The sequence below is a fragment of the Chrysemys picta genome, chromosome 13 (assembly GCF_011386835.1).
Source record: "Chrysemys picta bellii isolate R12L10 chromosome 13, ASM1138683v2, whole genome shotgun sequence".
In the NCBI taxonomy this organism is placed as follows: Eukaryota; Metazoa; Chordata; order Testudines; family Emydidae; genus Chrysemys; species Chrysemys picta.
In genome coordinates this window covers 35,319,669-35,390,632 of record NC_088803.1, presented here as the reverse complement: position 1 = coordinate 35,390,632, position 70,964 = coordinate 35,319,669, and the positions used below count along the sequence as shown (strand labels likewise).

The 70,964-nt window shown below is 48.2% G+C and overlaps 2 protein-coding genes across 6 annotated transcripts; one reads left to right on the top strand and one right to left on the bottom strand.

Moving 5' to 3' along the window:
* Nucleotides 1-11,022: 11,022 nt before the first annotated feature.
* On the bottom strand, nt 11,023-42,169 carry MATN4 (matrilin 4). 5 transcript variants are annotated; one of them, XM_065565889.1, is made up of 11 exons: nt 41,707-42,148; nt 27,580-27,697; nt 23,570-24,139; nt 20,422-20,544; nt 19,441-19,563; nt 18,636-18,758; nt 17,876-17,998; nt 16,105-16,518; nt 15,413-15,565; nt 13,933-14,037; nt 11,023-13,176 (listed from the first exon to the last, which is right to left on the bottom strand). In XM_065565889.1, exons 2-11 carry the CDS (start codon nt 27,653-27,655, stop codon nt 13,118-13,120), a joined length of 1,869 nt encoding a protein of 622 aa, XP_065421961.1. In that variant the 5' UTR covers nt 27,656-27,697; nt 41,707-42,148; the 3' UTR covers nt 11,023-13,117. The 5 variants fall into 5 exon arrangements, with proteins under 5 accessions (XP_065421961.1, XP_065421963.1, XP_065421964.1 ...); XM_065565891.1 differs by having other exon boundaries at nt 42,033-42,096; XM_065565890.1 differs by having other exon boundaries at nt 12,972-13,178; nt 13,935-14,037; nt 42,147-42,169.
* RBPJL (recombination signal binding protein for immunoglobulin kappa J region like) lies at nt 32,634-70,043 on the top strand. The gene is made up of 12 exons (XM_065565895.1): nt 32,634-32,800; nt 41,675-41,789; nt 52,815-52,940; nt 55,473-55,543; nt 59,119-59,234; nt 62,497-62,671; nt 64,001-64,138; nt 65,613-65,722; nt 66,710-66,850; nt 67,561-67,716; nt 68,536-68,639; nt 69,513-70,043. The coding sequence occupies exons 1-12, from the start codon at nt 32,779-32,781 to the stop codon at nt 69,784-69,786; spliced, it is 1,548 nt and encodes a 515-aa protein (XP_065421967.1). The 5' UTR covers nt 32,634-32,778; the 3' UTR covers nt 69,787-70,043.
* Nucleotides 70,044-70,964: the final 921 nt, after the last annotated feature.

Sequence of the window (70,964 nt, the reverse complement as noted above, 5' to 3'; positions counted from 1 at the left end):
ATGGGTTAATCCAGCCCTGCCCTTTAGTCTCTCTGTGCCTCAGTTCCTCCTGGTGATATTAGTACTTCCCTACCTCTCAGGGTTGTTGTTGGATCAATACATTTGTGAAGTGGTCACTTACTATGGCAATGGGATTCTGCTGGACTCTGATTGAAACGGGGGGCAGTATGATACCAAGGGGTGTACATAGATGGGTGCATATGGCCTGATAATTGGTCACATGGTTGCCTTGTGGTATTCTGAATGCCTGAAGAGTTAGCTGCTACGGGACAGCAGAAGCTAACCCACCCCTTACTGGTGAGCTCAGCACTAGGAAGGAGGAGCTGTCTGGAGGGAGGGGTGCAGGGAGAGCAGCGCCTGAGGGCGCAGCGCACTTGGCCAGGGAGTAGTTGATGTGAACCAGCAGCAGCTTCCTCTGTGTAGCAATATTGCTCTCTAACCTTGGAGAAAAGTGGAGATTTGGAATAAGTGCCAGATGTAGTGAACCTCGGAGCCTGGGTCTACTGGAGGAGGTGAAGATTGTGGAAGTGAGAGTTTTAGTAGGGAGTCTCCTTCCCAGGGAGCTCTGAGGCAGGACCGGCTCTAGGCACCAGCAAAACAAGCAGGTGCTTGGGGCGGCACATTTCCAGGGGCGGCATTCCCGCCAACCTCTTCAAAAATTCTAACATCAAGCCCGAGTTCTCCTTGGGCAACAAAGTGCCCACCAACTGCCTGGATGTGGCGGGCAGCGGCCCTCTGGGCTACTGCTACAAAGTCTGACTGACCCCGGAGTCCGCCAAGAGTGACTTCATGTTCATAAAGCCCTACAGCCCGAGTCCCCCGAGGAACAATGAGAAAGCTGCCAAGAACTTACCAGGACCGGGAAGGAAGCCCCGAGCGGCCAATAACACGGTCAGTGCCGCCAGCCAGGTAACCCTGCGCTGCAGTACAACTGGTGGGGCTCAGTGGGACGCACCGGAAGGGAGTGCCAAGAAATACCCCTTCAAGGGTTAGCCCGGCTTTTCCCCCTTCTTCTCTCCCTCCCCCGCCCCCTTGGAAACGAATGTGAGCCGGGAGAAAGCCTTTCATTCAGGCACAACTTTTTAAAGATAATCACCCGACCCTTTAAGTGGCAGTGTCGGGATTAGCCCCCGTCGGACAGCAGGCAATTCTCCAGCGCGCTCCTTACCCATGTAGTTAATGATTTGGGGAACGTCAGGCTCATTTTAAATGAGCGAAAGTAGCAGAAAGTGCTCAGAAGCAGCAGCCCAGCTCCTAGTAAGACTGAAATACGGAGCGTGCCCAGGAAAGCCAAGGGCTGTCTCAAGAGATAACTGTCCCCTTTTGAGGGCTCTCGCTTAGCCTCCGATCGTGGCTGCACAACCCCGTAGCCTTCCTTCAAGAGACCCAGACGTAAGACCGGTAGGGTTACCATACGTCTGGATTTTCCCGGACATGTCCGGCTTTTTGGGCCTCAAATCCCCGTCCGGGAGGAAATCCCAAAAAGCCGGACATGTCCGGGAAAATAGGGAGGGAGGGGTCGTGGGTCTTGGGTCCGGGCCAGAGCCGCTGGGGCCGGCGGTGCTCGGCCGGGGGCCGGAGCTGCTGGGGCTGGCGGTGCTCGGCCAGGGGCTGGGGCCGCTGGGGCCACCAGGCCAGAGCCTCTTGGCCTGGGCCGGCCGGCCGCCAAAGGGAGCCGCTTGGCCGAGGGGGCCGGACTGGGCCACGCTGCGCCCCGCCCCGCCCCAGCCCCAGCCCCAGTTTACCTGCTGCCTCCCTGTTTCAGGCTTCCTGCGAACATTTGATTTGCAGGAAGCAGGGGAGGGGGAGGAGCAGGGGGGCGGAGCGTTCAGGGGAGGGGGCAGAGTTGGGGCAGGGACTTTGGGGAAGGGGCGGGGGTGGGGAAGGGGTGGAGTTGGGGCGGGGCGGGGAAGGGAAGGGGCGGAGTTGGGGCGGGGCCGGGGCCCCTTGGAGTGTCCTCCTTTTTTTAAATTAAAGTATGGTAACCCTAAACACCGGGGTGGCAAAGTATGCGGTGATTTAAGCCTCTTGAAATGTCACTCTCTAGTCTGTATTTCCCCTCCGCACATATTACAGGCGGCACGAGTTACTCAGGCACTCTAGTATCAGAGGGGTAGCCATGTTAGTCTGGATCTGTAAAAAGCAACAGAGGGTCCTGTGACATCTTTAAGACTAACAGATGTATTGGAGCATAAGCTTTCGTGGGTGAATGCCCACTTCTTCGGATGCATGTAATGGAAATTTTCAGAGGCAGGTATAAATATGCTGGCAAGAATCAGTCTGGAGATAATGAGGTTAGTTCAGTCATGGAGGGTGAGGTCCTCTGCTAGCAGTTGAAGGGTGAACACCAAGGGAGGAGAAACTGCTTTTGTAGTTGGCTAGCCATTCGCAGTCTTTGTTTAATCCTGATCTGATGGTGTCAAATTTGCAAATGAACTGAAGCTCAGCAGTTTCTCTTTGGAGTCTGGACCTGAAGTTTTTTTGCTGTAAGATGGCTACCTTTACATCTGCTATTGTGTGGCCAGGGAGGTTGAAGTGTTCTCCTACAGGTTTTTGTATATTGCCATTCCTGATATCTGACTTGTGTCCATTTATCCTCTTACGTAGTGATTGTCCAGTTTGGCCAATGTACATAGCAGAGGGGCATTGCTGGCACATGATGGCATATATAACATTGGTGGATGTGCAGGTGAATGAACCGGTGATGTTGTAGCTGATCTGGTTAGGTCCTGTGATGGTGTTGCTGGTGTAGATATGTGGGCAGAGTTGGCATCGAGGTTTGTTGCATGGATTGGTTCCTGAGTTGAAGTTGTTATGGTGCGGTGTGTGGTTGCTGGTGAGAATATGCTTAAGGTTGGCAGGTTGTCTGTGGGTGAGGACTGGCCTGCCTTCCAAGGTCTGTGAAAGCGAGGGATCATTGTCCAGGATGGGTTGTAGATCACTGATGATGCGTTGGAGAGGTTTAAGCTGAGGACTGTAGGTGATGGCCAGTGGAGTTCTGTTGGTTTCTTTCTTGGGCTTATCTTGTAGCAGGAGGCTTCTGGGTACACGTCTGGCTCTGTTGATTTGTTTCCTTATTTGCAAATTTGACACCATCAGATCAGGATTAAACAAAGACTGTGAATGGCTAGCCAACTACAAAAGCAGTTTCTTCTCCCTTGGTGTTCACACTTCAACTGCTAGCAGAGGACCTCACCCTCCCTGATTGAACTAACCTTGTTATCTCCAGACTGATTCTTGCCAGCATATTTATAACTGCCTCTGAAAATTTCCATTACATGCATCCGAAGAAGTGGGCATTCACCCATGAAAGCTTATGCTCCAATACATCTGTTAGTCTTAAAGGTGCCACAGGACTCTCTCAGGCACTCTAGTGGCCTATGGGGTTTTCAGCTCCTTTGTCTCAATAAGAAATTCAGGGAGATACACCCGGCTCAAGCAGATTCAGATGCAGTCATTGCCCAATGCTGCATCAGTATCGCACCCAGTCAAAAAAAACAAAACAACAACATTGCAAAGTGCAAACATGTGTAAAAGCCCCCCCAAAAAAGGGGGGGCCAAATTGTTTTGCTTGGGGCGGCAAAAAACTTAGAGCCAACCCTGCTCTGAGGGCGGTAGTATCTGTGCTGGCCTGAGGCCTGATTGGTGTGGAGTCTCTCCTCCGTGGCAGCAGTTTGTGAAGCTTAAATAAAACTTTTAAGTTGAGAGTTGGTTGGCATTGATTGATTTGGAGAGGAGCTCACCCTCTCCCCTTTGTATGGAGTTGCAATATCACAGAGATGATTGCTTAGTAGTGAACAAGCTGGAGTGAACTGGGAAGGAGCCCTTTCTCCCACTCTTCTGGGAATAGTGGGATGGTCCTAATTTGAAGGTTGAGAACCTTATTCCACCCTTCTCTCAGTTATGAGAGGTCCAAGTCTTTGACTTGGAGACTGTTTGCTCCTCCAAGCTCATTCTATGTATCCTCATCCACTGCAATCTGAACTGATTTCTTCTCCAAGAAGCACACTCCCCTAGTCACCACAAGGAATTTGGCACACACTAGTTCTTTTTTACCTGCTTCTTTGAAGTCTGAGGAAAGGAAACCCTTGGAAGTATCTTTATCCACTGAGGATCTTATAGATAAGGATCTTACAGATTTAGAATTTGTGAATAGTAGGACCAAAATCTACTAGTCTATATCATCAGACTTGGTGGATTATGATGCTCCTTCAATTAATGATTCTCAGTTCCCATTGGTTTTATCTTTGTTAAAACGTCTTATGGAGGATTTAGTGAATATTAAGAATTGTTTCTTTGAATTTAAAATTCTGTGGGGTGGATTATGGGATGAGTGGTTTCACTGGCAAGCTGGATTCCCTTATCCACCCCCCCCCCCCCCCCCCACACACACACAGATAAGTCTGATCTGGAAAAGAAAACACCTAAAGTTATAGATAATTTGACTCAGACTCAGGATAGGAATATACAGAGCTTTATTAATGTTCCAAAGGCTAACTGAAGAGAAATTGACTCTTCTTCTTGGTTTACCAGACACAGGATCTCTGAGGTTTCAGAAACCCTGTCTCTTGATTTAAATACTTCCAAGCATAATTCCCCCTTCCTTATACATCTTTGAAATAGCTGAGTCTCAGAAAATGCCAAAAGATTGGCCCTCTGGTTCTTGACATAAATGGGCCCCTGCGTTGATTTTTAGTTTTTCAAGGGGAATACATTCAGACAGACAGCCCCTTACAGGTATTGATGTAAATCAGTTATTGGTTGATAAGGTCCATTTTTATTTATCGTCTAACTCTGTTAAGATTAAAAGGCACCTTTATTCTCGAAATGTGCATGAGAGGTGGGAGGTGGAATCTTACTGGCACACAGTTCCTAGAACTTAGAATATGAGGAAACAGCTAAGGCTCCGAGGTGTCTTCTTCTCTAGAGTCAAAAACACTCTCATGAGATCCTTATTCTATGGGATATTCTCAAATAATATAAGGTATTATTCTTTAGGTCTATAAGAAGAGGCGGGTTCTTATTACTGGTCTTATCAGAATATATCTCAGACGTTTACATCAACTCTTCCTCAGGTGTACCTAAAACTTTTCGTACTATTGATTGAATTGGGTCTCCTGAGTTTGACCCTCTGGTCTCTTCTATTAGGCCCACCAGCTTTATCATTCCCCACCCCAAAATGGTGCTATTTTTATGGGGGCCTTGAGATAGAATTCCAAGAGGATCCCCCTGTCTCTCTCTCTCTCTCACACACACACACACACACACACACACACACGCACACACACTTTATGTTCACAATCTCCCATGCAGACAACTCATCAGAATAACATAGTATTTGGAGACTAATCAAATTCTTACCATGAGGCTATTGGGACCATTTCTTATATTTAACTAGATTTTTCGATTTCTTTTTCCCTAGCCAGGGAGAGTTTTTGCCAGAACAATTTTTGTATTTTATCCTGGAATTTATCTGCGAAGAAAAATAAGATGAATGATACGGAGCTTTTTTTTAAAAATTTTTTGGAAACTTTTGTTTTGATTTTTTGACAATATGGTTAGCTGAGTCTGAATTTATGGTCTTTCCTGGTTTTCAATCCTTTCTCCAAGGAGGAAGTCAATTGTCAAAAGGGGACGTATAGCAGGAGGATTTGCCACCTTGGTTTCCTTATGCCTGAAATCCTTTGGAATGAAAGTGGCAGGGTCTTTGACTATATTTTAATTTTTTTCTCTGAGCTCCACATTTTTGTATTAAATGTTTATTTCCCCTTCCGCCCCTCCATATCCTCCCCATTTTATTCTGAGTCATTGTGGCATTGGACAAGCAATTTGTTAGGGTAGGGCTTCAACTCCCAATGGCTCATCTAATTATTTTGGGAGATTTTAATGCTCAACTAAGTCCTCCAACATAGTCAGTAGCAGGGGAAGAAATCATTGAAGAGATTTATGAATTTTCTCTTCCAAACTCTAAAGACCAGGTGGTTAACATCTCTGGACAAAAATTAAAGGCTTTATTAAATAAATTTAACCTGATACCTGTAAATTGAAGAAGTGTGGGGGATAGAGAAGGCCATCTTACCTGTATTTCATCAACTGGTATAGTATTACTGATTATACAATTAACCCCAAAATTAATTGGCCCTTCTATAGGGATTTCTCTAGACTTTCTCACCCAGATAGTGACCACCAACTCTCTCTATGATTATGAATGATGTTTCCTTTTTAGAGAGAATTTTATTTCCAATGGGTGAGGATGCCTTAATTATCTCTTTGGAACATGGCTATAAAAGACTAGGGTTGCCAACACTCCAGGATTGTCCTGGAGTCACCAGGAATTAAAGAGTAGTCTTCAATTAAAGATTATGTCATGTGATGAAATCTCCAGGAATATGTCCAACCAAAACTGGCAACCCTATAAAAGACTAAAATGGACCTCAGCCATTTGTGACAAATTATTTAAGAGATTGGAAGACTCTGATGTTAGATGTCTCAGAGATGTAATTATTGAGACAGAGAATTCCTCTCAAATTTTTTAATCATATGAGTTGCTGATAAAGTCCTTACAACCACTTGTCTCCAAACAAATTGATTTTGGTTTTAATTATCCAAAAAATGCTTTCAAAGATAAATGCATTTGGCTTGATACAAGCCTCCTCTAGCATGTATAGCTAATAGGGTAAGATGCAATTCCTCTCCCAATTTACTTCAGAATTTAGTAGCTGCCAGAAGAAGATACAAAAGTTTATTATAGCATAAAAACCAAGAATACCTTACATCCTTGTAGAAGGATTTTGAAGCAGCAGCTAAAGCGAAAAATTATTCCATGGTTTAGAAGATGGTGGCTTTGGTAGATATACTCCAATTAGAAACCCCATATTAATGATGAAGCCCGGATAGCACATTTTGGCCAGGGCTTTAATGATTCTCCCCAACCAGTTTTTTTATCTAATGCTACCATAGCTTGCTGCAATGAAAAAGCATGTCTTTGATCTACCACTTTGGGCTTCAGCAAGGGACAGTAAAGTGTAGTCATTTATTTTAGCCCAACAATGGAAAATAGCTCCAGGGGAAGGTTTTCTCTCAGCTGAAGTTTTTCAGGAGAGTCTTGCTTGGTGGTGTCCAATTTTGGTTAAATTATTTACTGTCATTAATCATACTGGATGGATTCCATCTGACTGGAAGTCTAGTATCATAGTTCCCATTATTAAAAAAAAAAAAAAAAGAAGAGGGGGACAGTAAGTATCCTGTTTCGTATAGACCTATCAATGTGTTAGATGTGGCAGGGAAAATTTATTCCAGATTTTTACTATATAAACTTGAAATAAGGGCTTTAGAGGCCAATTTATTACATGAAGATCAGTCTGGCCTTAGGGCTGGTAGAGCTACAATTCATAATTGTTTTATTTTATCCTATATAATTTATAAATATACTATGGTTAAGGGTACTAGATTGTATGCTGCTTTCATAGCTCTAAAGATGACATTTGATTCTAGTAATTGAGACAAACTCTGGGCAAAATTAAGAAGGATGGGTGTCAATATAAGACTTTTGTATATTTCGGGTGCTCTAGAGCAGGGCAATATGGTTGGGTAAGAACTAAAGTCAATGGAGAATGTAGGACCATTTCCCCTACTTCTAGAGGTGTATGCCAGCCTAGTGCCTCTTCTTTTTAATGTATATATTAATGATGTGGTTGTGGTATTAAAGGAAGATAATTTTTCTCCACTGCAAATTAAGGGTAGCTCTCTGCCAATGTTATTGTATGCTAATGACATGGTTGTTTTATTGCAAACTCCAAGAGGCCTCTGCCAGTTACTATCACATTTTTCTTCTTCTTATAATTCTCAAGACCTGGGTCTCAATAAGGTCTTTTTTCTGAGAGCAGTAGAGCTTGTATTACTTTTCTTAAATGTTGGTCTATGTACTTTTCCAGATTGTAGATTGCCCCATCTTTGCCTTCAGGAAATGGAGGAACAATCTGTGTACGCCTTATTTCCATAGTATAAGACCCTCCAATTTATTATAGACTTTGGTAGCATTTGCTTCAGAGTATGCATATTTTGTAAGATTTCGCTTTGTCGCCTGCAAGGCGTCTTTGGTTTGGCTGATAGAATATCCGTGGTTTTCTTCTGAAAACCAAAGCCCTGTGGGGGTTTAAGCAGGGAACAGAATGGATGTGTCTCCTGAACTCAGAAACACTTAGTTATGGTGACAAGAGCCAGCTGCAGGAGTTCATGCTTCCCAGTTACATAGCAGATGACACAGGAGCTAGGGAAGGGGCAAGAGGACAGCGCAATATGCATTTGGCTGGATTCTGAGTTGGAGCACAGCCTAGTGGGTAAAGCAGATCCTTGTTCTATTCCTGACACCTCCAGTGACCCACTGCATGACATTGAGAAGTCGTTTCCGCTCTCTGTGCCTCCGTTTCCTCATCTGTAAAATGGGGTAATGATACTGACTGCCTAGACAGCAGGCTTGTGAGAACAGATTCAATATTGGCTGCAAAGTGCTTTGAGATCCTAGGATGCAGGTTCCCAGAGCGAGGCCCCATGTTCACGGCCAGCTGAGGTCATTGTGGCCGTTCCCTGCTGGGTTCCCTGGCAAGGCAGGTGTGTCTTTCTGACGGCTCACTTGCCCCAGCTTTCATCTTTACACCCAGGAATTGGCACCCACCAATGATAGTGGCTTCCAAACAGTAAGGGCAGCAGAAGGTCCAAGGGTAATTTGCCATGGGTCTGAATTTAATCTGTGCCTCCTCCCCTCCCCCCTTTGCAGTGTGAAGACAGAGCTGAACCAAGGAGTGATGTTAGCTTTCAAGGCAGCACAGAAGGGGGAGGGGGAGCAGTTACACTTTCGCTGCCAACGTGGCTACAACCATCGTACCAGGATAGGGAAAACCAGGCCCTCAGGGATTAGCTGGACAAGTAATGAGGCTTTCTGAGCTTCGATACCAATGAGAGTTCCAATGAACACAGGACCCATCCCCTTCTCTTTGTGTCTGTAACTCTGTAGTGGTTTCAGAGTAGCAGCCGTGTTAGTCTGTATCAGCAAAAACAACGAGGAGTCCTTGTGGCATCTTAGACACTAACAAATTTATTTGGGCATAAGCTTTTGTGGGCTAAAACCCACTTCATCAGATGCATGGAGTTGAAAATACAGAGGCGGGTATAAATACACAGCACATGAAAAGATATGTGCAGATAGCTGGCCCAGCAGACCTGGATAGAATTACCCAGAAAGCCTCGGTTCAGGGCGAAGGTGCTCAGCCAGGTTTATTGTCAATGAAGGATGGCTCCATCCACGAACACATGTCTGCTCGTTACAGTGGACTCAGCTCAGTCAGCCACGGGACTCTCTGCTGCCCCCTTGGCTGGACAAAGCTGCTGGTTAGTGACCGAGCCTACCCCTTGTACCTGCTGGTTCGAACAAAACACCTCCCTCCATCAGCCTGTCCTTCCATCCCTATCCTGACTCGGGGTCGATGTGTTCCTGTACCATCTCCCAGAAATGTGTTTACATGAACAGCCAGTACCTAGGAGTGCCTGTGGTTTACCAATGCTAGCTGTTTTCTGCCAAGTTCCTGTACCGGTCAGTGAACTTGTAAGCAAGCATCTGCTTTATGACAGGGCCTGACTTTGGTTCATAGCATGGCTCTTGCGGACTTTAGTTCAGGCCTTGCACGAGGCCCAGTGCTCCAGGCTCCCTCTCTACTACAGCTTTAATCTAGCATGGCTAAAAAGAGCGGGGAAGACATAGTGGCATAGACTTCAGCATAGGCTAGTAATGTAAGGCCACACTCAGGGTCCTAAGCGGGTTTGTGCGGCCTGTGCCAAAGCCCATGCCACCATGTTTTCACTGCTCTTTTTAACCACACTCATTAGATAAAAGCCAGCGCGGGTATGCCTGCCTATGGTGCAATCACCCCTCTGATGGCAGTGTATCTTACACTTCTTCTGGAGTAAGGTACTGCTCGGCGTGAGCATATCCGAATCAGGCCCTTTACCAGTTACAGTCCATCACTGCTGATGAGCGGCGGCTAGATGCTGCCAGTCTTGCTCACTCAGACTTACTCCACAAGTTGTCCCTTTGATCTCTCCGCAGTAAGGAGCCACTAACTCAGTCTGAGTCAGGGCGGCAGTGACACTCTCACCATTTATTTCTCCTGAGGAGCTCAAACTGCTGCAAGTAGCATTTATGGCCAAGGAAAGCTCCATCTTCCCCTGTGCCCATTGTGGTGAGTCGATCAGCAGTGTTGTTATAGCTGGGGGAGAGGAGCCCTGCAATGTACACGTGTGCTTAACCGGCATCACTGGTATTGCTGTGTCGAGTTCTCCCTCCCTGTTTGTTACTCCGCCGGGCCTGGCCTGGGTAAGATCTTCAGGGCAGGGTCTGTGTCCTTCAGCTTGTTCCATGAAGTCACTAGCACAGTGCTGGGTGCAGCAGAAACACTCCCCATGAGTGCAGAGCACTGGTTATTATTTTAATAATAAGTAAGGCGACTTTGCACAGCTACAGCCTTCCTTCTGAGGACTGGCTATCGTCTGCGCTAGTGACCCAGCTTTGATTCTTGTGTCCACTCATTCCAGCTGGGGGTCCCTGCAGGACTGGCTGGGAGGCAGGGCAGCATGTGGGCAGCTCACCCCATCACTGCCAGGGCTGTACCCTTCTGTGGGGAAACTCCCTGCCTGTTCGGCACATGAACTCCAGCCCCACGCAGTCCTTCCCCTGGAAGTGCATATACTGCTGTATCATGAACACGCCCTTCCCAAGCCCTTGTGAGTCAGCAGCACGGAGGGATGCTGACAGCACAGCAGAACCCTCTCTCACACGCACAGTGTCTGGAGCTGCTTACACATCAGGACAAAGTCTGACATCTGGGGAGAAAGCGGCTGAAGGTTGGCGTCGTGCTTTGTGCTGGGATTTGCACCCTGTGTTGCTCCACCTGTGCATTTAGTGTCAGGTCATGGGGCCGACACTTGTAATAAAACGATCATGAGACTAAGACAACAGTCAAAGCCAGATGGTGTCTGGAAAATGTCTCTTTATTGATGGGAATCAGTGCCAGGTAACAGTAGCCTCCGTAACAGATTCAGCTCCCCCGAGGAAGAGGAGGCTTTGATGCACAGCTTTGCACTCACTCTACAGAACAGATGACAGCACAGGTGCTCTGGGAGCATGAGTACCTTGGTATGTGGCGGTCATTTATAAAAGGCTCAATCGGGAATGGGAGGGTTCAGGCCCATTTTCATGCACGGCCCTCCACTGACAACACCCCACTGTTTGACTGGCAGCGCACACTCCCCACATTATAGGGAGACACCCCCCTTCCCCCCAGCAGTGCTGCTGTGCTGAAAGTGTGTGATGGGGCTAGGGTTTGGGAGATCAGGGTCACACCCCTTGTCACACATAAATGTGGCTTTCATTGCATCACAATGGACAGGGACTAATGAAGGACAGATTTTCCTCTCTGACCCCCATATAAAATGCAGCCTTCATTATAACACACTTCAAGTACAACAATCCCTGGCTGTCACAGCAGTTGGAAATGGAAAAGACCTATTAGATCACCCATCTCATCACAAGGAGCTACTACAGGACAGTCTAATAAGGAAGAATCTTTAATGCTGTTACATCTGTGGCGCATTCCTGCACACACTTCGTAGCACGACTTTTCCACTGGGTCAGCTTGCAAGGCTGCACCCCAATTATTATTCACTGGCCCCAGAGGTAAGAGCCCATGGATCAGGTTTCAGCTGGGGGTCAACTGGCATAGCTCCATAGACTTCGCTGATTTATACCAGCTGACTCTGGTGACATAGAACATGGGTGATGAGCTGTCCTTGAGGGCCTGGGTCCATTATGCAATATTAACGGACGGAGGAGTCCATTTCAAGGAGGGGACAGGCATCAAAAAGAAAGGAGTCGGGGATAATGGCACTGTCACAATCCCATAGTGATTTCCCATCAAATGGAGCTGCCATCACTTGAGGCACTTTCTGCAACACATCACGTGGTAACCTTTAAAGCAGAGAATTTACACCGGCCAGTTCTTTCTCCTGGGAGAGGAGTAATAATGGCCCAATGACTGGTTGGCTAGGAGCAGGTTGTCCTGGCTTTGTGAAAGCTGGAGTCACATGAATTGAATGTGACTTGATGCAGACTTTATTTTCCAAGGTTCCCAGTGAAGAGGAGAGAGAAATGTCATAAAAATCTTCAGCGTGTTTATTATCAAGATATATATATATATGTATAAAGGTGTTTAAAAATAGTACTATCCTGCTTTCAGAATTAAAGATATATACACATATATATTTATAGATTATTTTTTTTTTTTTGCTATTTGATAAAAAAAGGATAATGACAAATTCTGCAACAGTTCTGCCAAAATCAGGGTGAAAGGGGGTTTGATGAGGAATATCCCAGTTATGTTCGATCCTCTTTTCTGTCTGACGATTTGTTCTGGCCTTTTTTCCCCTCCCCTCTAATTGAAATCAAAGATTACATTTAAATTCCTGTGCAATTAAAGCAAAAAACTTCAGAGACAAAGAGGTTGCTGCAGGTGCTCTCATTTCACAGTCAGGATTAGCAGGGCAGCCGAGGGAGTTTCTCACATGGGGTACAGGGTAGAAAGTATATTGGAAGTTGCCAGAATTCCTTCCCCCACCTACACAGAGTCTAGTTACAGCTGAGCAAGAGCTGAGCTACTTGAAGCATTCAGGATGCTTTGCAAAGCATCTTGCTGCCTGATGGAAGCGCTCGGCTGTGCACTTGGGCTTCATTGGAGAAACCGGTGGCCAGCTACTGTCGATTAATGGCAGGTGGGTTAGAAGATGCTGATTGTCCCAGTGCCCATCTCCTTTCTTAAGGTCCAAACTGACCCCATTCGTCACACCTCAGCCCGACCCCGTTAGTCCGGAGGAATGGAATAGCCTCAAAGGCTGAATCCACTCATTTTCGGAACAGGGTTTTTTTACCCTCTGAGTCCCCGTCAAGATTTTGCAATATAAGAACAAACAACGACCCTTTACAATACTCTAGGAATAACAATGACGTGTAGCTACGGTACGTTTCCGCCCCCCCCACCGAGTCCAAGTGCCACCTGGCCATCTGCAGGGATCATTTCTTGTTGGCGATCTGGTTTTCCAAGTCTTCGAGTCGGGCCGTCATCTGAGCGAGTGGTTGTGTTAAGGAAGCTGACGCAGAAACGAGACAACGTGGCCTGCTGGTGAGAAGAGGGCTGGGGGGGCTTAACCTCAGGTTAAGAGGGCGTCAGCCCAACAACATACGGCTAATAAACTAATTGTGCGAACATTTCACCCACACTAAATGAAGAGAGTCCCCTTTGTGTCTGCTGGAGACACCGCTTTCCTGGGAGGCCTGCACCCTGACACAGAAAGCTGTGATAGTCTTCCCCAGAACAGCTTTTGGACAGCCACAAACATGAGCCTGCCCCCACTTTGCACTCTTTTCCCCCTTCCTGTAGGCACCAAACAGACCCAAAGATCCCCTTTACTCTTCCGCTCACCCCGTGTTGCAGTAACCTGTCCCTCCAGCAGGAGAAAGCTGGATACAGCTCTGGTAATCCCATTGACACAGACACAACTGCCATTTAGGGCAAGCATTTCACACTCATTACTATTCAATTGCTAAGGCACTTGGGAGCCCCTTGCTCTTCCAAAAGGGTACCAGGGAGCACAAGTGAACTGGAACTCAGCTCTGCCAGCCGTCACTGCCTGGTCAACATCATAAACGCCATGGGCCAACTCTTCCATGGCAGGCAGTGCAGCCCACGAAACCCCACTGGCTGTATTACGCAGAGGAAAAATCAAGGCAGACACCGTCCTTAGAGGAGCTGGAACAAACCCAGCTCCATTTGGATCCTGCACCGACTGTCGCTCAATCAGGCCCTTGCTGGTGACCCAAAAGGATATGTTTCTCTGTCAGGCTTTCCAGGATGGCCACGGTGTTTGACTGGAACTGCACAAGGGCCTCACACTCACACGGGCTCCGGATCTCAATCTCCCCTTTGCCCTCCTCTGAAAAACAAGAGTTTAAACAATATCAGGAACCCTCTGTCCTTCTATGGCACCTTCTGAAAGTCCTTGATGAGCATTACCCCCAGCTCTTCCAGGAGGTAGGCAGCTACTCTCCCCGTGTTATAGATGCGGGAGTTTGGAAGTGACTTGCCCAAAGATATGCATGCGCTCAGCTACAGGGCCAGGAATAGGAGAGAAAATGTAGCAGAACCCAGAAGTCCTGACTCTCAGCCCTATGCTTTACCCACTAAGCCAGCCTTCCGCTTTCCTCAGACCAATCAGTTTGGATGGAATATTCCATATCGGGAGAAAACACTAACCCCTGTGGGGGTGTTATTCTCGCTGATCTCCACGTATACCTCCCATGCACATTGATGGGGGCTACGCTGGCTCAGGGAAGGGAACAGGGCATGTTAACAAGAGCTACACATGTGCGGTGATGAGGGGATAGATCCCTTTGGTTTTGACATCGCAGTTCACTCTTCTTTTAAAATGACCAGCAGAGCCCCTCACTGCCCTTCTGCCCTGTGATTTTATCAGGTCACTCTCTTCAGTAAGCTCTCGAGCCAGGCATTTCTGACTCCCAGATTATTCTCCTAACACTGTATCTCTGATTATCTAATAAAAACCCGACATGCTTATCATAGGAAACACGTAACGCCAAACAGTTCTGTACAACACACTCCTATTTTCAGATTCCCCATATTTGCCAAGCAAGCTTCCGGGCAGAGCATCCGTAGCTGATTAACATAAAAACGCACCGGCCGGGGCACATTGCTCTGTTGCTAACTAGGGAAGGCTTGGATCCTGAATGTCACAGACGCCACCGTTCTGCCTCTGAATTCCTCCTGCAAGTGCTTTGCAAGAAGGAGAGACACCGTATGCTACAGGCACTTTCATGCAGCCTCCCTAACTCAATCAGCCGTATATTTTGTTGCTTGGCTACAGAAAGGTCTGTACAGAATGAACTGAGTTGTTTCTCTTTATCCAAACTAGACGTGGCAGAGGAGGAGTGTCTAAGCTCTTCTGCAATATAAATATTAAGTAATAATCAAGATCACATAGGAAATCAAGGCTGAAGGGCCTGGCCCAGCTAGAGTTGCCACCTGTCTGGTTTTCACCCAGACAATCCGGGTTTCAGCTTGTGCGTCCAGGTACCATTTGACAAGTCCTGATGTCCAGTTTTTTTGATCTGGGGGCGAAAAGGGAGAACAGGGGCGGGACCTTGGGGGAAGAGGCAAAGAAGGGGCTGGGTCTCGAGGGAAGAAGTGGAGAAGGGGCGGGGCCTCGGGGTTCCCATTACCAGCCATTAGAAAGGTGGCAACTCTAGGCCCAGCCTGGGTGAAGCCACCACACAGGCCCTGCCAGCACCTACCTGGGCAGATGTTAACTTTGAGGTTGTCGACTATATGAGTCATGGTGCTAAAATCCGCAGAGTACGAGAAATGCTGTTCCACCGGCTCAGAGGCAATTTCTCTCAGCTCCTCTTCAACAGCTTTTCCAACCCCAACCGCAAACATGGTGATCCCTGCACAATGGAGCGAAGGGTGGTTCTGTACAAGCTGAACCTGCTCGATGGGCATCCTGGACTCCATCGCCCCAGAACATGCCCACAAGGCGGGATCCTCCTAGAATGACATCAGCTGGGCCAATGCTGCCACAGTGCTAGTGACCATAGTGCCCTGGGTGCTTCTGGGAGCATCGTTTGAATGTGGCAGCCACATGGATAGGCCAGGTAGCTGGGGCTAAATGCAAGGGCTTGGTCAGGGTGGCCAGCCCCTCACTTTCTCTGCCTCAGTTATAAGCTAATATGTGTATTATCCTGTTGAGAGTCAGCAGCTACACGTACCAGGGACTGGGAGGGTCAGTGTGCCAGACACCGAGAGGCCATGAGCTTCTCCATGCTGCAGGCACCCAGGGACCACCAGCTGTGTGCAGCGAGGGGCAAGTGGAAAATTTGCCTGGCATGCTGGGTGCATGAAGAGCATGCCCTGAGTCCCACCCACTCAGAGCCCAATGAGCTGTGAAGCCGCTGGGGTTTGTCACCCTTTTCCCATTTCCCCTCACCTGATTCCTTTGCTTTCCTGGCCCATTCAGCGATATCATCCTGGGAGCGCCCATCAGTGAAGACCAGCCCAATTCTGGGAATGTTCTGGGAGAGGGGCCTAGCACCTTCGGCCTCTGAGAAGCTGTGCTCTAGCATGTGCTTGAGAGCCAGGCCGGTCATGGTGCCCTTCTCCATATACTCCACCTTCAACACTGCCTTCTTGATGTCTTCTGCCGTCTTATACTGGTTGAGTGGGAACTCGGTGCGCACACGACTGGAGTACTGGACCAGCCCCACCCGCGTGCCGTGGGGCGACACATCCAGGAAATCCACAATCTGGTTCACAAACTGCTTCACCAGCTCAAAGTTCTGAGGCCGGACACTCTTGGAGCCGTCAATCACCAGCACCAGGTCGACATGGCTGCTCTTGCACTCTGCACCAAAGGAAGAGGTGAAACGTTAGATGGCACCAGCCCTGCCTCCCGAGCAGGGCCGGCTCCAGGCACCAGCGAAGGAAGCAGGTGCTTGGGGCGGCCAATGGAAAGGGGTGGCACATCTGGGTCTTCAGCGGCAATTTGGCAGCGGGTCCCTCAATCGCGGCGCAATTGAGCTGCCGCTGAAGTGCCGCCAATCGGCTTTATCTTTTTTGTTTTTTTCACTTTGCAGCTTGGGGCGGCAAAAAAGCTGGAGCCGGCCCTGCTCCCGAGGGCACAAAGGGAGAGCTTAGAGCGAGCAGATACCAGGGGCGGGGGGAGCAGAGCCAATGGGCTCTGGCACTCAATAGGGATTCTTCCCCCTGGAGTCACTGCTGAGCTATATGCGCTGGCTGTAGCTGATGCAGGAAAACAGGACACAGCACAACTGGAAAAAATGTCAATGTCACGGCCCTGAGAAACCAGGTGGGTGAGGCGATATCTTTTACTGGACCACTTCTGTTGGTGAGAGAGACAATCTTCCGAGCTTAGAGAGAGCTCTCTTCAGGTCTGTGTAAGCTGGAAAGTTTGACTCTCTAACGAACAGAAAGTTGGCCCAGTAAAAGATATCGCCTCGCCCCCCCCTTGTCTCTCTAATATCCTGCGACAGCTACAACACTGCACACAGCCCTGAGAATTCCACTTCGACCCTCCGCTCTGACCCCAGAGATTCTTGGGCACCCTTCTCAAAGCCCTCCAAATTCCCACTCCCCCAAGAACTCCTTCTGAGGGCCCTGTGCTTCCCTTGCCAGTCTCACACACACACACCTTGCACTGTTGCTTCCGTCCCTCTGGCCAAGGAGGACCAAATGGTACCTTAACACTTCCATTCAGAGCGGGTCATCACCTCTCCTTAATCAGCCAGAGGCCACTCAACCGAGTGCAGCAGGACTGCCTTCTCTCCTTCCAGAGGTCCGTGTCAGCTTCCCCAGAACATTCACGCCCTTGTGCCTCACATCCCCCAGTCCTCTCCTGGTCCATGACCAATCCTGCCAGCCACAGGGCTGTATTGTTACACAGCAGTTTACTTAGTGGTGAGCCTCTTACTGTATTTTCTAACCAGAGAACCCCCTGGAATTCCTGTCTCTGTTTGGGTTTTGGCTGTGGCAGTAGCCGAGATGGGTCTGGAGCAAAATCCCAAGATCAAACACTCCTGAACCTTAGGGTGGTTTGAAATTCCCACCTAGATCCAGATTCAATTTCACATCTCAAGCTGCCCAGCTCTCACTGGGAGCACCTTGAATCTACGTGCCAGTTGCTACAGACCGAAGGCCATACGTTAAGGACACTGCCCGCAGGCTGTGTCCCAGATACTCACTATTGCATGTCTTTCCATCAGCATGGAGCTGCTGTCCCTCTGGGCAAATGCAGTGGTAAGAGCCAGGGGTGCTGACACATTTAAACTCACAGCCGTGATCTATCCCATTGCAAATGTCACTGGCTAAAACACAAACCAAAGGGACAAACACACCATGTTACAGGACATGTCATTTCCTTTGTGATTACCAAGGAAGTGCCAGGCACAGAACATCTCTTTCTCAGATGGGAACTCAGTGGAGCTGTAGGGATGAGGCTGATACACCCACATGCGCCAATGGGAGATGCACGAGCAATCGCTAACTTGCCGTGAGGTCTGTCCCTCTGCAGATCCTGGGCTGTTCAGCTGAATGGTCTGCACTGACAGCACTCGTTCATCCCAGTGGAACTCGGGTTCGTGCACCCCACACCTTGGGGTGTTCTGAAGTGGGACCCAAGTTTGCAGGAATTAATTCTTCTTAGGGCTGTAAAGGAATCAGAAGTGCCACCAGCAACACATCTATACCTCCTGGTGTGACCTCAGGGCACACCCTGGTAAACTCTCCCCAATTTTCCCTGTGCGCTCTCTAATGTGCTGGCAGGGCATTCTGGGTCCTGACATGCAAATGAGCACATCAACCAAAAGGACATCATTATGGTGAGACTTGCTTGGATTCGAAGGCTAGCAGCCAAACCCAGAGGCTGTATAGTATACGGTGGCCTGCCTGTGCTCTCTGGAGTGATGGCGCCCTCTGCAGCAGAGAGGCTGACGCAGCACTCACCCTGGCACGCCTTGCCGTCGGCCTGCAAAGTGAAGCCGTCGTTACAGCGGCAATAGTATCCGTTCGGGATGCTCACGCACTTGTGCTGGCAGCTGTGGTTTCCAAAGTTGCAGTAATTAATCACTGGAAAGAGAAGGAGACACACAGGCGTGAGGGACATCAGCCATTCACAGCTCACCCATGACCCTTGCCAAGAGCTCGAGGGCTAATTGACCAGCTGGGCCTGTTCCCGAGATGAGCTGCACTGGTCTTTTATCAGCTCTTTGCTGCCACTTGTCCTCAGGCCCTACAAGGCTCTGGAAATACAGGGCTCCCACATATGGCTCGATGCCAAGGCCCTGCCTCAGGATGGTGAATTAGCTCAGAGCACAGTTGGGATAGGACAGGGGTCTATTGATAGCACACAGGGGCCATGGAGCTCCCTGCTCATCACTAATGGGGCATCTGCTGGCCTTTCAATCTGTATAAAGCATATGTGGGCCACCACTCTGAGTTAAATCTCTCCTCGTGGACGGTGGCTGCTAGGAGCGGGTGGGCAATGTTGAGACTAGAGGCCTGTTCCAGGTTCCAGACTCTCTCCTGCCCATCTCCTGTCATGAAGGAGCCTAAGGGAGCAGAGTCCCGTGGGTCTGGGAGAAGTAAGAGATGCTGGAGAGAGCGATGGCTGGGCTCTCCACAAGGGCTGAGGGCAGGGGAACATAGACAGAGGGCATGGTGAGAAGGAGGGGAATGTCTGGGGTGATGAGGGGCAAAGGACAGAGAATGAGAAACAAGAGGAGGAGGCATAGAGGAGACAGTCACGTACTGGTACAGGTCTTTTTGTCCTGGTTGAGATTGTAACCCGTCCGGCAGTGGCAGGTGTAGGACCCACGAGAGCTGACACACTGGTGCTCACAGCCATGCTTCCCATCAGCGCAGGCATCAATGGCTACAGAGAAAAAGGAACCACCTTCTTACCCATTCCTTCACCACCTCACTCCTCGGTGCCCCCAGAGGGGGGCCACCCTCACCTCTGCCCTCCTGGCCTCAGAAAGAAGACACAGCACAGACAGGACATGTCTGAAACGAGGGTGGGGAAGCGTGTCGCACAAACACACTACAAACACACTGACATAGGGGCAGAAAGAGGGGACCTGATGGCCATTGTGGGCCCATGCAATTACAGCCCATTTCCAAAACACAGAGCCTAGGTATTTTGTCTTTTGCTCATTTGAAGGCACATTCCCCCCCTGCCAGCACTCGGTCTGGTGACACTATGCAGGAACCACGTACAGAGTTCAAGGGTATTTCTGACAAGGGTCTGTGTCCCCATTTACTCTTGCTCTGCATGGACCCCAAATGAAAAGATGCTGCAGCTGTGGGTGGTTATGTTTCAGATGAGTCATTCCCATCTCAGCAACACGATTATCACTTCGCAATAGAACGAAATCCAGTCTGCCGGCCGTTCCTATTGCTCTCTGCAAGGGTTCTTAACGCAGACCTAGGCCTATGGTCAAAAAGTACTAATAACTAATTAGCTCTAGTACCTACGTCCAGCACAACACCAGCAAGCTAGTCAAAATGGGGGGCAATGTGGCCTCGTGGATAGAACATTAAACTGGGACTCAGGAGACCTGGATTCTATTCCCTGCTCTGCCCCTGGTCTGCATGGTGACCTTAGGCAAGTCTCTCTAACCCCGTGTCTCAGATTCCCCATTTGTAAAGCAAGGATAATGACACTAGTCTCCTTTGTAAAACGCTTTGAGATCTAAGATATAAACGTAGATCAAATAAAATATGCTCTTACGGGAACATGTCTTTCCATCTGTGTTGAGCTTGTATCCAGGGTTACATTCACAATAGAAGGAGCCTGGGACACTGACACAGGTGTGCTGGCAGCCATGGTCCATCTCTGTGCACATATCCACACCTGAAAGACACAGTTGGCTATGTTGGGGATTCATTGACTCAGAGCATGTGTCAGGTGATCTAAGTTCTTATATTGCCTGCATCACTGCAGTGTCTGCTGATGGTGTTCAGGTCACTGCTATCGGTTGTTATAACTTACATTCTCCAAGGTTTTCATCCCCCAAAGCATCTCAGATTGAATTCCAGCCTATGTACACATAGAGACCACTCGCCCACCACAGGGGCAACATGACAGCTGCTACCAGCACACTGCTGAAACTCCTCTGGGTCCTTAATAGCCCCACAAGTTAGTGATTATTTCTTGCCAGAGTTCTCCACGTTACTGACGCTGCACAGTGCTAGTTGTTTAGGATTTCTTCAGCTAAACACGGTCTTGGGTCTCTGGATCTTGCGATAAAGGATCTAAGAAATGTTCTAATCTCAGCTCACATCCCGGAGCCGGGAAAACCCACAGACCTAATAAGATTCAGGACTTGTCTACATGGAGATTTACCCCAGCTTAACTAACAGTGTGACTTTACACTGATATAGTTAAACCAGTGCAAAAGTCTGGGTGAATGCCTTAATTTCGGTTTAAGAACATAAGAACAGCCATACTGGGTCAGACCAATGGTCCATCTAGCCCAGTATCTTGTCTTCCAACAATAGCCAATGCCAGATGCTTCAAAGGGAATGAACAAAACAGGGCAATCATCAAGTGATCCATCCCCTGTCATCCTGTCAATGGCAGCATCTGGCAATCGGAGGCCTGGGGACACCCAGAGCTGGGGTTGCACCCCTGACCATCTTGGCTAATAGTCATCAATGGACCTATCCGCCATGAGCATATCTAATTCTTTTTTGAATCCAGTAATAGTTTTGGCCTTCACAAAATCCCCTAGCAATGAGTTCCACAGGTTGACTGTGCCTTGTGAGAAGAAGTACTTCCTTAAACCAGGCTTACTTTGGTTTAGGGAAACAACAAGGAGTCTGGTGGCACCTTAAAGACTAACAAGATCGACCCCATCCTCTACATGACGGAGTGGTTCATGTGTATCTTCTCCCGCACCCTGCCCTGGGCTTCTGTGCTGCGCGTCTGGGATATGTTCTTCTGCGAGGGGGTGAAGATCGTCTTCTGGGTGGGCCTGGTCCTTCTCCGCAACGCTCTGGGCTCGGTGGACAAGCTGCGCAGCTGCCAGGGCATGTATGAAACCATGGAGAAGCTGCGCAACCTGCCAGCTCAGAGCATGCAAGAGGCAGTGTGGCCTAGCAGATAAAGCACCAGTGACTCAGAAGACTGGCTTCTATTCCTGACTCTGCCACTGGCCTGCTAGATGACCATGGGCAAGTCACCTTCTTTGTCAAGTGCTTTGAGATGTGCTGCTGGTAGGGATGTGTAAGAGCTCGGTATTATTAGCAGTAGCGGTTTAAGCTGAGTAAGTAATGGCTCCAGCTAACTGCAGTATGCCACTCTTCATTCAAAATAAGTGTTGACATGAGCATTTCCCCCGGTTTAACTTAACCAGTGCATGGTTGTGCATAGACAAGGCTTCAGATTTGGCCACGGATGGGACAGCAAGCTGTGGGGGCCAGACACTAGTTCACAGAGGCTTCAAGTTTCCCACAAAGAAAAGCTGACTGTGTCCTTTTGTCCTTTCACTGAACAGTCACCTTAGAAGTTGCAACCAAGGTCACAGCAACTGGCTGCAACACAAACTCCTGGGCAAAGTCCCCAAGGCCCAGTATTGTCTGTCGGCACAGGAGGGGCAACCAGGCACCAGCCTTTACAATTACTGAGCTGATGCAGTGCAAAGCAGCTTGCGGTGGAAACAGGCCTCCCCTCTTCAGGCCAAGGCCAGCAAGGTGATTGCAAAGAAGTGATACCAAGCCAGGCTTTATTAAATACAGATGCACAGACAGTGGCATATGGCAACTGCTCAGAGTTACTGCACTGCGCGTGTAGTCCACCGGGTAGCTGGACAGGAAATCTGCCCATGCAGAACAACATGAGGCAAGCAAGATTCCAAACCTTGCCAAAGGCCTCTCACATTTCTGAGCTCTATGACCCCGCCCATCCCTTCAATTTGGGGGAAGCCAGCTCTATGTTTCTGTGATCTCACGTCCATACTGTCACTTGTGCCGCTTCCCCCCAGCCTCAGCAAATGCAGCTCAGAAATACTACATAGGGCAGATCGAGGTAAGCAAATGTGCTGGCTTATGAACTGTTTGGAAACAATTAAGGGAAAGGGCGAGAAAAAGGGAGACTCCCCTTAAAGAGTCACTGTCAAGGAGTCTGGCATGAGTGTTATCTCCTCATTGTCTGTAGCAGCTTCTCAGGAGCATCACCATCACAACATTTCCCCTTCTGCACTACCCTTGGCAAATGTTGCTCCCCGACAGCTCAGTTCTTATACAGCAGAAGCTGACTTAGCAATGGGCTGGTTTTGTTCTCTTAGGGCATGGTTTGAAGGCCACTGAAGTCAACAGAAGGAGCCCAGGATGCTGACACAGGTGTGCTAGCAGCCAGGGTCCAGCTCTGTGCACACCTGAAAGACACAGGTCTTCACTCAAGCCTTTTTATGAACAGGTATCATGCAGACAGATGCGCTGTGAGCTTCCTGCGCACAGATCAGCCAATGCACCTCAATCCTGACCCTGCATCAGTGCCTGCTCTTCCTGTCCTGTTCCCCTCAATTGCATGGGCAATGCACCTTAGTCCTGACACTGCAGCGCCTCCAACTATCCCAGTCCTAGGCACCAACACTCAGTTCTTTAACCTCACCCTTAGAGTTCTCTCTGCTTCTCCAGAAGTGGATTTCTCCTGAGCACAGAATAACAGCTGCTCTGAATTGCGCCGGGGTTTTGTGAGGTGGGGGAGACACCCCAGGCTCACTGCACCCATGATCTCAGCAAGGCTCCAGAGGCGAAAGGCAGGAGCAGCTGCCACTCCCAACCACCGCCCAGCTCATGTTTCATTCTGACCCTCCACATCTGGATGGTTTGGTCCCACAGCAGGCTGTGGCTAGGGTTCTGTCCCCTTCACTCACCACACAGCTTGTCCTGGAACTGTTTGCCAAACTGCTGGATGAGATCGAAAGACTCCACCAGGAAGACGTGCTCCTCCAGAGGGTGGGAGGCCATGGCCCGCAAGGAGTTCATGTCTGCCCGTTGGACGCCCACAGCGTAGATCTCAATGCCAGCACCCCGTGCCTGTGCCGCCACCTCCGTCACGCGGTCCTGGGGCCGCCCGTCCGTCACGATGACGGCCACACGGGGGATCTTCTTGTGCAGCGGGCGTGCTCCCTCCTGGACGGTGAAGGCCAGGTTCATGGCATACTGGATGGCTAGCCCCGTCATGGTGCCCTGGGCCAGTGGCACAATGCTGTTGATGGCCTTCTCCATGTCAGCCCGCTTGAAGAAGGTCTTGAGGGAGAAGATGTTCTGCACCTGGCTGGAGTACTGGATTACCCCCACCCGTGTGGCGTTGGGCCCCACCTCCAGGTTATGGATGATGTCGATCAGGAACCGCCGCATGGTCTCGAACTCGAAGGGGCGCACGCTGCGCGAGCTGTCGATCACAAACACAATGTCCAGGGGGCCGGTCTTACATTTCACCGCTGGAGGAGGAGAAAGCAAAGAGCTGGTTGGATCTCCCTGCCTTTCTGTGTTTGGGGGAGTGGGAGATAGAGGTGGGGGGAACAGGAATTTTTCCTTCTCCTTCGGGCAACTTTACAGTCCCCCCAACTGGGCCAGGCTGCATAGCAAGAGTCCCAGCAGGTGTGACGAGGGGAGAGGGTGAAAGATCAGGCGTGGTGCAGCCCCTCTTATCTTTGGGTGGGGGTAACAGTTCCATGCAGATAGCAGGCAGGGCCGGCTCCAGGCACCAGCCCACCAAGCATGTGCTTGGGGCGGCGCCTGGAGGGGGGCGGTGGGGTGCTCTGGCCCGAGAGCAGGGACGCGACTGGGCTCGCCGCCCTCCCGGCGGCGCTCCAGCCGCCAGGGGCTCTCTGCCCTCCCCCAGGCGCTCTGGCTGCCAGGGAGAGCGGAGAGCCCCTGCCGGGCTCGCCATCCTCCCCCCAGTGCTCCGGCCAGTCGGGAAGAGCGGAGAGCTGCAGCAGGCTCACCGCCCTCCCCCCCAGCACTCTGGCCGCCGGGAAGAGCAGAGAGACCCGGCCGGGCTCTCCGCCCTACTCCTGGCGCTCTGGCCGCCGGGGAGAGCGGAGCCGCGACGGGCTTGCCGCCCTCCCCCCGGCACTCCGGCCGGTTGGGAATTGCGGGCCCGCGGCCGGGCTCGGCGCCCTCCCCTGCCGCACTGGGGGTGTGGGGGCGGCGGGTGGCTTTTTTGCCTAGGGCGGCAAGAAAGCCAGAACCGGCCCTGATAGCAGGAGTCACAGAAGACCTGGATCAAAATACAGACCGAGTCTGGAGCTCCTCTGAGCTCCATTACCACAGAGCTGGGTGAGAGGGAACCTCGGCAGAGGTTGGAGATGGATGTGCCAGACTGGGAGAAAAAAAGAGGGCAAGACATGCCGTCAGTCCCATTATCTGGGGCCCTGGGACGGTTCCAACTTGCCTTTGGCTCACCGAGCCCCCCAGCCCAGGAATGATATAGAGTCCTCGACTGCCTCAATGCCATGGGGGGCCCTGAATGAGCTCAGGGAATGATGGATTCCCAGCAGCGGCTTTCTTGCTGCATCCTGAACAGAATGGACATTCAGGTGTTAACAACAGCCCCATTGCTCATGACAGCATGGCGGGTGGGCGGGGACCACAATATTGGCTCATGCTTCAGAGACATCTGAAATCCTTCCGCTCAGTGTTTCACTCTCTCCTGATGGCTGGGGGTCTCCCCAGTGCAGCCCTCTGGGACAGACCCCCATTTCTGAAGGAAGTTCTAAGCCAGGGGTAGGCAACCTATGGCACGCGTGCCAAAGGCAGCATGCAAGCTGATTTTCAGTGGCACTCACACTGCCCGGGTCCTGGCCACCGGTCCGGGGGGGCTCTGCATTTTAATTTGTTTTTAAATGAAGCTTCTTAAACATTTTAAAAACCTTATTTACTTTACATACAACAATAGTTTAGTTGTATATTATAGACTTATAGAAAGAGACCTTCTAAAAACATTAAAATGTATTACTGGCACGCGAAACCTTAAATCAGAGTGAATAAATGAAGACTCGGCACACCACTTCTGAAAGGTTGCCAACCCCTGTTCTAAGATTTCCTGGCTGAGCTCGCAGGGAAGTTTCTGTCCCTTCATCTGAGGCCCCAAACTCTCCTCCCACCACATGCAGCCAACAGTCTGAGGGCTGTGATTTGGGCTAGCGGAGGAATGTAAATAAGACAGGCCCAGCAGAGCCAACACAAGGGCACCAGCCTGGGCAGCCCAGATGGACTGGCACCCATGAGGCGCCAGTCGGGGCACATGGGACTTACACGTACAGAAGATGCTCCCAGGCCCTCTCCTAAAACCCAAGCCCTGCCTATTCCAGAGATAGTCGGAAACAGGAAGACCAATCTGCAGCCACTAGGGTCCCTCTGGGTCGCACAGAACTCGCCTCTCCCCCCCCCCCCCCCCGCCTTCAAATTTCAACTCCCTCCCAGCTGAGTCCTCTGGGTCTGCTGCTTTAGGGTGGTGCTGCCAGAACCGTCATGTAGTAAGGATTCCAAGCAAGAGCCCTCCCTCCCTGTCAACTTCAAGTAGAGGTTAACCTCTGTCAGGCTATCAGTTATTAACCCTATTCTGTTCCAAGGAGGCTATAATTTGGCTGCAGACTCTCCTGTCTATCTATCTATCTGCTTGTGCCCAAGCATTTTATAATATTTTGGGGGGAAATCAAACCAGTCCAGTCTTTCCTGACTCCCTGCTGTGAGAGGTCATGTTAGGGAGAGGCCCTGAGATCTCTGCACCCGCTCATGGAGTCATGGTATATAAAAGTATATTACGACACTTGTCTATCTGTGCTTTCACAATGGATGAGGCATCACAACCCTCTACAAGGGCACCGCCTCGGAGCAGTTCATGTGTGTGTATAAGATGGCCTTGCCCTTTAGCAGCTGCAGTTCACATACAATAAAAGGCTCCACAAGCAGGCTTCCTGGTTCCTTCTAGAGCAAACATTAAATAATAATAGCATTAAATAGTACCACTGTGGGTAATTCTTTTATTCCCCTCTAAATCCAACATTGCCTGGATTTTTATCCTGTTTTGCAGGCTCCTGTTTTTCAGGCATAAAATGAGACAGACTTCTTAAGAAGAAGCCCACAATGGAGGAGCCATGTCAAATGGTCCCAAGTCCCCTTTTGCACCTAATCTGTGCCTGCAAACAGGAGCAGTGTGTTTTGCACGTACAACGGCGGTGAGTGTGTGTTTGGTTTGCCTGTTACACGAGCCTTGGAGAATCTGACCCTAAATATTAAACAAACACATGAAGTCCCCATGTCTGCTGCCCAGAATCAACAGTGCAATCTTTAAGTGCCTGGACATCTTAATATGTGCCCATCTGGTCTCTCCATTTGGCGTCTTTGCTACTCCTAAAACTGGAACTAATTTAGCAACCTCGGCCTCCTGAGAGCTCAGGATGGAGTTTTCACACCTCGGGCACATGCTGCAGTGGGACTGGCAAGGAGTTCCGCACTCACCTGGGCCTTGCTCTTGGAGTTTGTTTGTCTCCTTTAACTACTGCTACTCTATTAGGAACTGTGGGGTCAAAGACTGAGGAATCAAAAGAGTTCTTCATGGTTTTTCTCCTAGTGCTCAGCTCATTTGTAGTCAGATTCTGTTGGCTGATGGGTTTGGAAGCAAGAGCTAACAATTTACGGTAACCATAGACAGGGCCGCCCGGGTTGGGGGGGGGCAAGTGGGGCAATTTGCCCCAGGCCCCACAGGGGCCCCCGAAATTGCTTTACTCCAGGCCCCCTGAATCCTCTGGGCAGCCCTGACCACAGACTCTAGCTAACTGTAGGGGGTATCTATTACTCTGACTTACACACTTGCACATCAGCCAGGGCTTTAGCTCCTTGCTTGTAATTTGCACAGCTTTGGCCAACTGCTCACCTGCAGGCTTTGGTCTGGCTTCTAAGGTCGGTAAGATGAGCAGGAGGAGAGGAACAGCAAGTAGCAGCTTCATCATTCAGCTCCAAGAGCACGCAGCCTCTGGAGGTTACAAGGTTCACTGCAAGGAGAAGACAGGAAATCACAATGCTATTCTGGGATGTTTATAAGGCAAATATGAACATATCTGGGAACCAGAAAGTCAGCAATAGTCACTGTCCTGGTCCAGGGTGAATGATCCAAAATACCAACCCACAGGGGTCTAAATGGATGCACCAGCATCTCAAAAAGATCTCTGAATGGCAATTATGGGAGAATTCAAGCCAGTGACAGGAGTAGGGAAGGGAGAGCCAGCCAAAGACCAACAACAAAAGTTAAGGATGAGATTTCCAAAGACTAGGTGATTCAGACACCCAATTCCAGTTCATTTTAAACGGGAACTGGATGCCCAAATCCCTTGGTCAGCTTTGAATACTTCAGCCTAGAGCACCAGTAGTTGCAAACCAGCACCCTAAATTCCTCTTGATACATGGGTGAGTTTTCCCTTTTGTGGTTTAGCAACATCATTGCAGTTAAATTTCATTACAGTTGGTGATGACGCATCAAACAGAAAGAGCTCAGTTTGATTTGCAAACAGTGGGCTGAGCTGGCAGTCAGACAAGCCTTATTGTATAAACTGGGCAGATCTGATTTATAGCCAAACACTCTCATACCCGGTTGCACCACAGCCCTCTTTAGCACACAGAGGAGCAGGATGCCTGTATCAGGGAAAGTCAGACAGTAGTTATCTAGTCACCTTCTCTTGCCATAGATCACCAGACTGGACTGAGGGACACTGGCTATGTACTGAGCACTCATGAATGAAATGCCAGCCCAGCCAGGACAGGGCCCCACGTGCTAGGTGCTGTACAAACAGAGTAAATCACACTCCCTGCCTTGAAGAGCAATGGCCATCAGTTTGTGCCTACAATCCTTCCCCACAGAATCCAGCGACCTGTCTGCAGAGAGATGTTACCTTATTGAACCTCCAGTGTTTTGCAGCTGTTTCTTCCCGAGATAATTCCTTGGTTGCATCCTCTGTGCTCCAATATTTATTTTATTTGTCTGATGTAGATAGCTGCGTGTTTGGGCTCTTAGAGGGAAAGACATTTAGTTTGTTTTTTCAAAACCTCAGGATGTCACGTCCACCCCCACTTCTCCCCTCCCTGGTTATGAGTTCTTCACTGTATTTGCCTGTCTCCCTTTGGGGATCCTTATTTATTTGTTTGCTTTTATTAATGCACCAACCAATGATTAGGCACCAATCATGGTGCAGTATGAGTAAAATAAATGAATACTACTAATGGCCACCGCCAAACAATAGTGCTTTATGCTGGGTGAAAGCTAAATAGGAAGCAATTATATAGATACCCTCAGAATAACTTGATTCTCCCCCTCCCCCTTTATGGATTTGCACAGTGAAACTCAAACTCTGCTCTAGCCCTGAATCTTTAAATGCACAATGGAGCTCTTTGTGCTGAGGTCTCTGCGGGCAGGACATTCCATCCAAGAGGAGGCGAGGAGACCCCACATTCCCAAACACACAGGCCAATATGGGAGAGCAGCTCATAGCCCAGACATGTCCACAGGAGTGCTGCAAATGGCCATTAAAATTCAAATTGCAGCACAACCCAAAGCAAGGAATGCAGCCAGAGCAAAGCAACGGGAGGGAGGGTGAAAGGTACCACAGCAAAGGGTCTGGACTGTGCCAGGTCTGGTGCGGTTTGTTTGCATGTTATCTGATTCGGAGCCAGGGGAAGGAAATAACAGGCACGTCTCCGGAAATATCACCTTAAGGAGATAAAATAGAGGTTTTAAGGCACCATCTCTTTGGAATACAAACAAATTGATTGTGTAAGTCACTTCAGCCCCTGAAGTTGAACCAGCAGTCTCTCTGTCTTTTGCTCAGATTTGGGATAAATCCTTATTATGCAATTGCTTTAGAGAGAGGAAGGTCGGTCAGAATAAGTTTTAAAGATCATTTAGACCTGTAATTCGTTGCCAGCAGAGGCAGATATGTCACTGGCATTGCTTGGAGTTACAGCCAGGACACCAGAGGATCACACTCCAAGACTGGTGTCATCTGGAGTCACAGAATGTTAAGCTACAACATGGTATTGAACTAAGGCACTTCAGAAATGACAGGTTTCCAAAGACATGGACCATGCCAAAGGTGGTGTTGGTCTAGGTCAATCTGTAAATCAGGCGATGAAGCCATTATCTGGAAGATGATCTCCCTGCCTTATGATTAAAGGAAAACTTCATTACGGTGAGGGTGAGATTCTATTCTCTTCATCTAATTATCAAGAAAACAAAATCACTACAAAAATATTTAGGGCCTAGATTTTCAGGAATGCGGGCATACTTTCAAGTATGCAAAATAGGTGCGTATTTGCATGCCCTAATTTCTGCAGACATTTACCTGGATCATAATTGCAGTTGCAATAACTGGCCATGCAAATATTCTTAGAGTCAACCTGTGAAGAGTAGGACTGAGAGAGCTGTCTTTCCCTTTAGAGCCCTCATGGTTCCTATACCAGTCCATACCTCCAGGACAAAAACCAACCACAAACTTCCTGCGGCTAAGAAGATTCTTCCTACTTATGTTACTTCATAATTCTTGCAAAGAGTCCTGTGGCACCTTATAGACTAACAGACATATTGGAGCATGAGCTTTCGTGGGTGAATACCCGCTCCTTCGGATGCACTTCTTCGTGGGTATTCACCCACGAAAGCTCATGCTCCAATACGTCTGTTAGTCTATAAGGTGCCACAGGACTCTTTGCTGCTTTTACAGATCCAGACTAACACGGCTACCCCTCTGATACTTCATAATTCTTGTTTATGAGGACACCTTTTTACTGTTTTATACCTTCCTCTGAATCATTTGGCTCTGGCCTCTGTTGGAAACAGGGTATCAGAATAGATGGTACATTGATTTCATTCTGTAGGGCAGTTCCTATTCTCCTACACCTTGGAAATCAGTCTCTTCAAATTGTTGTGGGGCAAGTTAGATTTATGGCCCCAAGCTGGAAAATATCATTAATAAGCTATCTCCCTGTGAGAGAGGCAGCACCATTTACGGAGTCAAGATTATAAAAAAGCAATTTTTTCAGTAAGTCATTTTAAGAATAATCATCAATAAATATTTATTTAGCGCTCTAAGGTTGCAGTCATAACTAATCACTTGAGTGTTCATTTAACCACCAACTGGCAATATACAATCCCTGAATCAATCTCTTGTAAGGAAGCAGGCCCAGTTAGTAGGTTTAAAGCTGTATCCTTAACACTGTCTCCAAGTCTGGTGTCCACACTTCAGAAAGAATGTTGAAAAACTGGAAAGGACTGAAAGTCAGAAAAGAGTGACAAGAATGATTTGAGATCTGGAAAATATTCTGTGAAGTGAGAGACTTAAAAGGCTCAATCTGTTTAGTTTAACCAAGAAACTGTTGAGTTGACTTGATCACGGTCTGTAAGCACCTACACAGGGAAGAGTGTTCTGATAGTAGCAGGCACTTTAATCTATCGAAAAGGGCACAATGAGATCCAATGGTTGGAAGCTAAAGCTAGACAAACTCAGACTAGAAACAAGGCACAAGTTTTTAGCAGTGAGCATAATTAAGCACTCGAACAACGTACCTAGGGATGTAGTGGATTCTCCATCACTTGAAGTCTCTAAATCAAGATTAGATACCTTTCTAAAAGAGATGCTATAGATCAACCAGAAGTTATGGGCTTGGCGGAGGAATTACTTGGTGAGGTTCTCTGGCTTGTGTTATGCAAGACATGAGATTAGAAGATCATAATGATCCCTCCTGCCCTTAAAATCTAGGATGTGATGAATCTTTCTGAACAATGCAAGTTTGCTTGCAGCTTGGAATGCATATTCCTGAAATGTGCACTATGAAGGTATTAAATTATCACATCACACTAGTCACCCGCCTTCCTTGACACAGGCTGACACAATTTAGTGGCACTTGCTCTGATGCAGCTAAACATCTGCAAGTGAAATAGTCTGCAGGAAACACTTGCTCCCCAACAAAATCTGTTTCATTTCACCCCTTTTTAACAAATTTGTTTTCCAGAGGTATTTTTCTGGGAAAAAGCAGTTGTTAACCACAAAATATTTCTAGGCAGCTGTGCCATGCATAACATTACTGTAGGTTTCTAGAGTCCACGCCTTACTCCAGTGGCAGGCTGGCATGGAGCCTAGGTTTGTCGGTGTCCGGGTAACTTCAAAGCCAGCACAGACAGAAGAATGAACTGTAAGGGAGAGAAACTAACAAAAAACAGTTGGGGATTTTTTTATATCCTCTTAATTCTTTAATAATTCTTAAAGTTCCACTGGGCTGGAGGAGGCTAATGTCTGCCTGGGGTGGGTCTGTGTAACAATAATGCATGCCGCATCCCAGTCATGACATCAGGCATTACTGCATACTGGCCCTGCAGCACAGCTTATATGCCTGATGCCATGATTAGGATAGCAGCATCAGCTCAGAGACGGCGTCTCTGTCCCAGCTGTTGACATGCCATGCCATGCACCCATGACAGCCCACAGGGTGACCCCGGTCATTTCTTCATTCCTCCTTCTCATGGGAGAGGTGGGATTTGCCCGCTGGGCTGTGCCTGTTTGACTCTCTCTCCCTTCTCTGTTTTGCCCCATCTCCCTCTGCCACCACTGCTGTTTGTCTGGCAGAGGCGGGAGACGTGTGGGAAGCACACAGCTGGGAAACAGGTGCTGAAAGGAAGAGCAAATAGTGGGCAGGCCTGAAAAATTAGGAAATAATCAGGAGACCTTGGCGATAACGACTCAGTTATAAAGTGAAAGAGATACAGGCAGGGTGTGATTGTTCAAGGTAAAGGCTGCTGGGAGCTGTTCCAGCACCACAGGGTGATAGGAACCTCGGCTCAGGCTAAGGAGACAAAAAGGTTTCCAAAACAAGAGGGGTGCCAAGATAGAAGTTCTTTGACTTTCAGAGCGGCACAAGGACATAAATAATCAGCTGCTTTGCACTGGGCAGAAGGATGCCTCAACCTGGTGGTTGATACGTGAGCAAAAGAGGGCAACACAGGAAAAGTACTCAACAGAATTGTAGATGGTGACTCCAGACTCCTCTCAACTCACAGAGCGATCACAGGCTAGGAGGCCTCCCCCACTTCACGATGGATCCCCCAGGGCAAACAGGTATGTCAGCTCAGCTGCTGCTTCCACACACGCTGGCACATCCGAGCACAGTGCCAGCTCTCTTGCATTGCTCTCTGCTCAGATTGCCTCCATCTGTCTGTCTGGATTATCTGCCAAATCCTGACTCTCAGGAAAAACAGCAGCTTCAGATTTCAGTGTGGCCTCCTTGGCAATTTGTTTCCTAGCTACAGGTTAATAGAAACGTTTGGAATATTCCACTTCTGACCCATAATCACAGGTCAGGGATCTGAAAGCCCTGGGGATGCAGATCAGCTCTGTATTCCAGTTGCTATCATAGGCTGGGAGGGTTTTGCCTATTGGACTCTATGTGAGAGTGAGTGGGTGGATGAGAGAGGGGATGGAAGTCGCAGGGGGCTGAAGCACTTTCGCAGACTGAGAAAAATCTCTGACCCCGGTGTCTTAGGCAGAGAAATGGATTCTGGATTAGACCCCGGGAATCACAGCCATTTCACTTGGACTTGCCATGGTGTTCCTGTGACTCACACAGCTTGTCTGCATTTTTGGGATTTCTGCTGCTTTACTCAACAACCCCAGGAGCAAACAAGTCTCAGACTCAGAACGGCGTGTTCCACCTGCTAAAATGGCAATAGCAAAGATGACCAGATTGAGAACAAGGGCCAGAGGAGAGTGGGGCATATCCCCAAGGGTCTGTGATTGGGTGCCAGTCAGTCTTAAAGTACACATGAGAAAGACTTTTTGGAAAGTTGGTGGAGGACAAGGAAGGACAATAGCCAGAAAGTTTCATGAGCTTCTCCAGTTCCGCCTGGTATGTACACAGGGGACAAGAATAATAATTAGAGCTGGTTGGAAAAATTCCAACTAAACATCATTTTATCACAATTTGCCCATTGGAGAAACTGAAACGTGCCACAGACACCGTCTGATTTTGCCGAAGTTCTGATGGAACCCAGGCAGGGTTCCAATGGAGGCCTGGCTGCCAGGCAGGTTTGGAAGGCAGGTTTTGCTGGGGAGTCCAAGCTTCTAAGGTCTGCAGCTCTGGGGCAGCCAGCTCTGTGGACTGTCACAGGGCTGGGGAGGGTCTCCTGTGGTCCATAGCAATCCACCAAGTGGACTGCCCCAGAGCCGGGATTCCATTCCCTTGGTGAAGAATTTTGAAGTATTTGGTTTTCGTTCCTAATCAGAACAAAACCAACTTGTGGCCTATCTAAATGCTCCGTGCGAGGGAACTGCCTGTCTGCACCCAGCTCTAGTAGACATAATAATACTGTGGTCTTTTACAAAGCATTGTATCCACAGATCTGAAAGCAGGGTGGGTCGGTAATCATTCCCCCCATTGCACAGAGAGGGAAGCTACACCACAGAGGTGATTTGCCAAGGTCACACAGCAGGTCCGTGGCAAAGCCTGGAAGCCAGGTCTCCTGGTTCCCTCTAGTTGAGGCGTCATTAGATCAGTCAGGCTGCAGAGCCGGGGTGTGCAAACTACTCAGCTGATTTTTGACTCATGCCAGGGTGGGCTTTGTATCCATACTCCTCCCTGGTTGGCTACATTATGCCCACACTTAGCAACACTAACAGCACACTGAGCATGGAAGCTGGCGTAGGGACCAACCAAAACAAGTCACAAGCATCTTCATTCTTCAGTGGCTTTTAGGTGTGCTCACTGCACAAAGAAAAGGGAAAACCGAACAGTCACACAGTACCCTTCCCACAGGGAAAACCCTGTACTCCCTGGGTGCAGACACCTGGCCTTCCTCAAGCAGATTCTCCTTCTGCGTTGCAAGAAGCTGTTCTTACAGCGTTCCCTGCCTCTCCCCCTCATCCCCCAAGTTTGATGGAGCCATTTCTCCCCAGCCCTGCTTCATCATTTCCCCTGAGCCCTTGCATGAGCGTGAGCAAAGGGTTAACCCCTTTCTTAGTGGAAATTAGTGCTCTGCCCCCTGAAACACGCACTATTATTCAGCTATTTCCTTCCCACTCTGGCCTAATAACCCTATACACAAATACGTGCCATGTGCGAAACTAAAAGGGGCAGCTCCTCCATTCCTGAGGATCCTGGGAGGAGGCAGGCGAGAGGCAATTTAAGCAGCTGGCTGAGGGGTGAACATTCTCATGACAAGAGATCGGTTACGCATTGGGCAGAGCTGCTGGGAAGGAGGAGCACAGCACCATTGTACTGTGCCTTTGGCAATGCTAACTCCCCACGAATGCGCTGGGATTGTAGACTCCTCAGGGCAGTGACTTCTTTTTGTTCTGTGTTTGTACAGCACCTGGCGTAATGGGACCCTGGTCTGTGACTGAGGCCCCAAGATGCTACCATAATACAATAATAATGGGCCAGTCCTGGTTTAATGGAGGGGTGACGCTTTTCTATGTTGTATTAAATTCCTGTTCTTTTCACTAGTGGGGAAGCAAAATCCCAGTTCTTTCTAATGTTTTGGGACTCATTTTTATCCTCCAAGACCCAAATTCTACACACACACGCATCTTATGTGTAACAGTAACTCACAGCTTTGCAGGACTCCTTTTCAGTAGCATGGTAAAAGAGGCTGGGGTTTAATGTTGCCTTCCCCATCAGCTGTGCTTAGTTCACACAGCTGGAGACTTACGTAAACCAAGAGAAAGAAAAAGACAGAATAGTAGCTACAGCAGGTGTCTGCTCCTCTCTGTTGTGCTGTGGGTGTCTGAGAGCAAAGATGAGATCAGCAAATGGTTCTCATTAGGTCGGTGATTATTCTTCCATATCCTCTGGCTGGACACGCCATCCCAAACCAGGCAAGTCTCTGCAAAGGACTCTTTATAGTAAGAAATGCTGCCAGGCATTCCAGGTATATCTTAGAGACTGCACTTGCCCTGTTGCCAGACATTCCAGGTACTTCCTGACATTATACTGGCATCTAAAGAGGACGACCAGCAACCAAAGGGTTGGACGCTTCCTGTTTGTACATACAAACGCGCCTGCCCTGCAGTGCAACATTCGCATCTTCCCCTGGTACCTTCAGACAAGGAAGAAACTGAACACTAGAGCTGGCTGGAAAAGGGAATTTCTGTCCTGCAGGAAATTCCAACATTTCAAAGCTGTTTTCATTCCGAATTAGGAACAAAATGGCAAAATTCTGAACTTAGCACAGAACTGAAATTCTGAAACATATCAGTCTGGAAACATCCAAATGTTTCATTTCAATCATGTTAAATCATTTCATTCTGATGATGTCAAAATAGTGTAATATAATATTAAATATAATGTTAAATGTAATATAGCATATTAACATTCATATAATCTGCTTCTGTTTTACTGGGTTATTAATTTCATTTTTCGGGTTTATTTTTAGCAATTTTTGCTTTTTATGTAGGTATCCAAAAATTGGGAGTTTCAAGGCTCTCTTTGTATATACTGTAATGAATAATGTATATACCATACATTACTCAGTATGGTGGTATATAACGTCATGCATAATCTCTTTGCAATGCTCCCTAGAGCACTTTAATGTAGTACTGTTTCAAACAATGCACTTGGGAACCTTTAGTGCACACCAGCAGGAGCTATATGGACCAATTTATGTGCAACACCTTAGTGCACTTTAGAAACCACACTCCTGTAGCCTGCATTACTGCTCCATCTAACTAGAACAGGTTTGTCTACTCAAGCTGTGAAGCATACTCCCAGCTGTAGGGTAGATGTGCCCACAGAGGCACATAATGGAAACACTCAGCAGATGTCTCTACAATTCCACAAAGCAGGATTTAGATCCCTGCTGAGAAGCAGTTGACTTGAACCTCAGACAAATTTGAAATCAGCCCTGGTTTGACTCTGATCTGCATGTTTCAGAGTAACAGCCGTGTTAGTCTGTATCCGCAAAAAGAAGAACAGGAGTACTTGTGGCACCTTAGAGACTAACAAATTTATTAGAGCATAAGCTTTCGTGGACTGCATCCGAAGAAGTGGGCTGTAGTCCACGAAAGCTTATGCTCTAATAAATTTGTTAGTCTCTAAGGTGCCACAAGTACTCCTGATCTGCATGTGTGAACCAGCTGTACTTTGTGCTAACTCGGCTTGTGTTCACAAAGTTCTCATCAGAGCTGCATGCAAACTTTTCTGCTGCATCAAAAAAAGAGAAAGAAGCTTAGACATTAAGATATAAGGTGCCTTACGATATGATAGATAGATTCTACAAATTTATTCTGCATGGGGAAGAAAGCCCAACATACTCCACTAATGGATTTAGACAGCTCATCAAGCACACCAAAATCCCACCACTGAAGAGGGGAAAGATAGTCCTATGGTAGTCCAGTGATAGTCCAGTAGTAGCCTGAGTCTTGGAAGACCAGCATTCAATTCCCTGCTCTGTCACAGACTTCCCATGTGAGCTTGGGCAAGTCACTTAGCATCTCCATGCCTCAGTTTACCATCTGTAAATTGGAGTAATAGCACTTCTCCATCTTGCAAGAGGTGTTACGAGGATAAAAGCATTCAAGATAATAAGATGCTTAAATTTATTGTGGAAAGAGTGGTCCATATAAGTATCTACTTATAGGGGCATTTTAGCAATTTTCTCCCATCACACACACACACACACACACACCTCTGCTTGACAGAAGAGGCTCACCAGACCCCAGGGAAATAGAAACCCAAGAACAGGAGCATTATTTTTGCCTGCTCCTACAATATTGCATTTAGAGATGGAATACAATATTTTGTCATTTTACTGTGAGCTTATTAAAGTTAAAACTGAAACAAGATGCTCTAGAATTTTATCCTGACCAAAAAAAAAAAAAAAAAACCCCGAACATGTAGCCTGTGTAGCATATTTTATGCACATTTCTATACCATTCCCTGTTTGAACCAGGCTATTTTTAGAACCTTATCTTGCCAAGACTGGAAAGGGAAAAGAACCCTTCTAACCGCTAAAAATGTTACATGACACTGAAAGCTATGTCTGTGTTGCAAATATCTACAGAGGGCCAATTCTTCCAGCGCCAGCAGCAGGTAACAAAGAAGTGTGAATGCTGGATTTCAGTGACTGACCTCTGAATGAAATCCTTATGCCAGCTCTGATTAAAATCTGGGCGAATTCACATTAAGTGGATTGAACCCAGATGTTCCAGCTGCTACCATATGGCCAGAGGTGGAGATAAAGTTATTACATTAGATAATTATTTTACTGTCAACAAGTCAAATGGGCAGCTCAGCCCTGTACCACTCCCAGGTGATGCTTGTGTTTGACTTTCGGTATAAAGAGGTTAGTCAGTTTCTCTGGAAACAGCAGATTTCCAACAAGTTTCTCTAAAAACACAACTGAATTATTTTCACAAACATTTTTTCCCTCTTCATTACTCAGACTAGCATCTGGCCATCATTCACTCACACATGTACGACATTGCACCTCATCCTTCATATGTTTCAGCCCTGTTCATTCAAACATTTGTAAATTTCATTTTATGCTTTTTCCGGGTTTTAACAAGGGAGAGGCATTGTTCAGAAATCTAACGAAGGGGTCCCTCTTGGAAACTTTTAAACCATTTAAGCAAAGATTTCCCTTGAAAACCTCCAACTCCTGCTGGAAACCTCCAGGGAAATACTGTATTAGGAGCAATCACAGCACTAGGCCCGTCTAGGACCACAAACTGCCTGCAAGTGCAGACTAGTTAGTGCCAACAAAAGCATCTTTAAAGGCAACTCCCAAGCTCCAGCCTGTCTAATCTCATTACGTGTTTTTTAATTCTTCCTTTTCGTGGAGTTTATGGAAGTGTTTGAATAACATTTCCAGCGGAATGCAGTAATGGCCTGTCTGCTTAGACACAAAGTGTCGTTTTACCAAAATTACCAAAATCTTCTGCATGCCTTCCGGATGCAAAAGATCCATTCACTTCACTGAGCCATGCTCTGAGAGAAGAATATCACCGTTGAGAGTTACCAGGTAGATCTGAGAGCAGGATTTTGCTCTGGGTTTTTGCACAGATCAAAGGCAAATCTAATGACATCCCAGAATGGACCATTTGGACCCGCTTCTGAAACTCAGTTTCTAACGGTAGTTCTGAACTACATGTTCAGTGCCTATTATTAATTCTTCTTATTATTACAAAATCTGTTCATTATCAAAGGCTCCTCTATAAGGTAAGGAGAAGCTTCTGCAGGGATAGGGTGAACAGATGTCCCGATTTTATAGGGACAGTCCTGATTTTGGGGTCTTTTTCTTATATAGGTTCCTATTACCCCCCCCCCATCCCCTGTTCCGATTTTTCACATTTGCTGTCTGGTCCCCCTATGCAGGGAACTTTAGTGTAACAACTTTAGTCCACATACAACTGGGGCTCAAATGAGGCAGAAGTCCCACTGGCTTTCTTACTGCGTGAATAGGCCCTGCATTCTCAATATTAAACTGATACATTTCCTGGCAGCTGTGGCCCAAGTAAACCTGTATTAGTCTCAGGAGCTCGTCCCCCATGTCACTTTATATATGTGGTAGGCTCCTTTCAAATTACAGTGTTCCTTTGCACGTTAGCCTCCTAATGAATCCCCAATGATTTCTGCACCATCACAAATGCTGCCCTTGCTCCATGCTGCACAATGGGAAAAAGCAAATAACTTCATGTTCTACATCTGCTTAATTTGGTTTAGTTCAGATTATTGCATATTAACACAGATACTACGAATGTATAACAGTCTAATTTTTCAAACGAATTAGCTGCATAATTGCTCTTGTGAAATGTACACATAACTGAATACCTAATTCTCCTGCGTAATTATCATGATTGCATGCTTATGCAAATATATATAATTACCATCTGCCTTTGCAATTATCCAGTTTGCATGTATGAGTGCAGTAACAGTGCAAACAAATTAAGAGCACAATTATGTGCATATCTTGTTAGACAATCCAGACATTCTAATGCTTGGTATGCTACATCACGGCATGTATATGAGTTTGTATACCTCATTGTCAAATCAGATTCTGGATAGTATCTGCAGGAACTTTCCTAATACAGGCAGATGGTGAACATGCAGTGTAAAATCAGTCACCCACACAATTGGGAACAGCTTACTGGAGCATAATCTCCAATGTGAATATAAAGAGAGCTGAAAAGTATTCCAGAGACAGAGTGGGTCCCCCACATTATTCCTAAATTGCAACATACAGATTTTTGAGCATGCTCAGTTATTCCCAGTACCACATCCCCAGCGCAGAGCACTCCACATAGGAAGGAAAGAGTGGGGGGGCCTGGATTGCTGCAGTTTAGATCTGAACCTGGGTGGAGAGCATAGGGTGGGCAGGCAGAGAAGAAAGTTGATTTTTGGCATGCCAGGGTCTCAGGGGAAACAGGCAAAAGCTGTGCAGGGCATGTCCCTTCCTTCCTTCTCTCTGGTTTTCCTTCACACAGTATTCCCACTGACCAGGTACTTCATTTTTCGGATCTTTGCATCCTTTCTTTCTTCTCACTCAGGCAGTTTTTAATGCAGGAGAGATGCTAGGACTCCGATCCTTCTGAGCTCTGGGGCCCAGGACTTGGCTTCTGGGAGACTCACCTCTCACCTCTTCTCAGTGATGCCTCCAGACCTGGCCCTTGGGAGCTCCTGCTCCCTTTGACCATGGTGTTAGATCTCAGATCCCATGAGCTCTTTCTACCTCTGAACACCTGGGAGCACCAGCTTCCTATGAGCCTCTCCTTGAGCTTGGCTCCCGTGGGCTCCTGCACGCTCCAAGTGGCATGCCAGGTCTCAGCCCCTGTGAGCTCCCACTGCGTCTAAGCACCATGCCCAGTCTCAGCTGTCTGCGAGCACCATTCCATGTCTTGGCTCCTGAGAGCTTCTGCTCCGCCAAGCACCATTCTGGGGCTCAGCTCCCCTGAGAATTATTTGGACTAACTTTATAAACTTCCCAGCTTTCCTGGGTGTCAGACTGAGCAGAGAGGTTGCAACGGCTGGGGTCTCTGATCAAGCAGACAGCAGCTCCTACATTTTGCAGGCACATGGGGGAGTGGAGAGGGCTGAGCTAAAAGGGAATTTTCTTCCTAAGACATACATCTCTATCACCTCCCCCATACCATTCCCCTGACACCATGCACGAGTGCCCACTATGCTGCTGGTGCTATACAAACAACTCATCATCACACCATCCTCTCTGTGTCCGGCCTGTTTCTTAGCCCAGTCCATTACATCCAACACCTACCAACAAGACAAAGACATGGACAGCTCATGTACCCTGACAAGCAGTTAGCTGGGAAGTGGGGTAGTAGGGAACATGCTGGATGGGGAACCCTTGTGGTAGTGCTTACGAGTCCCAGACATGGAACAGGACCCCTTTTGTGCTAGGTGCTGTACAAACACAGAACAAAAATACAGTTGCTGCCCCAAAGAACTTACAGTCTAGTTGTTTCCTTCTGGCTGGAGAAGGAGGCAGAGCCACTTGGAGTGTGCAGCTCCTAGCGGGCAAGAAGGGTTTTGCACTGGAAGGGGCCAAAGGCGTGGGGACTTTTGGGCACAGGGAGCCCCTAGTAGGATTGCTCCCCTCTGGCTGGCAAGGGGCATTGGGATGGGGAGTTCCTAGGGGGTTCAGTATCATTCAGGGGACACAGCATTGGAGAGACGCAGGGGGTTGGGCATCATTCCCCTGTCTGGTGGGGGGCACTGGGATGGGGAACCCCCAGGGGTTCGCTCCCCTCTGGCTGGCAGAGGGCACTGGGGTGTGTAGCCCCCAGGGGGGTTCGCTCCCCTCTGGCTGGCGGGGGGCACTGGGGTAGGGAGCCCCGGGGGGACCGGGGATCGCCCCCCATTCTCCGCTGGGGCACAGAGCGCACGACACGGGAGTGACCCATCGCCCCGCGGGGATGGGGTTCGCGGGTCCGGCGAGGGGCAGCCTCGCGCCCGTGCGCCCACCGCTGCGCATTGCCCTGCAGGTGCCCTGCTGCCCCCGGAGCCCCTCACTCACCTCGGCCGGCTGGAGAGCGCGGAGGGGCGGCTGCGGAGCCGAGCGGAAGGCGGGCGGAGGACACCCCCGTGCTGCTGGTACAGGTGGGTGCTGCGCCCGGGGACCCCGCTCCAGCCACTGGCCTGTCCTGAACTGAGAGGGGCTGGGGCAGCGGCAGCCCCATTTAACCCGGCATCGCGGGCGCGGGGCCCGGGGGAAGGAGCCGACCCCTCCCCCTTTGACACTGCAGCGAGCGGGGCTGCTGCGGGGAGAGGGGGCAGGCGGCGCCCCACCCACCCCCAGGGGCCGGCGCAGGGCAGGGGGCCAGCCGGGCAGGTCACACCCACACGGGCATCGGGCTCCTGGAGCAGGGTCTCATCAGCGGCTTTCCAGCGTGGCCGGGCGCTGTCTGACAGAGACAGAGCGTGATGCGAAATAGATGCCCAGATCCACCCACGCACCTGCCAGCTCGCAGAGCTGCGGGTGAAGCCAGAGTCCACATGAACGTGACAGCGAAAGGCTGGGAGCGGGAAAGTGAGCGTCAGAGGCTGGAGAGAAGAGGGAACTGCACTGGGTGCCCATCGAGCACTCATTAAAAACACTCTCACCTCTGCTGCCTAAACAAACTGGGGTTTGTTTCCCCTCGTCTCGTACAAAATGCTACAGAGTGCAGCGTCTAACTCTGCCACACGCCGGGCTTTGGAGCTAACACTCATAGAATACACACACACACACACACACACACACACACACACAGAGCACGTGCAGTGCAAGTCTAAACATAGAGACACCAATACACATCTCTGCTTGGACCCACATGCACACACATGTGGTGCACCTACTGTTATGTATTATTAGCCCGTTGATAGTTCAGATTTAGAATTATTCCTTGTCTTCAGAGCATTGATTTATTTCTGTGGGAAATGTACAAATATTAATAAGATTTCTTTGGATTTTAATTGTAGTTGTAATTTCAAAGATAAAATATATTGCATACAATTAACCATCCAGTAGTGTGAGGCACATTTAAATTCTCTGTATTTGTAAATAGACACCAAGCCTCAGCTGGTATAAATACCACAACTCTAATGCGCTGAGTTTTTTGTGCCTGTTTAAATGCGCAGCATTCAGGTCCATATCAACAGACCCCCGGCCCCCTACTGTAAATGGCTTTAACTCCATTGGTTTAAAGAGTTACTCCTGATTTACAACAGCATAGCTACATGGAATGAATTTAGACTATCACAGGATCTGGTCCAGATTTGAGTCTGACTTCCTTCTTATTCATGCCGAGGTAAATCAGGAGTGACTCCACTGAAGTTAATGAAGCTACATGAGGATAAACAAGAGGGGACTCAGTTCCCAGAGCACGTTGAAGTACACATGATTCCTACAAATCTAAACAGGAATAAACTTGTTGGCACAAGTTAAAGTGTAAGGTTCTGAGAGTACTTTGTTGCCCGGTACATGAACTGGACTTTAATAGCTATAGAGTTTCACTACTTTATGTAGTGATGTGGTTAATTGTATGGAATTTTCTTGACAGGTCATAATCATATCCATTTGATTTGTCTTGAGTTTTTCATGTCCATGCATGTACAGAATAGGGTGGCAAGCAAAGGTGTGTGCTAGTGGAAATTTCAATCAGAAAAAATGTCCATCATATTCGAATTTTATATAATTGAAAAATTATTCACACCTGTTCAGCCTTTATCTGCATTCATCATAAACAGCATGGGAGTGGTTTTGTTTTTCTTCCCTATTCCATCACTGGCATGTGTTTGGAAAACCCTTTAACTGTGAAGGTCCCAGAGGAGAATGAGTGAGTGTGCCTGTCCAAATATACAAATTGCATTGACTTGACGGTTTGGGGATCCCCATGGGCAATGTTTGCGAATTAGAGAGTGTTTTGGCGGTCATAGAGTCATAGATTTTAAGGACAGAATTGACCATTACAAACATCTGGCCTGACCTTCTGCATAACACAGCACAGGTCAATTCACATACAATATTGTGACCTCTGGCTATGGAGAAATTAGGCATTGACCAGTAAAACAGATTCGGCCAGATTCTCCATTGCCCTGCACCTTATGCAGTTATTTACACCAGTGCAAAGGGGGTGTGAACCATTACCATTCCAATTTAGCTGCGTTTTATACACACTTTGAACTGCTATAAATGACTGCCTGAGGTGCAGGACAGAGGAGAATCTGGCCTAATTCACTAGATCAGTTCCTCCCTCCACTGCTCAGGGAAACAGGTTAATAATGTATTATGGTAGATTTCATGAGCCCCTCAGCACCGGGCAGGTGATATATGACTTAAGTAACTGGCTACATTCTGCCTTGGGTAATTAACCCCCTGGCTGACCTAAGTTCCCTGGTGAATTTCAAATGGCCACATTTTTTTTCACTCCCTATTCTTAACTGTTGTGTAATGTTGGTGCCGCTGAACCTGGGCAGTACATTCCTCAACCTCGGAAAAGGCTGTAATTTTATTTGTGGGTGAAGCAACCAAAATATATCATTTATAAATACACATGCACACACAACACATCAAGGTCTGGTTCTTCTGGATTAAAAGAGGTATTGAAAAGTTAGGGCTCCCAGTTACTGCAGGTTTCCCATCAATGTGATTTCTAATAACTTTTCCGTTCACACAAAATATAGCATTGATGCCATACAAAGGAGCAGTGCAGTCAGCAGCTATTGCAAACACTCAGTAAAAGGCGTAACACAGACATGTAAAATGGGTTTCTTTTTACTGAGTCGTTCAGTTTCCATAACTGTATGAAACTATAATAACTCACTGTAACGGTGACTCCCAGGCAAGCTGCAATGCAGCTGGATTCAGAAGGCAGAGAGGTAAAACAATCAATTCCTTCAACTGGGAGAAGGTGAAAATATAATCTAAGGACCCAGCCCTGCAAATCTTTCTGACAAGTAGTTCTTGTTCATGAGAGGTGTATTCACGTGAGTAAAGTATTACATGACTAAAGATTTGAAGGATCCTGCCCCAAACGTGTAGAACATATTTTGATCTTCATAGACTTCTTCTTTAGTTACAGAGAGACCAGAATAGCTGGATCATTACCTTCGCAGAAATGAGTGAATGTTAAATCTGCTAATGTACATAGCACATATAAATATTACTGACAGGTTTCAGAGTAACAGCCGTGTTAGTCTGTATCCGCAAAAAGAAGAACAGGAGTACTTGTGGCACCTTACAGACTAACAAATGCTCTAATAAATTTGTTAATCTCTAAGGTGCCACAAGTACTCCTGTTCTTCTTTTTTATAAATATTACTGCTATGGTTACAGACACCGCATAACAATTTCTAAAAAAGTACAATTTGTGCCTGTAAAACTGCACCCATATTTTTCTGCACCTGCCATCAATTGTGGGCACAAATATGGTTTGTAGGACAGATACCTGATTTGCCCCCACAAATGGAAGGGTAGGCTGGGGCACAGCTGAAACGCAGTCCTGATGGGAACGCTTATTAAACAATACATTGCAATTCTTGCTGAATCACTAAGGGGCATGTGATTAAATGGCAGAGAAGGCTCGGCACCAGGAGTGACACCTGAGCTGAATATGCACCTTTGTTTTGTTTAATTTAAAAAAATACAACCTTTATTTGCACAATATAAACCTAGGAGTCATGTCTGTAATGGGAACAGCTAGCACAAGAACCCGCTTGCATGTAAGAATAAAATGGAAGGTAAGCTTCAAGGTAGCATGTGCGTACCAAACGTATGGTGCGTCACCTTATATAGTGGGGAGAGGTGGGAGAAGGAAAGGAAGAAAGGCCCATTTGAACTGTGGAACCAATATAAAGTATTGAATGATTTGGTCTCACGGAGCAGATCGTTAGTTACCCAATAGTTTATTGCTACCTATAAACTTCAGTTCCTAGTAGGGTTGCCAACAGTCCCTTATTTTTCATCTCTGTGCAAGAAGATCAGGAGTTGCTGAGTGCTGCAAAAAGCACTGGTGAATGTAGGTGAGTGCTGTGTGTCATTAATTATTCTTAATAATGATAATCAATATCAGGAGATGGGGTAAGGCAGGGATACTAAGAAAACAGACCCTTATTTTTGAAATACAATGTTGACTACTCTAGTTCCTTGTCCCAGCTCAAACCACATCTGATAATAAACTATAATTTAACCCTTTCCTGAGTCGTTTTGAAAAAGATGGTATCTATTTCAAGGGGCAAGCAGTGCTAGCCTGAGTACAGTACATGCTATATTTGGGAGGTGGGGGTTACAAAAATCAGCCAACCAGAAACAGGTCTTTGGGGGAGAAACCCTCTACATTATTTTGCTTCCAAACAATACTTCACTCTGTGCAAAGACATTTGATTCCCAGCTAGAAATTCAGGCACCAAAAAGGGGTTTTTAGAAAGAGCTCCAAGAACCCAGTCCTTGCAGCACTGCAAACATGATGCTGTAAAAACACAATACTGTAATCAAGGCATTTTAAGAAGTCCATATAATACATGTCATACAGTGTGAATAATTCCCTATAACCCATAACAGTTAGTAGATGCCAGAAAACTGCAGAGCAGGTTGGTTAAGCTCCTCTAGCAATGGCCCTTTTGACTTTCACGAGGTAAATTTAAACCAGATGATGAACTCTGGGTGGTCGCCTCGCCATTCAGAATGGTGAACACTATTTAAAAGTGCATCACTGAAACAATTTAGTTCAAATATTTAGCCAGCAATAGCTGCAGAGAAAGGACAGGGGGACAGCACCTCAATTTCCCAAGTGCTCATTGTAGCTGATTCTCAGACTCCATTGTCAGATATCACATCTGCACAGTTGGAGAAAGTCTGCTTGTCTGGATCTGCTTTGCCAGTCCTACGCAATAAATAACCACACATGGACAGTTATCCCACTATGCACTTCAGTAAGTCCTGTGCAATCCCCACATATGCGCGGTTCTATTTGCAAATGTTAAATAACATCACATTCAATAGCCCCCTGAATGCACATTAATATCCCTATGCACAAATATCCTCCCATGAAAACCTGTGCAGCAGGAATCATGATGATCAGCTCAACATGTCTGACTGCAAACCTTGTGGTTAATTCCACCTAAACAGTACTCCCTGCTGCTGCCTCCTACTCATCTTGTAGCTGTTCCCTACTCTGTAACTGCCCGGGTTATTTTTAGTTAGCAGTTGGCCTTGATCACAGACTTCCTTTCTGCCTCCACCTGCCATTGGCATTTCAGGAACTCTCCCAAAGCAGAATCCACCTTTACAGAGGGTTTACAGACCTCACCCCAGTTCCTTACTTCCCAACAAGCTCTGGCAATGATCCGGTTTCACAGTGCTGGGGAATCCCTAACTATTCTGCAAATCTGGAGCGATCTGATCCCTGTGCAGGTGAATGAGAACTGTATGAAAATAGAATCCTGCAGCTCTGGAGGGGAGGGGATGGCTGATGGGACCTTTGCCTCTTCTGCTGCTGAAGTGTTTTGAGACAGAAGAGTAAAAAGGGCTAAGCAGAAATCAGAGCAGCATGTTTTTCCCCACTGATTTCTGCTGCACAAATCTAGCCTTTGTCTCTGAAGCAGCTCCTTCCTCTTAAATCACGACAGCTCCAGAGAATAATACTCCCCTTTGTTGTTGTTGCTTCAGCATTTGACTCCATGTCCAGACAATCCTTTTTTACCTTAATCAAGAAGGAATGTGTATCTCTGAAGTTGGTCACTGATCAAAGCTTATTAGGCAGACACAGGACCACGTGGATAGAAAACTTGAAGAGCTTCAATGCTGGTGGCCCGACCCTAGAGCTGGCTGAACCCATCAGCAGAGTCCTTCATCTGGGGCTAGACTCTCTGTGAATGAACCATGCACATTGTCACAGCTGAGAGTTGAATTGGGACCCACAATTTTGCATCTACATTACTGAAGGCCAGGCTGAGACTCTGCAAAAAAAAAAAATAATCAGAGCCTTTGGGCCTAATTCTCCTTGTGTTTTTATTTGCACCAATGTAAAGTGAGCATATAATGCTCTCCAATGGAAATAGCAATGATTTCATCCACTCTTCACTCATTTGCACTGGCTTAATGAATATACAAGGTGCAGGGCAATGGGGAACCAGTCATGCTTGTACCATAATTAACTAGCTGCTTCCCAGCCTGAGGTGGTGGAACTAAGAAGGATCAGGTGATAGCTTCATGGACGCCTGGACCTTATAGAAAGTCAGTGAGAGATCAGTCTGAGAGTGGAACTGCAGAGAATGGTCAGACTCCTCTGGAAGGCCCTGAGCCAAGGTTTGTAGGAGGCTGGGGACTCCAGGGGAACCAGCCTGGGAGCCAAGTGCTTTATCCCAGAGCCAGAAAGATTCTGAAAGGTAGCCAAAAAAGGGGCGGGAACAGGGCCCAGAGCGTGAGCCAAAGAGAAGCCCATGAAAAGTGGAAGAACCTTTTTAGTTTGTGTTTGTGCCACCTAAAGAGGGTGTAAGTTTTGTTTGCAACTTAGCCAGAGAGCTAAGATGCATCTCCAGCACAGTGTATGGAGAGCTGAGGAGACTCACCTTGAGGAAAGAAACGGAGTCAGGAAGTGCCGTCAGCACCATGTTTGGCCAGCAGGAGGCACTACAGGGTGGTCATGCCGTATGACAGTGGTTCTCAACTAGGGATACACGTACCCCTGGAGGTACGCAGAGGTCTTCCAGGGGGTACATCAACTCATCTAGATATTTGCCTAGTTTTACATAAAAATCACTAGAGCAGTCAGTGCAAACTAAAATTTCATACAGATAATGACTTCTTTATACTGCTCTATATACTATACATGAAATGTAAGTACAATATTTGTATTCCAATTTATTTTATAATGTATGATTTTATGATTTATTTTATTATATATGAGAGTCAGCAATTTTTCAGCAATGGTGGCTGTGACACTTTTGTATTTTTATGTCTGATTCTGTAAACAAGTAGTTTTTAAGTGAGGTGAAACTTGGGGGTATGCAGGAGAAATCAGACTCCTGAAAGGGGTACAGTAGTTTGGAAAGGTTGAGAGCCACTGGCCTATGATACAGACCCTCAGCGTGCTGTACATTTTAAGATGTTTCCTAACCATAACTGGGTGCAGTTCTCTCCCAGGGCAAAGATAGGCCTGCCCCCGGTGCAGGGTTAAATGAGGACAAAACTTGCAAAGGCAAATTGAAGCTCAAACTGCACTTTGCAGTATGGTTTTTCAGCATTACCTATGAGGCATATGATGACATGGACTGGATGCCAATGTTATGTCAATCACTAGCTCGCTTCCATATTAGTTAGCTTTGGCCAGGCCTGGGTATAAACCATTAAATAGATAGAAAAGATTGAATTAAAGTCACGTGCCAGGATTAAATAACTAATATTGGTGTAATGGAGTGTGTTGATTGGTAGCCAGGGATAAAGTTGTGGACAAAGTTCTACAACTGGATCAGAAGCAAACATCTGTAAATGTTTTGAAGAACATCTGATGAATAGTACTGACACTGGGCTCTGGCAAAGAAGCTAATTGGCGACCGACAGTAAATAATGAAGTGAAGTTGTCTACGGAGAACTGTCACTGTGATCACAAAATAAAGCACCCACTGCCTCTGCGCTAACAATTGCAGCCCATGTATCGGTCTCATCAGTAAAAACAACACATCTGGTTGCCAGTGAATATCAGTTACAGTTCGTACACGGCAGTTATGAATAGGCTCAGCAGACATAAACCCCTCACTTCTCAGATACAAAGCAGCAGCTAATGTTATCAGGTGACCCAAGGCCAGATCATCAGCTCTATAATCCAGCGTCGCCATATTGACTTCAATGGAGCTGTGCCAGTTTACACCAGCTGAGGATCTGAGTCACACATTGGAGAACTTAGTGTCTGTACGGAAGACCCTGGGAACAAGGAGAGCAGGGGATCAAGATCATCCATCTAAAAACCAGGGAAAACAGTGGCGGAAAAGATTGTGCGGTGAAAATGCAGCCAACGATTTTGGGAGGACAGCTGCAGATAAAGAAGATTCCAGATTGTTACGTTCTTGTGCTGGACACGTCTGCTATGTCAACGCCGTTGCCTGTTCTAGTCTTCAGGATACTCGGAGCCATCAGCAACGTAGTACCAGACAATGAATCTTTGTACGAGGGGCCCCAAGCTTGAGGAGCTGTCGCATAGGATTGTGACTAGAATCTGTAAAGGACACTGCTCTTTTCCAGCAGGTTTGCACTGTACTGAAAAGTGAAGCGTTGGCCGGTGAAACATCTTAAAGGGTTCCTCAGGTTGTCACTGAGGTGAAGATTATTTGCTGCTGTTTCTCTTTCAGTTTTTCTAAGAAGTCCAGGTGCCACGTTATTTTGAGTCCCTCAGGAGATCAGTATAAGCTGTCCAGGAATCCTGGGACGGGATCAGATTTGTAGTTGCTCCCAAACCTTTGGTATTTTATGTTCTTTGCTACTTGTAGTTTCTGGCTAGTGTGATGTGTATTTGAGAGCTGGGATGATTATTTTTTCAATGAAAACTCAGTTGAGTCTATGGGTATGTCTGCACTACCTGCCGGATCGGCGGGTAGCGATCGATCTATCGGGGATCGATTTATCGCGTGTAGTGTAGATGTGATAAATCGATCCCCGATTGCTCTCCCGTCGACTGCTAAACTCCAGCAGTGCGAGAGGCAGAAGCAAAGTCGACGGGGGAGCCGCGGCTGTCGATCCAGCGCCACGAGGACACGAAAGTAAATAATTTTTAATTCGATCTAAGATACTTCGACTTCAGCTATGCTATTCTCATAGCTGAAGTTGTGTATCTTAGATTGATTTCTCTACCCCCCCCTCTCCCCAAGTGTAGACCAGGCCTATGTTGCAGGATTTTCCCTGTGCTGTAGCAGATGCAGCCCTATCTCCAATAGCCAGCTTGTCTTTTGAGCAAATCACCAAGGGCTGCCCATGACCTGGCATTGGCTTACCAGTGGTACAGCACTGTGTATGCAGCTGCGATTTGGGGCTTCTAGCTTCCGCTCGTCCCTTTTACATCTAAGGTTCTTTGGGGTTTTTAAAGGCAAACTTCCCCATTTTTCACAGCTGTGTGGCTTGAAAGTTTGAGCAGTGAGAAGAAGCTCTTTGCGCTAGGAAGCCACTGGGGAGACGTATCTGAAACCAATGTTTTTAATCACAGCTGGTAGTTCTGAGCCTCCATCATGAGGCCACCATTTCTCTGAGGGAACTAACATCATGCATGACCCCAGCAGTGAAAGGGGGCCCCATGCCAGAGGCTGGAAACCATCCATTTCCATCCAGTTTTCATATGGGTTTATCAATCATGAGCAAGCCAAAGATGTCCAGGTTGTGCCTGGCCCTGTGTGTATGAACACCCTCCGTGTGTGTGTGTCACTGGACATGGAACCAAGAAACAAGTGAGCTTGGTTTAAGTAATGTCCTTGCCGTATTTGGCTAGTGTGGCCCTAAGCTGCTGGGTACATTTTCATTGGCTTCACTGAACTGCCGTACGCCAAGGAAGTGTCTTCCCTAAGTGTGGAAATGAGAAGAGGCCTGTCCAAACAGCTCCTACTTCCTCCCTCTCAGGTTTCCTTCCATTAAGGAAGTAGCACATTGCCCTATTGAAGCACAAGGCTCATGCACCCACCTACACCACACTTTGATGGTTTTGTGGAACCTTTTGCAGGCGCTGGGCTAGTGCTCTGCACAGGGTGAATTTCACTTCCTGCAAAGGTGAGACAGCAGTACAGTACATCTCCGCCATTCCAGCTTCTCTGTGTCTGACTTCCCTTTAAAACAAGCAGCCTGTGTTCAGGTTCCAGCACAACACAACAAAGGCCCTGTGTGATTTAAACTGGGCTTATCTGCCTACAATCAGTGGAAACATAACCTACCACGTTAACAAAGTCTAAGGGCCAGATCCTCAGCTTGGGTAATTCCACTGAAGTCAATGGAGCTATGCCCATTTCCAGCAGGTGAGAATCTGGCCCTTGTTTTTTTAGTTCGCAGTGAAGCAAAATGGGGACATTTCCACGGAACAATCACCGGCAGTAACAAAATAACAGCTCCCGATCCCAAGAATAATAACTCCCCAGCCATGCTCATTATTACCTTCCATAAACATTCATAATGTACTGAGGGGAGATATAAAAATGAATCCAGGTTAAACAGAACGCATGTAAAGCTATCCCGTTAGATGGCGGAAAACTCCAGTATGGTATAAATGAGACTGTAATTATTATCGTCAGTTACAAGGAGGAGGGGATCACTAAAGATAACATTACCTGATTTCCTATTGCCCAGCACCGTATGCATTCATTTACACCAGTGCACGGAGAATGGAGATTGGGTGTAAAATGCCACCACTCCAGTTTGGTAGCATGTGACTGCATAAGACGCAGGCCATCTGAGAAGCTGGCCCAGGTGTTTTTAAGGACCATGTATACAAGAAAAGAACATCATGAACAATCAGAATGTCACTATCTTCATAACATGGGACTGAGAGGAGGAGTGAAAGGAGGCGCTTTCCCATTAGGAAGCAGTGGGAATGTTTCCAAGCTGTAAGGTAAGCTTTCCCTAGCTGTCTTTTACGGAAGGCTGGAGAAAATAGCGGGTAAACTAACCAAACAATTTTAATGATAGCACTTGTCTTCCAGCAGCTTTGAAACTTCCCATTCCCAATGCGTTCTAACGGGATACCTCTTGTCCTCGTTTGCATCATTAAACTGGGCCCCTGCTGGGGAGTATTATTAAAACAGTAGTTCTTACAGAGAGAGACACCAGATGCCTCGATTGCAGATACAGATGTAGGGAAGGGGGGTATCTCGAAACTGTGACTGTTCCTGGTGGTGTTATATACAATATTATACCAGTGCACTGAGCAGAGTGGGGTTTGCAGCACCTGGCTAGAATTAGTTCTATTGTCAAGGTCCGGTGCACAGCAGGCAAATTAGAGTGCAGGGGAATGAGGGACAGAAGGCTATCACCTACAGGTAAGGTGCCTGTGCTGGCTACCTCCATGTTAAATACCCCTTTGGGTGGCTCCAAGGCGGTATCAAGCAGTAGGGGGATGGTAGGAAGCCAAGCGTTGTGTCCCCTTTACTAGGGTACTACTCAGGACTCTCTTTTAGATCCAATCCAGATCAACTTGACCATCTCCGGGATGGAGTGCGTAGATATCTGCAGCTCCCAGCTGACCAGACTGTGCTTATACTGCATGCAAAAGTCGCACAGAAATCATACGGCAGTGAAAAAAGGTAGGAGATTTGCCTGGCTTCTTATACAGCCCTGCCTTTAGATATCACCTTCCAAAAAACAGACTCTTACAACTCCCTAGGATTTCATTAACTAGTCTGATGAAGCAGATGAGCTAACATAACCCCATTGTATTCACCTTTCAACCTTCACACAGCCTCAGAATAATACAGTCATTCATGATGATTATGATAGTCGTACCTAAGCCTCCCGATCAGGGCCCCCTGCGCTGCCCAAACAGATAACAAAAAGTCAGTCCCTGCCCCGAACACTCTATCCTGGATTAATGAAATGGTGGGAAGGGCTGAACACTGACCCCTGTGGGACACCACTGGCCATTTCACCTCCCCCACGCAGATAGCTGGAGTGCCCTCGGCAATCAGTCTTTGCTGCAGCCCATCCTCACTCTGTTTAACAGTCATTGTCCAAGTCAGTTAAATTCCTTCCTTCTTCCCCCTTTGCCATTTTCTCCTTTCCTCTGCTCTTCTCTCTCATGCTTTTCTCTCCCCTCTAGTCATCTCTTTCTCCATAGGAGGTTGAGAGAGGCCCTATTGTACTAAGGGTGGGGTTTGGTTTTTTTACTCCCTCTCCCGTCACTGGATCAATGGAAGATAATTTTCACAGAGGTGGGCCCTGGCTGTAGAGTTGAGATCCAACCTTCCCTAGAGGACGGCTGTGAGCTCTGAGTTTGATCCACTGTAGAGACTGCGACCAGCTGCAAAATGCAGATCCAGATCCAGCCTTCGGAGTTTACGGGTGTCTGGATCTGGGATTTTGGTTCAGGCCCATTTCAAACAGCTCTGAGATTGTTATCCTCTTGGGGCGCTGAGCCAGCGAGTGGAGCTGCTGCGTCACTGGGGCTAACCAAAGACATAGCTTTGGCGCACCCTGGTTGAGGCGTGGTGCAAAGGATGCTGGGAAGCAGGTTTTGTGGGTTTGGCAAGAAAAAACGAAGCGAAATCTAAAAAGTGATTACGAGCTGGCACCGCTTCTAGGTTAAAGTTTAAATAAGCTAGTGCTATTTTTCCTGGATATGGGGATTCAGGGTCCTACACTGTTGCTAACTTGTTTAAATAAACACATATCCAAGGAGAATAGGACCCAGAAATATGGAACCAGCCCAGACTGGTGTTTTCACTGCTAACATTTTACACAGCATCAATATGGGATGAATCTGCACCATTCACATGAATGCAAAGACAGTGGAAACTCAAATAAAACACAGGAAAATGTGTTTCCAAAACTTTGGCTATAGATTTGTTTGCACTGATCTCAGGAGCTGGCTGTGAATACAACCTGTGTTCTCAACCTGCTGAAACTTCCACATTCCAAGCTGAAAAAGTCTCTGTGACAAATTCTCCCTTGACTCAAGGAGGGAAGATCTGAAGTCAGCTTCCCCTATGCGCCCTCTCAGCCATCTGCCCTTGGGTAGGGCTGACATGTTCCACTAACACAGCACCTGATAGATGTGGCTGCGCACGCGGGAGTCTCGGGCAGGGGGATGGACATTGCGGCAAGAGGCAATCTCATCTCTCCAGTGCTGCGCAGGGCACTGGATGTGGTTGGTTTGTCATGCCAGGAGGAGAAGCTAAAAGAGTTAGGTCATGCTGACCTCTTGCTAACTCTACATGGTTGAACAGCTGCTGCCTTCACATCCTCCTCAGGTGCTTCAAGTTAGGGATATGCTCTGGGTCTTCACACACCGAGACATGTAAAGCCATTACAGCCTGATAGGTTTGCATATCACCAGAGTCTTAAAGCCAGAAACAGGTTTAATTGTGCAACCGCATCCATCCCCTGCTGGAGGAACCCAGGGGAGGCTCACACGAGAACAGATGGGGAGATGTTCACAACATGGCAGACTGTTTAGGCCAAAGAGAGACAGGAACAATGAGTGCACTGAGCTCCCTCCCATCGTGGTCTCAACACCTGTCCAGGATGGTGTAGGTATATGTCATCCTGCCTTGGTGCTGGGAAATGGACAGGGGACCTCTTGAGGCACCTTCCAGCCCTACGTTTCTATGATTCTGTGCCTGCAAAGACCCGCCATTGGTCATGCAGATGGCATGACTGCGCACTTAGCACATATCTGCACATGCAAATACGAGTGCGGTGCAGGCATCCACATTTTTGTGGGTGCATCTCCTGTGAAAACATGCCCTGGGGTGGTAAAACAGCAGATGAGCTAACCCTTATGATTTTTGCCCTAGCTATGTAGCTCTTTTAATTTTATAACTGTCTTAACAGTGTTTTCAATCTAAGCTGCTTGCCAGACTAATACCCTGCAGCACTGGGCTCCATCCACCTGTCACTACAGAGATAGCAAACCATTCAGAGTACTTGATCTGTACCCAGACCTGCTCCAAGTATATGCTGGCATTAGTGATCCCAAAGTAGGTCATGTCTAAGCATCTTTCACTTGGTTAAGCAATGAAGAAGACTCTGGATTCACAATCATACAAAGAAACAACCCTTTTTGGTGAAGTCCCTTACCCTAGTGTTCACTTAACAAAGATGCTGTTTTGTTTTGTTAGGTTTTTCTGCCCCCCACCTTGTGTTTATCTGACTGGACCAGGTTGGAAATTGAAGCAGGAACAGATAAAAGGTAAGAGCAGAAGAAAGCCACGTATACCTGGAGAGCAGAAGTCCTGCCGCTCAGCCACTCCTGATAAGAAGAACTGAGCATAGTGGGAAAAGCTGTCTGCAAATATTCATTCAGACATGAAAGTGACTTTCGGTCTGAGTGTATATTTGACCTGTTAGTGTTCGAGTTCTTGGGCTTTAACAGAGTGAATACCCATGAGAAATGAATAGATAGTTCATGTACTCAAACAGATCACAAGGTTAAATTCATCAAATTATATATTTGTTCAGCTCTATTAGCAAGTTCACAGGAAAGGGCGGAGTGGGGGTGATGAAAAGCAGCGAAGGAAGCGATGGAATTAGGCTTGAGCTGATGGGAAGAAGCAGGGCATGTTCCTCTGCAGGACTGATACATTGGAGAGACTCTAAAAAGAGGCCATTAAAAGTGCCAAAGATCAGAGGGGACTTCCTGTAAGGAGAGTCTGAAGGCACCACATGTGATCTGCTGAGGAGAATGGGGACAAGAACTGGGGATCAGGACCTGAGGGGAGGGGATTATGCAGGGAGGCAAAGGGGGTTGGGACCAGGAGCTGGTCTAAACTTTTTCATGAAAATCCATTTTCTATAAAATGGAAATTTTCATGAAAAAAATTCCATTTTCGTCAAAATGTTCAGGTTTTCAGCCACAATAACAAAGTTCAAAAGCTGCATTTTTAACAAATTATTTATTTTGTTTTCCGCAACCAAAAACTTGACATTTTTCAGTTTTCAGCAAAAACCTGAAAAATTCCAAAGAAAACTTTTGATGATAATGAAAAATGTTCAGTCACATGAAAAAATTTTGTGTGGGGGAGGGGGGGGGGAAGAAACCATTTCCTGACCAGCTCCAGTCAGGAGCGAGGACTGAAGATAGAAAAGGGAGAGTTTGGAGGAAAATTCTTGACCGTGAGACCATTTAGGGTATGTCTACACTGCAATGAAAAACCCGCAGCAGCAAGTCTCAGAGCCCAGGTCAATTGCATTGGGATCAGGATGAGGGGCTAAAAATAGCAGTGTAGACATTCCCACTCACCTGAATGGGAATGTCTACACTGCTACTTTTAGCCCCACTGCCTGAGCCCAAGTCAATTGACCTGGGCTCTGAGACTTGCTGCTGCGGGTTTTTCATTGCAGTGTAGACATACCTGTTAACAATGGGTACACTCCTATAATGGCGGCTTCATAGCTTGAGGCATCAGGAGGGAATTAGATGTTGTTCTCCTCTCCTAGGTTCATTGAAAGGCAATGGGAGTGTCAACTGAGTAAGAACTTCTGTATTTGGTCCGAGGACTTTACCCTCCGTGAATGCTGGTGAATCAAGGCATTTGCCAGGGAGTAATTTCCTAGCTCTCTGTGTGGGTGGAGTTATCAAGCCCTTGACTTGAGCCCTACACAAAACCTTCTGGCCAACCATCCCCCACAATGAAGGTGATCCAAACACCACAGCCAGTTCCTAGCTCTGGACCAGAACCTGAGAAGTTCTGAGCCTGTGTCCTTCCCACAGAAATCAAGAGGAGAGATTTCCCCTTTTGTCAGGACTGCGTTTGGCCTAAGGTATCCAAACAAAATTAAGGATGGATCTATACTGCAGGTGGAGGAGTGATTGCAGCTCATAGCCATACCTGTGCTAGCTTTAATCTAGCTAGCAAGGCTAAAATAGCAGTGAAGTCAATCCAAGCATGTGCTAGCAATGCAAATACATAGCCAGGGTCAGGGCCGCCCAGAGGGGGGGGCAAGTGGGGCAATTTACCCCAGGCCCCGGGCCCTGCAGGGGCCCCACGAGAATATAGTATTCTATAGTACTGCAACTTTTTTTTATGGAAGGGGCCCCCAAAATTGCTTTGCCCCAGGCCCCCTGAATCCTCTGGGCAGCCCTGGCCAGGGTTTCAGGTGGGCTTGTACAGTCTGCACCAGGGTCCATGCCCCTGTGTCTTCACTGCTATTTTTAGCCATACTAATTAGATTCAAGCTAGTGTGGATATGCCTACATGAGCTGCCATCACACCTCCAACTGCAGTGTAGACATATCCTAAGAGCCACAGACCAGGGAATTAATCATTGTGAGGGATTCTAGGGGCCGGCCCACCCGCCAGACAGCCGAGAGCCTGAGAAAACACCACCACGCCTGCAACAGCAGTGCTCTAGGTCATGCTGCCAGCTGCAGGAAATGTGTCCGGACCACAGAGAGGGTTTGACAGCCTCCAGATTCATTGACACAGCAGGGGCTCAGAGCAGTGTGGTCAGGCAAAACCTGGCTGTGCTGAAAGGGGTGCTGAGTGCAGGGTCATGCCAGGGTGGCAGTGTGCACACTCATTTCAGATAGTCCAGGGGCTTCATTGCTTCAGCCGTTAGTTATGATCACTGTGAAACAATTACTGCATAAACAGTACCGACGTAATTAGCATCTGAGGAGTGTGGGTGCCCGTAAGGGTAGGAAATGCTGCACTTGGTGGCCAGCAGAACAGGGTGAACAGGTTCTCAGTGCTGGTAAAACATCCAGAAAATTTCACTTCCCTGGGTCCCCGGAAAAGCAAAATGTTTCCCATTGCCCCCATGCAGCTCTGCCCTGGGGGGCAACAGCAGCACCCCATTATTTTCATTATTCACTCACTGAGTGCCCCAAAGCATTCAAGGCACCATGCAAGTGAATAAATAAAGACACAGTGAAATCCTGGCCCCACTGAGGTCAAGGGGAGTTTTGCCATTGATTTCAATGGAGTAAGGCTTTCACCCCAGGTCCCTGTCCCAAAGAGCTTACAACCTAAATGACAAACAAAGATGCCACAAGTGGTAGCAGCAAACACTGGATTGAGGATAGCAGGGGGGAGGACAAGGGTGACAAATGTCCTGTCGTGGGTATTTAAGATTGTTACAGTCACAGCTTGGTGTAGCTCTCAATCTCTGGACACGTGCCCCCATCCATCCCTGCTGGGTGTTGTGTATGTGCACAGGTGAAGACATCCTACATACTTTGCAGAACAAGGGGCTTCTGGAATGCGCTCTGGGGAGGGGAGCATGCAGCCCAGGTGGGGGAGGATACGGGAAGGTAAAAGGTTGGAGGGGTGGAGAGACAGGGACTTGGGAGAAGGGAAGCAGGAAGATCAGAGCCAGGAGGAACAGAAGGGGGATGGAGACGGGGAGAGGGGGAGAGGGGCTGGTGAAGCAGGGCAGTCGGGAGAAGCTGCCGAGCCTGTTGTCGAAGGTGTCTAGGGGTGCAGATAGGGAGGGTGAGATGCAGGAAAGCAGCATCTCACATCAGTGCGGCTGGAGACCAGAAGTGTCCAAGTGTCCCAAAGATGCTTCTGGGGAGGTTCACCTGCCTGAGCCCTCTCGGGGCGGGGAAGGAGGCAGTAGCTACCCAGTCCCCTCTTCTTCTCTCTAGTGAGGGCATGGGGGGGCGACAACAGCTCAGCCCTCCCTCTCTCTCCATTGCCACCAGCAGTCTGGGCAGCAGCAGCCCCGACCCTCTCACTTCAGGCTCCATGGTCCCAGCTGCATTGGTTTCAGCTGGTGTCCAGGTTTGTGTGTCTGGGAAATGTTTCTTCTTCTCTTTTCCAGCGAGGGATTTGGGAGAGGCTGGTTTCAGGGTGTGCGGGTACATGGGGCTGGACAGCATGGACAGCGGCCACATGGAGACCCAGAAACTCAACTTTGAGGAGCAGCCAGACTCCAAGGTAAGCTGAGTAAAATGACTCCCCTGACACAACAACTCTCTTGGCTCTCCTGCCCCCTAGCCACGTATGACCAGGCATCTCCCTGCAGCACTGGGAGTGCTCTTCACTCACGGTTTGCCAGGAAACCGAGCTTTCTTTGTCACCATCTTTTCAACTTCCTGGCCCTTGTGGCTGGAGGATGGCCAGGGATTACGCAGTTTCCCCAGCCCATAGTATTCTCCTGACAAATGGCAATGCCACTCATCACAAATTAGAGTGCGGTCTTTCATTTACAGATAAACTGCTAACGAAAACACCGACCTGTCACAAACGTTGTGGGCTAGAGCTATAACTTGGCATCTTCCTATAGGGAAAGAAATCTATCAAGTATTATCTTGGGGCTCTGAAGAATGTGGGGTCTGGGGTTGGCCAGAAATATAACAAAAAGGACCTTTGTGTTTGCAGTGCTTCCCTTACAGCATATCAGTGCAGCCGAAGCGCCAAGGTGACTGGGAAACTGTAAACCTAGGGAGATTTCTTGTGTTATGTTGAGTAAATCACATGTGAACATTAATTTCCATTTGGAATTCTCTAGCCCCAGTGTAAATAAAGCCTCTGCCGTTCTTCAGCTCTTCACTCCACCTGAAATAACATGTCTAATCATTTCCCCCTTTAAATGAACCTATAGCTCCTCTGAATGGACCCCATCATGTCCTAGTGGGAGCTGCTTTGTTCTGCAGTGCATTTTCTTGGGTGTATTGAGCGAAGTGATGGTGGCTCTGGTGAAGGGGGTCTTGTCTTCTGGGCCCTTCACGGGGTGGTGCTTAAGAATCATCATTAATACACACAGCACAGTGCAAGGTGGGCAGTTTCCTTTCTGAAAACCCAAAGCACATAAGGAAGGACAGAGAAGAACAGCCATCTGGCTCCTGCAGCCCCCTGCGGGTCTCCCATCCCCACACCAGCATGAAGGGCATCTTTTCACTGAAGTCTTTGTTGTTATAAGGTGGACACTGAAACTATTTAGAGTGAAGATTATTGAAGATACCCCTTCTAGGGGGGGGGCCAGGCATCGTGGTTTGGAGAGCTGTTTGTTCAGCCACATGACTAACAGGAGCCAGTTTGTAGCACCATGCTGTGCACTGATGGTGCAGTGATTCACTTCTGCACATGTCATCGTGCTCAGGTTGGGCAGGAATCCGGTGCAGGCTGAGTTGCTGGGTTAATTGATTGTCTTACACCCTTGCCTAGTGTCACAAGCCTTGTTGTTGCTCTCTCCCTCTCTGTATTACTGTTTATCATAAAATCATAGGACTGGAAGGGACCTTGAGAGGTCATCTAGTCCAGTCCCCTGCACTCGTGGCAGGACTAAGTATTATCTAGACCATCCCTGACAGGTGTTTGTCTAACCTGCTCTTAGAAATCTCCAGTGATGGAGATTCCACAACTTCCCTAGGCAATTAATTCCAGTGCTTAACCACCCTGACAGGAAGTTTTTCCCAATGTCCAACCTAAACTGCCCTTGCTGCAATTTAAGCCCATTGCTTCTTGTCCTATCCTCAGAGGTTAAGAAGAACAATTTTTCTTCCTCCTCCTTGTAACAGCCTTTTATATACTTGAAAACTGTTATGTCCTCTCTCAGTCTTCTCTTTCCCAGACTAAGCAAACCCAGTTTTTTCAATCTTCCCTCATAGGTCATGTTTGCTAGACCTTTAATCATTTTTGTTGCTCTTCTCTGGACATTTTCCAATTTGCCCACATCTTTCCTGACATGTGGTGCCCAGAACTGGACACAATACTCCAGTTGAGGCCTAATCAGCATAGAGTAGAGCAGAAAAATTACTTCTTGTGTCTTGCTTACAACACACCTGTTAATACATCCCAGAATGATGTTACCTTTTTTTGCAACAGCGTTACACTGTTGACTCATATTTAGCTTGTGGTTCACTATGACCCCCAGATCCCTTTCTGCAGTACTCCTTATGATAGTACTCAGAGGCCCCAGCCAGGATCAGGGCCTCCTTGGACTGGGTGCGTTGCAAACACATATGAAGATATAGTTCTTGCCCCAAAGAGCTTAGATTCTAAGGTCCCACCCTACTAACCTGGCCATGCTCATTTACATTGAGCCAAGTGGGATCAATTGTGTGTAAAGTTCAGCATGTGAGTAAGCGTTTTCAGGATCAGGGCCTGCGCTAACCATCTGCGATAGGTGGGTAGATAGAAACAAACACACATGGAAAAGTGTCTGTCAGCTCTCAGTCTCTCTCTTCCCACGCAGGAAGAGTTTCAAAAATAGCCACTTCCATTTTCCAGCAGTCCCGCTTCAGTGGGAAGTTTCATGAGGACGTTGATTTCCGGGTTTTCCCATGACATTTTGTGGACCCAAAATGTCACATCATCAACATTTCCAGGAAAAGCAAAAAATTCTAGGAAACAAAATTAGTTCGTAACAAAAGAGTGAAAATTTTCATGCAAAATCCAGCAGTGATTTTTTTTCCTTTTTCATACATACACTAGTTTAAAAGTTCTTTTGCCTAAAATACCTGACCAACCAATTAGGCAAAACTTAATATGGTCGAAGGGCTGGTGGGGCAAGGGTCCCAGCTTCTAGGGGCTCCTGGCTTCTTGTTGTTTACTTGTTCATGCAATCTATACTAAAAGACAAGCTCCTTTGGCCTATGTCTTTTGTTTGTTGTCTGGAAAGCACCATGAGCATCTTTACACCGACTGTAAGCATCTGGGGGCAGGGATTGTCTTTTTGGTCTGTGTTGGTACAGAGTTGGTGCACAAGGGGGTCCTGGTCCCTGATTGGGGCTCCTAGGTCCTCCCGCAATACAAATAATAAACCTTGGCAACAGTAGTGCCCCATCATTGTGATAGTTAGGAGTTCCCCAGTCTCCATGGCCATTTGTCTCTTTATCATAGAATCATAGAATATCAGGGTTGGAAGGGACCTCAGGGAACCCTTCAATGCTTATCACTCTCTGCTCAGTCAAGTCTTCTGCCTAGGGACAACAGTATCTGAGCAGAGGTGAGTTTATCAGGGGACCTTGCCTGCACTAAGCGATCATTAACCAATGCTGTTGGCCAGCCTCTCACTCTCTCAGCAGATAAAGCCCCCCAGCTGCAAAGGTAATGAAGACGTGAGCAGGTATCGCTCTAGGTATCTAGGTAGGCAGATATCGGTGTCACCCCTCACTGGTGTATCTTCAGGGAAGATGCACCCAAAGACTCCAGACACAATCTCCAGCCTATGACAATAGCCCCTTGTTACTGACAGGAGTTCAGCTGTGCCAAAGCACTCTACATCTCCGACACGGAGAAGAGGAAGCATTTCCGGCTGGTTCTGAAGCTCTTCTTCAGCAATGGGCAGGAGATCGGCACTTTCCACAGCAAGCTGATCAAAGTGATTTCCAAACCCTCACAGAAGAAGCAGTCCCTGAAGAACACAGACTGTAAGTAGCAGGGGAGCCAGCCTCGTCAATGGGAGCTGAGCGCTGAAGGGTTTTTAACAGCAATCTCTGTGATACTCTCTGTTCTCCGGTGCTTCAGTAGCACGCGCCCTTTCAGCCATCTGAGTAGCTAATACCTGAACAGGTTTCTCAGAGGCTTTATCAGAATGGGGCACTGATATAAAGCAAACAAGAAACTATCACAGATGGCAGATTGAATATCCGCCAAGTCCTTACACAAGACAGGCTTATGCGCTATAGCAGGGGTAGGCAACCTATGGCACGCGTGCCAAAGGCGGCACGCGAGCTGATTTTCAGTGGCACTCACACTGCCCGGGTCCTGGCCACTGGTCCAGGGGGCTCTGCATTTTAATTTAATTTTAAATGAAGCTTCTTAAACATTTTAAAAACCTTATTTACTTTACATACAACAATAGTTTCGTTATATATTATAGACTTCTAGAAAGAGACCTTCTAAAAACGTTAAAATGTATTACTGGCACGCGAAACCTTAAATCAGAGTGAATAAATGAAGACTCGGCACACCACTTCTGAAAGGTTGACGACCCCTGCGCTGTAGGCTGCCTGATCCAAAGCCCGGTGAAGTCAACAGAAGGAAGAATGGATCAGGGCACATTTACGTCCACGTTCTCGAAAATGTATCCTACCACGCTGTGTAAAGATCTAATGCAGAACCTTTGTCAGGGTTTCTGTTCAAAGATCTCCACATACAGACAAAGGCATCACCCACCCTTTATAAAAGGCCATCTCAGCTGGTACTCCGCTAAAGGGAAAGCCAGCCAGAAAGGGCTAGTGTTCATTATGCTGTGTACACCAGCCTAGCCCTGGGGAGTCTGAGAAAGGCAGAGCAGTGCTTTCAAACCACACGCTGATATGGAAACGAGAACGCATGGAGCATTAGCTAATGACTTGTAGACCAGGGGAAAGCAACCCCGGACTGCACAAGATATGACTTAATAGGTCTTTTCAGTCACAGATTTTGAAGATATTATGAAGTGTTGGCAGCGCAGAAGAATGGTTACTCACTTCACAGTCACAGGTTCTTCGAGGTGTTTTGTCTGCCTGGATCCCACTCACGCACCTGGAGGTGTCTGCACACCACCCGTGGGATCCACGTGAACAAAGACTCAGAAGAACAAGATTTTGTAACATGATGGTTCACTGCATTCTTTATCCTAACTCTATGCAAAGCAATAACTGGTCTCTGTGGCTATCAAATCGCTCAGCCATGCTCCGGTATTCGGGCAAGCTGATACTGATAACAGTGAGTTTCCATCAGTGCTAATGCCAGCGTCTGTCTGTCTTTTGCAGTGTGCATCTCATCTGGGTCCAAGGTTTCCCTCTTTAACCGCCTCCGCTCCCAGACGGTCAGCACCCGTTATCTGTCCGTAGAGGGTGGCACCTTCATCGCTAGTGCAAGGCAATGGGCAGCATTCACACTGCACCTGGGTGAGGACCTTACATGTTCAGCAAACTCCAGCAGTCCACACGGGACCAAATTCACTGCTGGTACACCACTGGTGAAGTCAGTGGAGCTGTGTCCATTAACGGTAGGGGTAGATTTGGCCACCCAAGCATAGCAATAGTGAAAGACAAACAGAGCGTTCAAATCCAATCTGAACAATGGTGCTTACTGATGTTCACAAGTCATAATCACAGGTCAACAGAAGTATCTTTCTAAAAAATGTCAAGAACCCCTGAGGCCAGCTTCCAGCAGGAGGCCTGTGTCTCTTTGCAGCACATTGCCCCTGCCTGCCTACAGACAGAGCTCTGAGGGGGGAGGAAGGATGGTCCATTGATTAGGCAGTTAATCCGGGATTTCAGACACCTGGATTCAATTCTCTACTCCAGTGCTGGCTTCCTACGTGACCTTCAGTAAGTCACTTAGGCCCAGATGCTCAGATGTCAACGGAAGTTAGAAGCCTACGTACATTGAGGGTCTGGGCCTCAGCCCCAATCAGTACTAGCCCTGCCCTGCCTCCCAGGGGAGTTGTGAGAATAACTACATTAAAGAGCAGCAGGCGTTCTGATACTTCAAGGATGGGGCCAAGAATAGATAGGCAATGGTACCTATTTTGACCCCATTGGTTTCTTTGATACCTGCTACCAGCATTCCCAGGCAGTGTGAAATTATCCTCCCTGTGAATGTCCCTCCCGCCCCCCCCCCCCACTCCGCCCCACCCTCGGTGGCTTTGGTCTCCTACCTACCTTAACTTCCCTTTGCCACCACGTTTGCCTCCTGGAGTCCCAGGGTATTGCCCAGACTCAGTAACAATCCGATTCCCTTCTCCTGCGCTGGTATGTCGTTCTCCAGGAAGGAGACAGCAGGGGAAAGGGCTGGGAGCAGTCTAAATTCATCCCTGGTTCCCAACGCCCTTTCCTCACTAAGGGCCTGATCCAGTGCCCTTTGAAATCAGTGGAAAGACTCCCATTGACTGCAGTAGGTTTTGGATCAGGCCCTAAAAGCCTGCTGGTCTTGAGCAAGGGCAGCTCAGGAGGTGCCTGTCCAAGGGCCACGTTAGCATGCGCCTGGACCCTGATGGCCAGGCGCGCTTTGTATGAAATGTAAGAGATCTCAGCTGCCTCCCTCCCCGTTGTGAATCTGGAGGTGTCACCTGCAGAGCTTACAGATCCCAGTGTGCCGGCCTGCCTGCTCCAATCGCAGTGGAGAACTGCCTGCGGGGAGCACTGCCCTCTGCAGGCTGCATTTACCCTGCGTCTTGAAGATGCACAAATTGGAGAGTTTCAGGGTACCAGTTGCCTGGAGAGTGTCCAGGGAACCCCTTATCCACCGTGCTGCCAGGCTCCGTGATGAGAGAGAGTTCTCCTCTACCCTGGTCCTGCAGCTAGAGCCAGAGGGAGCTGTTCCCTCCTTCTTGCTCCAGGTTGATAACTCTCCATCTCTTTTCCTTTCCATGGGAAGCTGATGAGCACTGCACCCGGGGGGAGTTCCCACTGCGGGAAGGGTACATTCGCTACGGCTCCGTAGTCCAGCTCATCTGCACAGCCACCGGCGTTACCCTGCCGCCCCTGGTAAGGCTCCTGGGAAACTCAGACACCGGATAGGATGGGGAATGCTTCCAGCTTCAGCTCCATGTAGGGTTGCCAGCCGCCCAGTTTTCGCCGGTCAAACAGGGACCTTGGCAGCTCTGGTCAGCACAGCTGACCCGGCCACTAAAAGTCCAGTTGGCCGCAGTGCCAGCCAGCAGGGCAGGCTCCATGCCTGGCTCCACGCAGCTCCTGGGAAGCAGCCAGTGCCAGTATGTCCCTCTGGCTCCTAGGCTGGCTCCGCGGCTCCTATGGAGCCAATGGGAGCTGCAGGGGCAGTGCCTGGAGGCGGTGCCTGCAGCACACGGAGCCCTCTGGCCACCCCCTTCCTCCCACCTAGGAGCTGGAGGGACATGTCGCCACTTCCCGGGAGCCGCCTGAGGTCAGCGCCACCTGGAGCCTGTGCTCCAACCCTCTGCCCCAGCTCAGAACCCCGTCCCACACGCAAACTTCCTCCCGCAGTCTGTACCCCACAGCCCCTCCCACACCTCAACCCCCTTCCCCAGTCCTGAGCCCCCTCCTGCACTCCGAACCCCTTGGCCCCAGCCGTAGCCCTCTCCTGCACCCCAAACCCCTTATCCCTGGCTCCACCCCAGAGCCTGCACCCCCAGCTGGAGCCTTCACCTCCTCCTGCACCCCACCCTCCTGCCCCAACCTGGTGAAAATGAGCGAGTGAGCGAGGGTGAGGGAGAGCAAGCGACAGAGGGAGAGGGGATGAAGTGAACAGGGGGCAGGGCAAATGGGAGGGCAGTGGCAGGAGACAGGCTAGAATGATGTGGGCTGATTTTGCTCCATGTCAGACAGCAGGGGAGGGAGCAGGGAATTCCCACAACCGGCCCCAGAGGAGGTTTCGGGCTGAGAAAATCTCTGAAGGATAAAAATGCTGAACTTTCTGGAGCTGACGGGTCTCTCCAGCCACTGAGCTGCTCCCCTCCGCGGCCGGTCAGCCCGCCTGTCTGTCATTCCCCACAGATCATTCGGAAAGTCACCAAGCAGTACGCCATGCTGGATGTGGATGAGCCCATCTCCCAGCTCCACAAGTGCGCTTTCCAGTTCCAGGGCAGCGACGGGATGTACCTGTGTCTCTCGACAGAGAAAGTGATCCAGTTCCAGGTAATGCAGCACAAACTGGGAAACTGTCCAGATGCTAGCAAGAGCAAACTCCCTCCAGCTCCTCCCTCCTGTTACTTGCTGCTGAGTCCATCACTTGAGTGGTCTTTACCTTAAAGCCCCCCGCAATCCCCAACTGAAATTCAGTCCTTTATGTGATGTGGGAATAGGGACAGAACCCATGCATGGAGACACACACACCCCACTCCAACTTCACCTGCCCATGCTGGGCCTTGCTCTAATTTTACCTGTCACTCCAGAGCAACACAGACCTCTCTTCCTCCCCACTTGGCCCTGCCCCTCTGGCCACCTCCCACAGTGTCACATAGCCAAACTTCCATGTGATTTTGTTAAGCCAGAAGCATTTCAGGATGAAGTCACTGATCCTGACCGCTCCTTTGGGTTAGCATAGACATATCCCAATCCCTGAACATGGAGCTGCAGCAGCTGGATAATAATAATAATAATTAATAATAATAGCAACATGCCGGTCCAGCACCTTCCATTCAGGGCTCTCAGATCCTTTTACAAAGGTCGAGAGAGATTATTATCCCCCTTTGACGGTGAGACAGTGGCACAGAGACGTGGAGTGACTTGCCAAAAGTCAAGCAGCCCATGGCAGAGTCAGGAATAGAACCCAGGAGTCCTGGCTATCAGTCCCCGGCTCGCACCACTATGGCACGTGGCCTCCATGACACTAAAATTCCATGCAGGCGTCTCCGTGCCCAAAGGAAGCGAACCGTGAGCTGCTGAACGATGGCTCCTGCTGGACGATAATTGGAACGGAGACTGTGGAGTACACGTTCAGTGACAGCCTGGCCTGTATTCAGGATCCTGTGAGCCCAGTCCCACTTATAACCATGCTGGAGGTACGGAGGGTTTTCCATCTCGTCATCCTGTGCGCGGCTTTTGTTAACCTAGCTCAGGAGTGGCCAACCTGTGGCTCCGGAGCCACATGCGGCTCCAGAAGTTAATATGCGGCTCCTTGTATAGGCATCGACTCCAGGGCTGGAGCTACAGGTGCCAACTCTCCAATGTGCCGGGGGGTGCTCACAGCTCAGGCTCTGCCACAGGCCCTGCCCCCACTCCACCCCTGAGCCTGCCATGCCCTCGCTCCTCCCCTTCTCCCCCAGAGCCTCCTTCATGCCACGAAACTGCTGATCAGGAGGTGCAGGGAGGGGGGGGGGGGCGCTGATCGGCAGGGCTGCTGACGTATTACCATGGCTCTTTGGCAATGTACATTGGTAAATTCTGCCTCCTTCTCAGGCTCAGGTTGGCCACCCCGACCTAGCTTATCGAAGCACAAGAGGCTGCAAATCCATTCTCCTAGCTGTGCATGTGCCTCTGAAATACTTTCCCCCTTCCCCAACCCCTGGGCCTCTTGCCACACGCTGCCCTCTGTGCACATGACAGGGCAGATTTTTCACAGATAATTTGAGGAATCAATAAGTTTTGATCTTTTCCCCTCTGCTCAATAACTGGTCCTATTGTCTCCTCAACTCCCTCTCCTTATGCCCACCCACGGTTCAGCGCCCTGCTCTCTTCCCCTGGGGTAGGGCACTGTGCACTGCCCACTCTTCTGCAGGGCGGACAGCTGGGAACGTCACCACCTGCAGGAACATATTGGGGCGGCAGCACGTCATGGTGCAAGGTGTATAACCCCCTCCCATGTGCTCTGGTTGTGACAGCTGACTGGCGGAGGGGACGTGGCGATGCTGGAGGTGCAGGGCGAGTATTTCCATGCAGATCTGAAGGTCTGGTTTGGAGATGTGGAAGCTGAGACTATGTACAGGTAAAGCAGCGAACCAGTCTGATGAGCTGGTGTTTAGACACAGGCGGAGATGGAGGTGGTGGTGGATGGCATAAATGGCACCGTCCCTAAAGGCTACATCTGGCAGGTCTTTTTTGTCATTATTGTGGTCCCAAGGAGCTTTGCTTTAGGTGGGAATTTTGTGTAGGGTAGCCCACAAGACGAGTCTGGAAATAACACACACGTACACAAGCATTGTAATTAGAGATGGAAAAGGCTTCCTAGGGCATCAGATCAATGCCTGGGCCAGCTCGGGATTGCGCTCGATGGACATTGACTAGTACGCCAGCATTTACAGCAAGGGATCTCAGGCTGGGAGAATGGGTCCTCCGTGAGGCCACTTCAGGAGGTACGTGGCTGCTCCATCTGCAGCATGGGCAGGAGGCAAAAATAAAACAGGGTGAGAGTCTGGGCCCAAAGGGCCAAACCTTGGAACGGGAACCCCACCAAAACAGAGGGGAAAGGGAGAAATAGACAAAAGAGAGACGGAAGGAGACTGGACAAATCAGGAGCTGCCATAGATAGCTCAGTGGTTTGAGCATTGGCCTGCTAAACCCAGCGTTGTGAGTTCAATCCTTGAGGGGGCCTTTTAGGGATCTGGGGCAAAAATCTGTCTGGGGATTGGTCCTGCTTTGAGCAGGGGGTTGGACTAGATGACCTCCTGAGGTCCCTTCCAGCCCTGGTATTCTATGATTAATCCCAAAACTAAATGACTGCCACCAGATGGCAAAATAGAATTTGCTTTATTCAAAGGCACTAGGGGAGAAAGGCTGCATTAGGGTTGTGAGTGGGACAGGGCGGAGTCTCCTCTCCAGAAAGGCTACAGTAATATATGTGGTTTCTTTTTGTTCCCAGGACCCCCAAGTCCTTAGTGTGTGTTGTCCCTGACGTCTCGGCATTTGGCAGCGACTGGCGATGGCTGAGATACCCCATCACCGTCCCACTCTCGCTCATAAGGAACGATGGGCTGATCTACTCCAGCTCGTTCACATTTACGTACACCCCAGAGCAGAGCTTCCTCCCTGCCCTGCAGGTCCTTCCAGAGCTGACGCAGGACTCCGATACCTTACTCAACAGCATCCATCAGGAATTCACTAGGACCAATTTTCACCTCTTCATGCAGAGCTAGCAAGCCTGGAATGGTGGAGGATCTTCACAGAAACAGGACTTGGAACAAGGTCTGCCCGCATCCCTGAAACTGACATTAACACTGAGAGATGGGTACCAACATCCCTGTGGTCTGTAGGATCTGGGGTTAGCCAAGTGCTCTACTGTGCATAAAATACCCAGTCTGTTCTTTTTAGATTTGTTGAGAATTGTTTCAGAAGGAAGCAACACCCCGCTGTGAAATTTACTAACAAAATGGACAATAAATCCATGCCTCAAGGAGAGTTTAACTGGTTCAAATGATCTTTTTACTAGACATTTTGCAGATGTCACGGTTTGGTTCTTTACACACCAGTGTAAAGTGGTGCCATTGATTTCATGGATTCATAGATCTTAATGCCAGGAAGGTCCATTGTGATCACCTAGTCTGACCTCAAAGAGCTTTTCACCCAGTAATTCCTGCACTGAGGCCATTGATTTCAGTGGAGCGATATTGAGTTATGGCAGCTGAGAATCTGAGCCCAAATGTGATTTTATTTGCGGCCCCTAATGGGGTTATTTCTTTAAAAGTTGCACAGTCTGAGCTGCCATTACTAGCCCTGTCATCTCACACACACTTCAATCTATGCCTCAGGAGCAAGTTGCTGAGTTAAAGTTGCCGTAAGAAGAATCCATGTTTCATGGAACTGGAGCGCTGAGTGCTACACACAAGTGGGCTTTAAAGTTCTATTTAGAGTCTTCAGATCACCAGGGCATCAAAAGGCCTATGGTATATTTTGAAACACGCTGTTTTGGCAGTTGAGGCTGATTTACAAGTGACTTAATTGCCAAAGCCACACTGGCTTTTACCCTACACTGAACTCTTGAGGGTATACCAGGAGGCCTGGAAGAAACATGATGCTGCCTAGTGAACTTCAGAATCCTGGGCGGGCTTTGCAACAGATGGCTCTTTCTTTCCCTCGTCTAATTGCGGCGCTGCTCCTGGAGGATCCTCCCGCTGCTCCTGGAGGATCCTCCTCTACGCCTGTGTTTTGCGGGCACGTGCAGTCTTGTGGCTGGCGTGTTTTGGATTATGCTACACAGGTTACTTTATTTCCAGTGGTTTGGGAGATGGATTTTCAGGTTTCTCAAGGTCCAAGTTCCATGCCTGTCTAAGGGCAGCTTTTTTTTTTTCAAGATACTGGACCAAATCCTGCTCTT

Bases quoted from the DNA above. Each gene is read 5' to 3' on its own strand.
- MATN4 (XM_065565890.1), bottom strand. From the start codon at position 27,655: ATGATGAAGCTGCTACTTGCTGTTCCTCTCCTCCTGCTCATCTTACCG. The intron at 24,140-27,579 runs GTGAGCAGTTGG...CTCCTCCTCCAG, and splicing joins AGCCAGACCAAAGCCTGCAG to CGGTGAAATGTAAGACCGGC. The intron at 18,759-19,440 runs GTACGTGACTGT...TTCTCTTTCCAG, and splicing joins GGACAAAAAGACCTGTACCA to TGATTAATTACTGCAACTTT.
- RBPJL (XM_065565895.1), top strand. From the start codon at position 32,779: ATGGATCCCCCAGGGCAAACAG. The intron at 41,790-52,814 runs GTGGGTGCTGCG...ACTCTCTTTTAG, and splicing joins CCCCCGTGCTGCTGGTACAG to ATCCAATCCAGATCAACTTG. The intron at 66,851-67,560 runs GTAATGCAGCAC...AATTCCATGCAG, and splicing joins AGAAAGTGATCCAGTTCCAG to GCGTCTCCGTGCCCAAAGGA.